The following is a 65,619-nucleotide window of genomic DNA, read 5'->3' on the forward strand; positions in this document are numbered from 1 at the left end:
ATTAAATGTTCATTTATATAATTTCAATTGGTAACACTAATTGATGCTAAAACAGAATAACTTGTATTTTTGAACTCAAAATTGTTTTGAGAAAAAATTCCCTTAACTGTTTTAGTATTTTTTCTTCAATTAAAATATGTTTTTCTTTTCCTCTGTTTATAGCATACTCCAAACATCGATCACACAGGTCAGGAGCTTTACGCGTCAAAAAAGTCCTTGTAGAAAGACAATGTTGTTAAAAACAAGATATTTCTGATCCAAGTAATCTAATAAATAAATTGGTTCTTTTATCTCTTCCAATTCGTTGCCATTCATTTCTCTTCTATCTGCGATATAAGGAAGGTTACAAATCACATGCTTTAAAACACCTTTAAAGACATAATGCAGAAAACTGCATGGTAGAAAATAGGAGGTAAAAAACTTTACCTTTGACAAAATGTTTAACTCGAAGAAATACTTTTGGTGTCGTGTGTTTTGCTATAGACTGGAGAAGGTTATTATACTGGCCCATTTTAGAACCAATAAACATATTGTCCAACAAATATACTCTTTTTTCGCTTTCATGGTGTCCAGCTTGTCCTGAGACAAAGAATAACTTGTTCGACAATCTTATATTTATATCTTATAAGAAGGTATATTTATATCTTATAACAAGGGCAATTTTTTTCCGGTGAGAATTCAATATGACGCAGTTGTATGACAACATACCTGATACATTGTAATCATGTCTGCACGCTAAGAAATTGTCATGCAAAATACTGTAAACCAACTTATATTAGCGTGCGAGAAATTTTCTTGAGTTTCACATGAGATTAATTGTCGCGAATATTCCTCACCGCGGACCAGTATTTGCCAAACAGTTGTTATAAAACAAAACAGGTATGGATAAGGATTGATCGCGAAACTAGTTGACGCAAACCAGTTCACCTCAGGAAAATTGCGAAATAAAGTCGTCGCGAATAAGATTTGGTTTACAGTACTTATACTTTTAGAGAAACTGGTTTTAAAATGGGTAAATTTACTTACATTGGCCAGCGTCTGACATCATACATGCTTACTTCAACATGATTATTTTTACATGCAAATTATTTATATCAACATGCAAGTTGATTATGTTAACATGCGAGTTCATTATGTTTAAATGCAAGATATTTATGCTAACATGCCAAATAATTAATATATTGAAATAGGACTGATATTAACAACATGCATGATTAATTCAAAGTTGATTTCAATTGTGAACTATTTTAAACTACATGTATTATGAATTAAATCTTACTTCATAAGAGTGAGGGTGGGGATATGCTAACACAAAACGTAACAATAAAAAGATTTTGGAATCGGTAGCAAAATGGTTTATTGAAAACGAAAATGATTTTTCTTGTTGATCAAAACTTTTGAACTTTAATTCAATGCTTTTTTTTCTTAAATATAATCACGGCTTCTCCGGAAACGAGGAACTCCAGAGTACTTGCTTACACCTTTAGTATTTCAACACATATGTGATGATGTCCGTAAAGTATAATTGAATTTGAACTGATAAGTTATCATTGTGAAATTAATAAAAAAAAAAACTACCTTCATTTTCGATAAAAAAAAAAGTCCGAAATAGCAAAAATGAGAGCAAGGTGGTGGACACTCCAAGTCAGGGATACTCTCGTTAAAAAATATATACTTGCAATGAAATGATATTGAATGATTACGTAAAGAGTGAATATATTTACCGTGAGCCTATTTAAAGAAAACATTGAAGTTAAGATTTGACAAATGTCAAATAAATAAAATGAGTCGATTTGTTTCTTTAGTGGGCGGTTTTAGTTTTGATACTCAGTCGCTTGCAATTGCAAAACACGAGTTTTTTATGCATCGCGGGCAGACTTCGATTAATACAAACTTTTGATTAATGAAATGGAACAATTTTTGCGACTAAAGTATTAATGGAAAGACCTTACTAGAGCGGGGTATCCAGAAACGGGTTGCCTAATTAACAACATGGCGGAAAGTATAGGGCGAGTTAACTACCGGGCAGGTTTAAAATATGCATGCAAATGGATAATATACACAACCTAGCGTGTTATAATTTCATTTATTTTCATACCACAACAGACTGGCTGTAAACATTAGACATTAATTTGTCAACATTAATGAACAAATTATTGTATTCTACGTCTATATGGAAAAATAATGTATGCATAAAACGGGGAAGTTTAATGGGAATGCCACCTTCTCCCTCTCCAGATTGTTTTTATCTGAAATTTATATTTGGGACAGTAATAGAAATTATATTGAAAATTTACCTAAAGAACCAAATTTAGAGAGAGACAAACTAAAAATTCATTCACTGGTTTCAAATAAACACAACCAAAAATCAATGTTTTTTAAAGTTTCAATTTTAAGAAAATAAGATAAGGAAAACATTGGACAAAGTATTTACAAAAATGAACAAAAAAATATGGCACAACATATTAAGCATTATATCATAATAAAGTGTTAATTCGCGCGCTTGCGCGGGTTATCATCTAGTGAATATTAAATTCTGATAGTGTTTTGTTGGTCCATTCAAGTTAACAAAATCATAAAAAAAAATCATAGTCTTTAGGATCATATATTTATCTGTTATGGAGATGCATTGCATGAGAATGTGAGGGAAAGTTTGAATAGACTAATTGAATCCGTCAAGACTAAGATAAGAAACAAATTTAAGGTTTTATTGCTGAAGAGCTTTGCATTTTTATTTTTATTTAAAAGAAAAGGAAAGGTTTATTACAACAGTATGCATATGTTTATTTCTCTAAAACAAATGGGAATTTTGGATACATATATTTTTAAATGTTTTACATTTAAGTTTTATAGCGAAGATTGGAATATTTTTTTTAGGTATGAAAATTGTATTCAAATTTCTATAACTTTTGTTCTTTAATTGTACAATGTATTTATGTTTCAACTATTTTTCATTCTTAATAAGGTAAATTCACACTAGTCCCATTTAAAATATGCCTTGCGAGGCTATTAATCCCATTTAGGGAGTTAATGTCTCGGTTTATCAGCGATTTAATTTTGGTTTCTATTGAAAGTCATTTGACAAAATAAACAAAATTGGCATTGAAAACAGGTTAACGCGCATGCGGAGTTGCCATGGATTAAAGGTGGCCTTCACAGCAGGTGAGACTATAGTTTTCTCGTAAACTAAGTCTGCATCATTATACATTCATACAATTCAATAATGTTTCACTATAATATATAGTTCAACGCTGAATAAACATTGGAAAATAAGATTCACAATAAAATACAAATAAAATGATTCATAATACATTCTGTACATGTGGATACATTTCAAAATATAAAATAAAAACAGGTTTGGTTACAAACGTTGGTAAACGTATAGTAAAAGGAATGCAATTTAAATTTCAGTTATTATCTTTTCAAACATTAGTTCTAATCTACATAAAGGTCAAATAATACAGAATTCGATATTAATAATCTTGTAGCTGGTTATCTAAATGATGTCCAATATGTTATTTTGGAAAAAAAGAAGGTAAATTTACATATCGGCGTCGTCTTGTGGCGACTGGGACTTTAAAAAGTAAAAAGACATTTGCCCGTCCGTAGTGAGGATATTTTAACTCAAAAAGGGGATATCTTTTTTATAGGTCAGGTCCGCAAACAGATAATATTTTAGGTCAGCTACAAGTTAAATTTTTTTAATGATTGAATTTCCTTTATACATGATTTACCCGTGTTTTTAAAAACAATAACAACTGTTTACTTTGAAACTTATCAAACAACAAATCAAAACCAACTAGTTCAGAACAAATAGTACTCTGATATAAACAATGAAAAAAATGACCAGGTTAGTACACTTACATGTACAATTAGTATGGTAACGCAATGTTACATAGATACTTTTTCTTATCAAATAGTTTAAAAATTAATTCAGTTTAAGAAAAGATATATAGCTACGACGCTTCAAACTGGCAATTTTTAGGAAGCACGATACCATGTAGTCTTTTTTTTCTTTCAGCAAGTTACACTTGAACAAGGCATTATGCATGGCAAAGATAAATTTTGTTTGCGAAGAACGTCATCAAATGGTAACAACCACTCTTCGTTTTTATAAATATAATTCAGAAATAATTCGTTTTTAACTTTCCTTGCCTTTCCGACATTGTTCTGCCAAAGGTTTTGCCATTTGGCATCAATGTTTTGTGACTCAAAAGTATCGCTGATTGTAATAGAATCAACCTCTTCCAGCAGAAAATCCCAGTTATCGTCAATAAATTTCTTCATTAGACCTGTCAGTAAAATAAAAATATAAAAGGGATTAATAAATTGTAATATCTTTAATAAGCCGATAAACACTAAAATGGACACAATTTAAATGTTAAAAAAGACAATTGAATAGCATTACTTTATCAAGTCGCGATTTGTCTTAAGACCAACACTCGTGATTATATTTTATAAAGCTGTCTTACAAAACTGTCATGGTATGTTGAAATATATAATAACACCCATAAGTCAGGTTACAGATCGGGAGAATTTTAATTTATCTAAAGTATGCACATCAATGCTGTCACATAATTGATAAGTTTTGAAATAAATTATGCTGTTCATAAGTTACTTACACAATGTAGTGACTTATATTATAATTGTCAGAAGTTATGTCTTGGATATGTGTACATCTTTGAATAAATCTTATGACAGTATTGAGAAACTGGTCCTTCTTTTTTCTCTTTAAATTGGTTAACAGCTTGAAGTGCTGTCATGTTTGGTTAAGTTTTGATTTTTATTCAACAAAATGAACAATGAGTGCATTAAATTAAAGTGGATATTCATGATTAAAAAACGAATGTACATTTTTAGTTGCAAAAATTAATCAGAAACGTATAATTTAAAGAGCGCGCAGAGTTAAGAGACACATTGGGTATCTATATATGGGCGTTTTTTATCAGTAGAAAAAAATATTACCTTTTCTATTCAATCTTTCATTATTGTGAGCATTCTGTTGTTTGCCACTGATACCCTTTTGTGTGAAAATGCTGTTTTTGATATCGCTAAAACTCTTCCCATTCAATTTTTTGAAATACTCCAGTAGTTTTTCTGCTTGTTCCCTGCGAGATTTGCCAGCAAGAACTACTTTTTCACAATCATCGTAAAGCTCTGGGAACTTTTCCTTTAGATGAGCCAATACAATGGATGGCTCAATTTCGTCTTGAGCTGCCATAATTTGTATCCTGCCAGTCGAATGCAGCGAATCTTCTTTAAAAAGTAAAATCAATACGTTGTTAATTTCTTTTTACAATTTCCATCCTTACCAATTCCCCTTTCTAGCACAGTTCCCTAGTTAAGTTTTCTTTTTTAAAAACCGAGAAATTCTCTACACTTTTTATGTTAGTATTTTTGTCGAAATATACGTATGTAAAATATGTGGTTCGACATTGAGGTTCTTTTTATGAATTATAATTAACAATGTCAAAGTATCTACTGTTTTTTACATTTAGATAATATGATATCAGAAACTTTTAGTTTGAACCGACACATTTATTACAAATATTATTATAAGTCGTTATTGTCAAAACAATTTTTTTCAGTGACATTGAAGCATCGCGAACGAAAGAAAAAAGGTGTTTTTGTCATATTAAAAGACAAATGACAAATTCAGCGTCTATATAAAATAAAAAAAACCAAGCTATATATATATATATATATATATATATATATATATATATATATATATATATATCGTGATCCCCCCGCTTAACTGCTGAGTATTTATGATTTCAATCTCAGATAGTATTCACATTTAATCAAATCTTCGTGTTACCGATTTGACACTCGTAAAAATTTATCTTAACATTTCTTTCGGCCACGAGCGCGACAATTGAATTGTTGTTAAGCTATCAAAGGGATACATCCGAAATCATTGCAGATTCAATGTACTTGCATATTGTCTTAATGTCTATCAATTGAAAGAATACAAATCTAATGAATAAGATAATGCTTTGAGAATAAGCTCATTTAGTATCCACAATATGACTATAAATTTACTTACTTTTATTGTTATTTATTTCCACCATAGCCAAGTCTCCATTCACATTGATATCTTTGTGCTGCTCTAACCTTTTCATCAGCATTTCAATACATTTTTGCATGTTTCGTTTAGAGTATGGACGTTGAACATTTGACAAATGAATCATTATGCGTCTTTGTTTTCCTTTAAAATAATATTCATCCTTATTATCCTTTATAAGGATTTATTTTTAAAAGAATAGAATAGTTTTTTAATAGAAGTTGAAAAAATAAAACTTGTATAACGTTTTTATATAATTGTGTCATATATATATATGTATTCATTCGTATTTTCCCCTCTATTTCATAAGGGATAATTGATGAAAATATTAAGTTAAATGCTTTGTTTGGTGCATCATTTGGGCTATAAAGTTAGCTAGCAGTGCAAAAATATGGTAAAGACCCAAAAAGTTTTCAGAACTTGTGTCCGACCATTTGTCTATGTATCTTATATATATGAATACAATAAAATATGTTCAAAACAACAATTAACTACCTTCTTTTTATAATTTCATGAATCGCTTTTATCAAAGCGTTAATGTTTTACTTTGTGTTGTCTTTTAGATTTTAAATCTATTTTTTCTTTCAGTTAAAACCTGACGGTGACTTTTTTGTTCCGATTAAATGAATATAATTCGACATCAATGTCATGTAAGATAAAGTGTTGTACATTTGTTAATTATATCACAAGTTTGGAAAAACTTTTCTCTGTTTAAACTTCCAAAGTTATTTATTCTCTTGAAATGTTTACAGTTTATGTATCAGTTACACATCTAATGTTTGCTTATCAATGCGTCATAAAAAAAACCCTCCCAGATATGAAGAGACAAAATATAATATATAACCTAAAACGGAATAGAACATAAAACAACCTGGCACATACTGTGTGATTTAAATGTTATACTACTGTAGGAAAAATACGCTTGATATGTTTTTTTTTCAAGTGCCTTCCTTTTTACATTTACAAGTCCGTAACATAGGATAATTTATTTAAGCTCACCAGAGATGCTTGTTCCATTATTTTTATGGATTGAAAAATTTCTGATCCACTTTTCTGGTTTCGACTTTCTTTGATTTGCATCTGAAATGCAATAATTACAATGTCAAGTAAATAAAAAAAATAAAGGTACGAACATATTTAAAACATCAAAATGCATTTTCAAGTATAAGTGCGCATGCATTTGATTTTGTAAGAAAGCGACTAAATTTTGTGAGTAACTTTCAAAGCATGTCGAGCAAAAATCATTAATACATTGAATTTAGGACTACATGTAATAAAAACAATCCCCAATTGCAATTGCGGCTTTTAAAACAACACTTTGTAAAGTAGTTCGATCATGGCATTACATTCTGTATGCTCAAAAAATGCACAAACTTGTCTTGAAAACATAAATTGAATAAAAAAAACCATACAAAGTTTCAAAAAGAATGGCTCTTTGATATTTTCTGGTATAGCAGAAGCCTCTCCTTTGACGCTGTTTGGTTTTTTGTTTATCTTAACAGTTTTTAGCTCACCTGAACCGAAGGTTCAAGTGAGCTTTTCTGATCACCTGTTGTCCGTCGTCCGTCCGTCCGTCTGTAAACTTTTCAAATTTTTGACTTCCTCTCTAGAACCACTGAGCCAAATTTAACCAAACTTGGTACAAAGCATCCTTATGGGAAGGGGATTCTACATTGTTAAAATAAAGGGCACAACTGGTTTTTTAAAAGGGAGATAATTGCGAAATTGCGAAAATTTGGTGGGTGTCTTAAAAAAATCTTCTTCTTAAGAACCACTGCATCAGATATGCCAATATTTACACCAAAGCTTGTATATATAGTGAAGATTCTAAATTCTAAAAATCGCGATCCCCGGGTCAACACTGGGGTCCTAAGAGGGGTTCAAAGTTGATTAAAAAAGACAATTTAACATAGAAATATATGGGGGAAAATGTTTTTAAAAATGTATTCTCAAGGACTACAGTGCTAAAATTAGTGAGATTACTATACAAGTACCCTAAGATAGTGTAGATTCTAAATTGTGAAAACCGTGATCCCCGGACTAATACTACGTACGGCTCCAAAATATGTTCAAAGTTTAACATAGACTTATATAATGGGAAATGTTTTTAAACTCTTCTTTTTAAGAATTACAATGCTACAGTTTGTGAGATTACTATGCAATCATTCTATGATAGTGCAGATTCTAAAATGTTTAAATCAATTTTTATTAAAAGAAGTTTTCAAAAAAAAGAAGAGAAATTTCCATGGTAAGTTTTTCATGGTTAAATTATTTGGAAATACATGTGTATGTTTATCGACTAGTTTTTTTGGGTTTTTTTTGGAATTTCGATCCCGACATCACTTACTCACATATCGGGATCCAAGTGATCGGGATCAAAGATCATAAATTCAAACAACTTCAAAAAGGTGTGGATCTTAGTTTTTACGAAGTTTTGATTCACAAACATACAGTTAGGAAAGATAAAGGAACAAAAGATAAAAAATGGTTATGGAAATAAAGTAGGAATCATTGTTAGACTTTATCAACTATATATAGACTTTCTATGTTTTTTTTTATTTAGTCTATAAGACAGATGATCGATGAGAATGCAAAATCTAACATGCCTAATGTCCTCATCACACCTGCAATATTTTTATTTGATGGATTGATAAAGAAGCTTTTAATGATTGAAATACAAAACAGATGTCAAAATCATCTTTTAATTATTTAACGAATATTTTTCAATTTTTTCAGTGAAATGGGATTTTTTTTAAATGCAAATGGGTATTTTAGAGCTTTTAATTCAGTCTTATTTGATGTGTAAAATAACTATCAATAAAAACATGCCAAAGATAAAATTGTTTCTTCTTTTTATGTATTGTTTAATATATGGCAAAATCTTGAAATATATCAGTTTTACAATATTTATTCAGAGTTCACTTCATTATAATCCCTTTCGAAATAAAATGATGCAAGGACTATTGTTCAGGTGAGCGATTTGTGGCCCATGGGCTTCTTGTTTTATTTGTAGTAACATTGATTATTTACCTGCTTACAGCCAGGACTTTAATTAAAACCAGCTAAAAGGTTACATCTCCCTCCTCCTAATTCATTATGCCGAACTGTTTGACTCAAATAGTTAATTAGCTTTATCATTAACTCCAATAAAATTGATATTTTAAATGAATGTATATATTATAATCATTTATGTTTTCAAAAAGGTCAACATCACTCACACGGGCAACAATATCCATAACTGATTAAATCTGCTTTATGATATACAGTACAAAACAGTATGAGCAAATAATAAGTAGTGTAGACCTTGTGAAAAAGAATGTTTAAATCTCTACATATCAACTGTTTTGTTGTTTCAGTAAAGATAGTGTTAAAAAAAAACCCTCTATTAGTTTTTATGTAAAAATGCACCTCATGTCATCCCACCACACCCCCTAGGGATCATGATTTGTCTTGAGGAACTTCCAAACAAGGTACAACTTTTATGATCAAATGGTTTTTGAGAAAAAGTTTTTTTTAAAAACCTCTCTTTTTCTTTTTATATAAAATATAACCCCAAATTGTTCCTCCACGTTACCCCTTGGGAACTTGAATTGAACAAAATTGCATCTATATTATCCAAGGGTGCTTCCACACATGTTTCAGATTTTCTTGAGATATGGTAATTGAAAAAAAAAAGATTTAAGAGATACAAACAACAATTTAAATAATTCAATTATTTCCCGTTTGAGGAGGCATGCCCCTTCATTTTATAAAATTGAATCATCTTCATCTAAGGATGCATTTTGCAAAGTTTAAAGATTTTCACAATATATTCCTATGTAAAACATGATCCCCCTATTGAGGCCCCACCCAACCCCTGGGGACCATGATTTGAACAAACTTGAATCTACACTACCTGAGGATGCTTCCATTTTAATTTGAGCTTTTCTAGCATAATAGTTTTTGAGAAGAAGATTTTTAAAGATTGTCTCTATATATTCCTTTGTAAAACTTGATCCCCGTATTGTGGCCCCACCCAACCCAGAGGGACCATGATTTGAACAAACTTAAATCTACACTACCTGAGGATGCTTCCATTTTAATTTGAGCTTTCCTGGCCTCAAGTTTTTAAGAAGAAAATTTTTAAAGATTTTCTCTATATATTCCTATGTAAAAATCCATTCCCCCATTGTTGCTCTACCATACCACCAGGGACTATGATTTGAACAAACTTGAATCTACACTATCTGAGGATGCTTCCACTTTAATTTGAGCTTTTCTGGCCTAATAGTTTTTGAGAATAAGATTTTAAAAGATTTTCTCTGTATATTCCTATCTACAACTTGATTTTTTTTTTCATTTTTTTCCCGTAAATATATTTTTCTCTAATTTCTCAATAATTATCAACATTTTCGGGAATTTTTTTTAATCATTATGGAAGGTGGAAATGCCTCTAATTGTTCCGTGAACAATTAGTCTACTAGTGTAGAAACTAGCCTTACTTTTATTAGGTCTTTCCACCTTTCAGGTGAAAGACCTTTTGTTTTTCTTATGTTTTTAATTATTATTATTATTATTATTATTATTATTATTATTATTATTTTTTCTTCTCTTTTTTTCCAGGGACAGCTTTTTTGTTTCAAGAGATATTGAAGCAATTTTTTCTTTATGTGACTGGCCATTAAAAGTTATGGTCCAAATGACCCTTTGGTTGATCACTCCCAGAACTTACAAAGTTTTTGCCCTTTGGTTTGAATAGGCCCAATAGGTATAGAGAAGAATATAAAAGAATGTGAAAAAGTTTACAGAGGGACAGACGAACGGACAGACGGACACACAGACAGACAGAATAATAAATACAACATACTCATGTTAAATGGCAAAAGCTATGGAGATATGATATATGATTAAGTGAGTTTTTGCTTTTTGCTAAATAACGGTTGTTGAGAATACTTAAACAATGAAATCCTTTTTGGTCATAGATTTCTTTCTCAATTTCTTTATTTTGTATCAATTTTACAGAACAAGCACTAACTTCAAGGAAAAAACTTTAACATTTTTTGCGTAAATAAATTGATTTTATATATAGCTGTAGAATATTTATATTGTACAGTGCTGCTATCCTGAAAGTTGACAAGGATAGGATAGGATAGGATGCACGATACATGATAGAAATATAAAAGTTAAGTTCTATCCTATCCTATCCTATCCTATCCTGCATCCTGTAGCCAATCAGATTCGAGTATAAATTTCAGAGCTATTTTGCGAAACGAAAATTGGCTAAACAATGTATTTTCAATGTCAATTTAATACGTTTTACAAGTTAAACCATTTAATAATAATTATTATATCAAGAACGCGGTGCATAACATTAATGCGCGCTAAAATGTCGGCGCTACATCTTTGTCAATTCGTACGCAAGTACGGATTTACTGCGAGAATTCGTTGCAACATTTGACAACGTCAAAAATAGATTTCTGTATTTACTTCATTTAAAGTCTGCAAACTAATAAAAGCTTGAATTTATAAACGACTAATTTGGCATTTTAAAAGATAAACTTGTATACAAGAATCAGGCATTTATTCACGTTTAATTAAATTTCTTCGATGCCCAATAACAGGGACGCATATTTCTGTCCGATATTGACCTGAACATAACGAATTAATAAATGTTAGCTAGCTATAAATGCTAAAGAATTTATACTTTTAAAATAACTCCGAGTGGTTTAACTATAAACGATATAAACTTCCTAAAGGAATTATTTATTTTCAGATCGTGTTTACATTTATCGCCGAACGAATCGCTCGAATAATGAGAATTATGCTCAGTTTTATGTGATTAGAAAAAAATTTGATAAAAATATGTGACTAAACAGTTCCTCAATAAGTGCATAGAAGTTATTTTTCTGTTTTTTATGCATAAATATAATTAAATCAAAAATCTAATCGCTTACCTGTTTGTTTACGTTATTGTGTCCATCCCGCGTACGATTTAATTTTACCGTAGCACAGGTAAGTAAGTTATCCCGCTCGATGAATATTCGGTTTTAAGTTTTAATTATTCATTTTGAGTACTACATTAATTGATAAAATCATTTTATTTTTAAATTTCGTTTCATTTAACTTGCATTCCTATATTTTGAAAGTATGGGATAGGATAGGATAGGATAGAGCTTATTTGCAGGATAGGATGCAGGATACAGGATATAGGATAGGATAAGATAGTTTTGTCAACTTTCACGATAGCAGCACTGTAAACATCGTAGCTGTAGTCTTCCGTCATCTTAGTGTAGCTATAAGGCGTTGTCAATCATGCCACAAAGTTGAAAACTCTTAAGTCACTTTAAACAATTAGTTTAGGCGAGTTCAAACCTTCTGACTAATAAAATGTATGATATTCTTATATTATAATTTTTTTTACGAACTCAAAATACTAAATTAGTTGCACCAAATAACAAAACTGTACAAGTTGAAATTAGAGAAATGAATAAAAATACCTGGTGTTAGAATGAAATTCTGCGTTTCAATTTTCAAGACCTTGTGTGTCCACATACTGTTCAGAAAAGAAACATCTAAAAGACGCGTGACATCAAATTCTGGGAGGGAGAATATAAAAGTTAGGGATCCGCGTGTAATGCCATGCAGCTGGACATCACTCTTATCAATATCAAGGTGCTTTACTAATTCATTTCGTATTTTTTCCATTTCCTGTCTTACACCCGGCTTTTCGATTTCTAATGATGTATGCACTGACAAAAGTTCTTTTCCACTCTCTGTAAAGGAAATAAAATGAGATAAATTACTGCACCAGACATCAAAGTCATTCAATATTTGTTCGTTAGGCACAATTTTATATGTTAAATAAACAGTTAACACTTGTATTCACTTTTAAACGACTTTACAGTGGCTTTCGCTAAAAACGCATTTTCCCGCTATTATTAGTTATTGAAAGGAAGCATGGCACCAAATACAAACTTATTCTAATCAGAATAAATGAATAAAAAATAATTCCAAAGAGAAGGTTACAAATAGCATCACCTACTAGTAATCCATTCCGTGATCTTTTTGCACTGATGGAATTTTATTTCATGGCATGAGCTTTTAGTTTTAGACTAAGTAGAGTACAATTTACTTAAATTACAACAACATTCTAGACAGATAAATTTTTTTAACTCACAAAATCTAAATGGGAGCTTCCAAGGTCAATGATGAAAAATATTATATGTGACATGATTTAAGTTAACCATGAGCGAAAATAAAAGCCAAATTGTTTTAGAAATAGTTACTTGACCTGTCAAAATTTTCTACAGAATTCAGAAAAGTGTTACAATAAGTGTTACAATAAGCTTTAAGAACAATATGAAGGTATCCCAACTAACAAAAAAAAAACCCACAGATAGTGTCTCCATTAAAAAAACCTTACTTACAGTACACTAAATTATTTATTAATAAGAAAGTTTATTTTATTTATTTTATAAACAATCCGCTACATGAAATAGCCCCTAACGTAACTCCTAATTGTAATACATTTTCTAATCTAAATATGTACTGATAATTATTAAACGATACATACGAGGGTTGTCCAAAAAGTTCGTGGACAATGGCATTTTTGTCATTTTAAATGGGTAAATATATACATATAGTATATCTAAATCTTTGTCATAAAATTTCAAATCACTATAGTGGTTTTAAATGTTTTTCATAAAAATAAACTAAATTTTTTTATGTATCAAAGGGTCGCAGAAAGAACGCACGGCCCAGCGTAAAAATTGGCCAAACTTTGTAATTGAGTTTTTAGATATGAATATTTACAGTTTTTATAAAACATTTCAAAACTTCATAATCATCATTTGTCTGTATGGTTTACGTCACTTTCCTGCGAAATTTGAAGCCATTTTCAAACTAGCAGAGGACTTTCAAAAGATATTACGGCAAAAACATGTCTTTAAAAACGTCTGAGAAAGCGACTTCAGCCGACTGCATGGAACAGCGCGCCATCATAAAATTGTGTTGAGTGAGGTAAAACACCGAACAAACAAAATAAACGATGAAGGAAACAGGAAAAACATCGAAGTAGTTCAAGTTTACTTATCCGCAAGTAGCACAAGCGATAATTTGATGGAGTATGCGATTGTACCCTCTGACCAAACGATGAATGCTATTACTCGCAGGTAAACTCAGGACTACGACGTTATAGAAACGTCGTTATAACCCAACGTCAGACTGGGCCATGCGGCCGGTATATGAAATGTATATATAAGGACATCTTCAATATAAAAATGCACATCGCTCTGATTTTTATACATAAATTATACATTATTATACTCTATATTAAAATATTATAATACTTTCCTGGTAATGGCATTTTGAATAAAATAAAATGTGTCCAATAACTTTTTGAACAACCCTCGTATATTTCAATAAGAAAATAAATGGCAAAATATATCTTTAAACAATCTTTTTAATGTAATTAAACACCAAAAGAGTAAAAAGTACAAAAGGATTTTGATCATTGCATGTTTCATTTTTATGTGTATGTTTTTGGCAATTCTTAAAGAGACACTACAGCTAATTTTTCTCATTTGGATTATTTATTTTTGAAACACAATTCAATAAAAAAAAAGTTGTGTATGCAATGAAAACTCAGATCTTTTTACTCCAATAATAAACTTGCAATTGCGATTTACAGAAGTTCCGGTGTTGTATAGCAGTTTTTCCCCCATAGTAGCTTTTCCCCCCGGAAAACCTACTATATAGTAGCCTTTCCCCCCGGGGGAAAAGCTACTATATAGTAGCTTTTCCCCCATAGTAGGGTTTCTCCCTCGCGTTTTTGGTTCAGATTTTATAAAAAACATTTATGGAAATCCAGTAAGGATTAAAATCAATGTTTCTACACTCCCAGGTTGCATACTCGATATCGGCATTCATCTGTACAGGTTAAGTTTCGTTTTGCCGATTTATTATTTTTATAGACAATGCTGAAAGTTGAACATGTGTGTAACGGAATTACAACTAGAACTTAATTTAGGTAATTCATCGAAAAAGGATTTACAAGTTATACACTTATATGCATAATTCTGTGTTCTAAAATTGTATTAAACGAGAATGTTTTAAGAATTTCTTGATAAATTTATCAGACTGTTTGTCTATTTGTGAAAATTTCATCCAGGCTAAACCTCTGTTTTAGAGAAATTTTGTTTCCGATGTTTCAGAGCCCGATTTTTAAAATCCTATTATAATAATTATAGTGCATATTCTTTAGGGTCCAATGTCTCATAAACTAGAGATGACCATATCACCATATTTTTATAGTGGCAGTGGTTTACTACTTAAAGCTGAAAATTTCAGCCCTCAGGGTAGGGGCCCTTGGTGTTTCAGGGCCCGATGTTTAAAACCCCATATGATTGAATAGTGTTCTATAAGTGTGGACCCGAATCTCAAATTCTAGAGATGACCAATTAACCATATTTTCAAAGTGATAGTGGTATACCACTAGTAGATGACACCGAAAATTTAAGCCCCCGTGCAGGGTAGGAGCCTTTGTTGGTTTCGAGCCCGATGTATGAAATCCAATTATAAAGAATATGTATGTTTTAGGGCCACATATCTCAAAAACTATAGATGACCACATGAACATATTTTTACGGTCATTTAAAAGTAAAAATATCATTTAAAAATACACAATCACCCATATATTTCTTTATCAAAATGATTGAAAATTACGTTTAATTCGTCTGCTTTTTTTAAATTTACGAACAAAATTTTTTAAAAAAGGTACGCAGGTAAAATTCATTATTCTTCAAATCATTTAATCAATTCATAAGATGACTAATGATATAATAAATAATTAGATAAATAAATCAATGAACTTTTATTCATAAAAGGAGAAACCGAAAATCAAAAATAAATAACCAACCTAAGCGCATATATACGACTTTTTTACTTGTAAGTTGATTAGAAGAAAAAGCTTATATTTAAAAAAAAGTCGGCTCATCACAATATATGTGTTGGTTGTTTTTGTTTTTTTTGTTTTTTAATTACCCTTGTTTAATTGTTCAAAGAAATAATATGGTACACAAGTAAATCTTTATTGCAAAAATATGAAACAAATAGTATACATTTTTTAGGTAATTGAATCATATATCTTGATTTAGATAGCATCGTTTTCAAAATAGTATATTTATAAATCACGCTGCATACTTAAAAGTGGAAAAATTTGCAAATAGTGAGTCACAATATAAACGTAAAGTTAGTTCATGCTCTATTCACATTTTCCAAAGTAACCAGCGAAGATACCGACATTGTTCTGGTTGTGAAGACATTTCAATGTTTTTTAAATTGTTTACATCATTATATCTCGCATTTCGTAGAAATGTGCTTAAAAATATGAATATACGTATCTTTAAAACGAAATGGTAAACACTAACTTTACAAATGCTTTTAATACATAATTAAAATACCCCTTAACCATGATTTAGAACCCCATCAATCAAAGTAAAACTAAAACATTTCAGTTTCTCATCATATCATTGCATCCTGTCTCCCGTTTGATATTTAGAAGAAGAAATATATAATTGTTTTTAAGATCGTCAATTCTAACGGTATTAATTTAAAATTGGTAGCCTTTTGGACGAAGGGAGTAATACATTTCCACTTTTTATTCCCTTCCTCTACAACATTAAGTCAAGATTGGTCAGTTAGTTCCCTGGGAGAAACTTAAACATTGATGGTAATACATTGGAAAATTAAATTTCCAATTGCAAACCGGCGTATTTTCACTAAAAAGTGTTCTCACGTGTTCATAACGTCGAAGTCAAAACTGTAGATAAGCATCGATTAGATGAAAAACATTCGAGGTATTCCGAAATCCGTGAAAAGGTGTTCCAAAAAGGGATGAGAACAGGTGAAATAAACGATGATGACGCATGCATGTTATGAAGGCGCATGCCTTAGTTCATATTTGGGGTTGAAAAACCATGTAATTTATTGTATGTATTAATAAATGCCATAATTATCCTTTTTTGTGAGAAATTAATATCATATTAGTTATTGCAAATTATTGTCACGAATGGTCCGCAATAAACATGGCCGGAAAGTAAAAATGGGGGAAAATCCACTATATAGTAGGTTTTCCGTGGGGGTAATCTGGCTATAAAAAGGGGGAAAGCCCACTATATAGTCAGCTTTCCGTGGGGGAAAAACTGCTATATAGCCATTTTTCCGGGGGGAAGAACTGCTATATAGCTATATTTCCGGGGGGAAAGATGGCTAGGGGGAAACGGCACTATATAACACCGGAATTAAAAGTTTATATCGAATCCACTCGGAGGTTGAAATTTTATTTTCATCACGTGATTTTGATTGACAGCAGTTGGAATACTGGAGATAAACAGTTTAATAGGAATATACGGAAAGTAAAAATAAGTCATGCACAGGATCATGAACATGACAAATAAAGCATCTTAATTCTTAATGTTAAGAAATTTCTTTATTTGTTACGATCTCTGAGCGTTATTTTAAATGAGGTACCAAACAAAAAAGGATAATGGAAATGCTGGGTGGGTCTAGATATTATATTGAAATATTCTTTTAAAAATATAATGTTTGAATAACACTGGGATATTTATTTTCCTCTTACAAGATGTATAGTTTGCACTTGTTATATCTTCCACCTTTTCTGATCATTTTCTATCCAAATCTGTCGAAATCCGTGGTCTTTTCATCATCGTAATGAAAGCCACCCTGAAATGTTTGCTATCGATGCGCATGCAGTGTTGAACGGAAGGCTGGGACAGGAATATTTACTGTATAGGCCGTCTAAATGTATTAATTTTAGCGAGAAATTGAAAATTTTTAGATTTTAGAAAGCGCATTTTTTGCAAAATTATACTTTTTGCTTTGTATAACAAAATTCGTTCAAGTGTCATTTCATGGTATTTGCACAAAATGTTTAAACTTTTTGGCGACATGGATCCTTAAAAAGGTTCCAAATATTAAAATGCAATGCCACCGGGTAAAATTGGTGGTGTACGGGTCAGTCGTTGATATTTTGAAAAACAAAAACCAATTCAAGTAACTGAATGCTGTCTTATTTTCATTGAATCGTCCCCTGATGACATTGATTAAACAATATTGTTCACATAACTGACAGATACAGAGCATGCTGATTTTTTTACGATACAACAAGTAATTACCAAAAAACCCAATATTTTTCTTAAAATATTGAAAATCCGCTAAATATATCTTTCGCTTGTATATATTAATTTAAGTCATATATTAATTTCAAACATGGCCTACCATATATAAGATATCTTAGTTGCAACGTTTACCTCGATCTTGTCAGATGAAAGCTTTTAGATGTTATATGTTTGTGGTGCTGCTAGCTTCTTTTCGATCCTGTACAGTTCATAATTTAATAAAAAAAAATTGTAAAAAAACAAAAACTAGATCGTTCTCGTTGCGAGCAACGAGTGGGTCTTCCGTCCGATTTTTTAGTAAATGAGATAAAATCCTTCACTTTTAAGACTAAATTGTTAATCAACGCAAAAAAAATAGGGAAAACAATTTTGCACCCTGGTCGCCTGTGCGTGACCATGACTCTAACGACTTCTCTAATCTGAAGTTCTGATATTCTGAATCAGTAAGAGAGTCTCTATCAACCCGTTAGAAAAATATATAAAAAACAAAAAGATGAAAAAATCGATTTTTTATCTTTCCTTCCGGTGACGACCGAAAGTGTCGGCGGACGTTTATATGACCATGTTGCAACAGGTAAAATTGATGTCTATCTTCGGTGAAATTTTCAGCCCTATATCTTTATTCGTTTTTTGGATCTCTAGCCGACAAAAATGACTTTTAAAAATCGTAAACGGACGATAACTTCCGACCGGAAGGGATTATCAAAAAATTGAAACGGTGGTACAAATTTCAAATGCCGATACATCAACCCTTAAAATTTGAAGAAAATCGAATGAGCCATCTTCAAGAAATCGCCTGCACAAAATTTGTAAGACAAAAAAAGAATTATAACTAGACACGATCTCGTTGCGAGCAACGAGGAAGTCTTCCGTCTATTTAGAACTTAAGATTTATGTTCGATCTTGATTTTGCTATTTAACAGCTAAACATGATTTTAAACAGGAAAAGAGGGTCTACATTTTAAGGGCCAGATACTGTTTTGTTTCAGGTGTAGGAACTTTGTTCAACAAGTGTTTTAAGAAATTCTTGAGTTGTTGAGATATCTGTGAAAACGTTTAAGGGGTCAGTCCCTTATCTCCTTATTGGGGCCACTGAACTAAATTCTTAAGGTTGCATGTTGTTAAGTACATCATTTTCAGTATCTTTTCTTGTATACTGCATTTAAAATTATTTTTTTCTTTTTGAGATATAGGAGATCAAAGTTTAGGACTTTTGACCCCTAAAAACCCCTAATTATGTAAGACATGAGAAAATCGTTATATTGTTAGGCTAAATAAATGTAAGATAAACATATTTGCTTCTATAATCTATTACAAAATATCCCTCGGTAAAGAACTATAGGAAAAAGACTTTAGAGCCCTCTAGGTCCCTACATTTAGGGGCCAGCCCCTTTCACTTGGTATCAGATGAAAGGTCATTTGATTTTATAGACAATTTGCTCAACAATTGTTTAGAAATTTGTTACCATTCTTTAGATATCTGAGAAAGAATGTTTTAGGGGCCGGTTCCTTATTTCCTTATTGGAGCCGCTGAGCCAAATTTTGAAGGTTGCATGTTGTTAAGTACATCATTTTGAGCATCTTTTCTTTTATACTGCATTTCAAAATATTTTTTCTTTTTGAGATATAGGTGATCAAAGTTTTGGACTTTTGACCCCTAAAAATCCCTAATTACGTAACACATCAGAAAATCATTATACTGTTAAGCTACATAACTGATAGATAAACTTATTTGCTTCTATAATCTATTACAAAATATCCCTCGGTAAAGAACTATAGGAAAAAGACTTTAGAGCCCTTTCTGGTATCAAATGATAGGTTGTTTGATTATAGAGATATTTTGTTCAACAAGTGTTTAGAAATTCGTTACCATTCTTGAGATATCCGAGACAGAATGTTTTAGGGGCCGGTTCCTTATCTCCTTATTGGGGCCACTGAACCAAAGTTTGAAGGTTGCATGTTGTTAAGTAATTCATTTTGAGCATCTTTTATTTTATACTGCAGTGTGCATTTCAAAATATTTTTTCTTTTTGAGATATAGGTGATCATAGTTTTGGACTTTTGACCCCTAAAAATCCCTAATTACGTAACACATCAGAAAATCATTATACTGTAAAGCTACATAACTGATAGATAAACATATTTGCTTCTATAATCTATTACAAAATATCCCTCGGTGAAGAGCTATGGGTAAAAGACTTTGGAGCCCTCTAGGTCCCTACTTTGAGAGGCAAGCCCCTTTTTCCTGATATCAGCTGAAAGGTCTTGTAAATATAAATCTTTTTGACATTACATGTCTTTATAAAATATTTTCCAGAAAAGAGATAGAGAGAAAAGCACAAATTTTTTAGCCCTAGCGAGCTTAGGCGCCAGTAGTGCTGAACATACAAAACAACAATCATGCAAAACTTCAATCTTTTCTTTACAAACTGTCGACATTTGAGCTTAATATCTCTTATACTTTAAGAGAACGACAAAAGACAAAATACCCATATAAAAATCAGAAAACTCTTAATATCTCAAAAACGGATGTGACGTTATCAATACAAAAAATTTCCAATCAGGTTCAGACCAATATCTATCATATCTGAAAATTTGATTGAGATTGGCCGAGCCGTTTGTGAGAAATCGCGTGCACAAAAATAGGAAGAAAAAAAAATAATAGTAGGGAAAAAGAAACAAAGCAATATCAATAAGGCCTTCCGTTCGAAACGGAAGACCTTAAAAAGTGAAAAAGAAACAATAGAATAATAGAAGGGTCTTTCTCCTTCTCTAGATATATTGCGTCAAAGTTTAAGTACTTTGGCCCCTAAAAATCCCTAATTACGTAATAAATGGGCGTGGCAATGATTTTACCTGATAGATATTGTTACGATCAACAACTTTGTTTCTATAATGCATTGCAAAATCTTTATCATTTTTAAGTTATTTGTAATAGAGTTTACGAGTGTTTTTGGCCCCTAAAATAAGGGGCAAGCCCCTTTTTCTTGCTTTTGTTGGAAAGAACTTTTGATGCTCTACCATTTATGTTATATATGTCTTAACAAAATATCAACTAATAAAGAGATACAGATCAAAAAGTATGAAAATTTTGATTAAAAATTCGTACCCAATTTTCGTGCCTAGGCGAGCTTCAAGAAATGGCGCCAATGGCGTAAAACAACATAATAGTGCACAACTTCAAACTATAGACTACCTATCCTGAAAATTTCATAGTCATATCTCTGATAGTTTCTGAGATCAACTCTGCACAAAATAGGTCGTAAAAATAGAAAATCGGCCGTAACTCGGTACCAGAAGTGACGATTTCAAAATTTCTAGAAAACGTCTAGAATTATGACCTCTGGTAATCATCTGTTAAAAAATGGTCGAAATCGGCCGAACAGTTTCTGAGAAATTGCGTGCACAAAATTTGTGGAAAAAAATAATCAGAAGAAACAGTGCGAAAACAATAAGGTCTTCCGTTGGAACCGGAAGACCTTAACAATAAGAAGAAAAGTAAAAAACAATAGAATAATGGTAGGGTCTTCCGCTGAAGACGGAAGACCGTAATAATTTTATTTACACCTTGCGCTTACCAGAAATTCGAAATAAAATCGAAACGCAATTTCCCAATAAACACAATTTCACAACCGACGTAAGTTTTGTGTTCAGAAAAACACTTTGAATATGTACATGTACACGATGATTGAATCTTTTATATAGATTTAGGTCTAGAGTTGAAAATGAAAAAAACCCAATAGAACTCTTCTATTGAAACCAAAAAATATCGGCATATGTCTAAATATAAACAAATTAACGAAAAACAAACAAAAAGCAAGTAAGGAAATAAACGATTTGGAGCTGGCCTTTATATATTAATGTTTGAAGAAGAGCATTGTCATTTTGCAGAGAATACGCATTGTAAAACCATCTTTGAAAAGATATTTTAAAAAAGGTGGATTCTCATATAAAGAAAATGACTTGAAGACAATTTAAGTCTGAATTAAGCAATGGGGATTATACATTTGCATTTATTATTTGTAATAAGGTGTATCAATGCGACATAAAATAACAAGTTGGTTTTTGGTGAGCAACGCATCCCCTGAAACCTGTACAACGCAAGTCCATAATGACGTCATCATCAACAAATCTAACTTGCATCGATTTAAATAAAATGTTTTGGGTTTTGGTTTTTAATAAAGTTTCATGGTTATTCTCTTTGACAATTATCCAGTGATGCGTAATTTTCTTGACATGTTTGCATTTGCTTGACGATGACATATTTTACCACTGACCTCGACAAGGCTAGTAATAAATAAAAATTACCATTCAGGCTCCGGGTGAAATAAAACATTTTCGCTGTATGTAACTTTTCAGATGCAAACTTCTGGCATTTATCAAATAAGTCTATTGCATCGCATTGCATAAGAAGCCGTTGTAAGTACCAAATGTTATACCAAAACTGATATTTTTTACTCCAATGTAAGAATAAATCAATCTTCTTCGTAGGCAAGTTTTTGTTTTCATGGTCTGAAAAAGAACAACATTTCATGTTTACGCTTTCAAAAGATATCATATACAATTTATTTAAGTTCAAACCATAATTCTAAAATGATAAGAAATGATTAAAAAATTAGAGATGCCAAAAGGAATAAACAAAAACAAAACAAAAAATTTAAATGTTGTACAAAAACTAAGTATACCGTTAAGAAGATATTCTAAATGCTCCATCTTTTCTCGTTTGATCAATTCTTTTCCAATGTTGAATATAAAAGAGTTGAACACTAATAAATCGTCATTCGTCTCGAGGTTTTCTAGGGAAAATAAAGAAAACAAGTCATGTTGCTTTTCATTTATTTTAAGAGACAATAAAAGGTATTTAAAAGTTACTACTTTAATTAATTCCTTTTTTATTTTAATAAATTTGGTTTTTTTTAAGGTAACTCCATACTCGTAAAATTCTATGATGAAAGATGAAAAATAGAACTGATTTCAACTTAATAGACTTAAATTTCATCAATTTTTAGAAAAAATATACATGTCTTCACACTCTTTGAGATGTCAGATAATAATGAACTAGAGCATATTTAAGAATTATAAAACCTACTTTTTTGTGAAAAGTAAAATCTTTGTGGGCAGAAACTTGTATCGCTTTTTTTAATTTTATTGTCGACTGCGTTAAAAAACTAAAACTACAAACACATTTTAAAATTAGTTGTTGGGATTAGAAAAATTATAGCTTTTAGATATACAATTGAGAGAAAAGTCAGAAAAAGAGTTGTTTCCCCTTAGCATAGATAAAATGTATTTTTAAAAATTGGAAATTTAGGATAAAATTAAGCTGAAAAATATTTTGAACTAAACAGTATTCTAATTTCATCCACGTGATTATATTCACATAAAATAAATAAAACTATCTTGCACAAATTTTAAAGAATTCAAAGTTTTACAAAAAGTATGACATCACGGAACACTGGATCTTCTCTAATTCAAGAAAAATAACTAAAAAAGACGTTTGTACATTTTTCATGTGGTAGGCTTTTGACCTGAGTGGTCAATTGATTTTGTGATGCTTAAAAGTTACAGCTTTTGAGTGCAATTCCAAAGGCAATATTTACTATTAGTTCCATCAGATCCTGTTGCCATGAACAGATTAAACAAATTCTTTTTGTAAATTTAAGAGACTGTCTGTGTTCCGTGCGTGTTCCTGTGGGTTCGTTTGAGTTTATTTGAGCATTGAATGCTTGTTTTTGGATGTCACTAGCTAACGCGTGGTATTCAATTTGTCTGCACAGCCTGGTGTGTTATAGGACCGATGACTTTCAAAAGTAAGTATTCAGTGCTTATATTTATATTCATATTGCTGTCTATTCGTATGAAATGTTTGTGTATCGCCGCTTTAAAGCCATTAAATACTATATTAGTCATGGACATGAAACATATAATTATGAAACAACCATGCTGACATGTTATTTAGTTCGATTCTGCGACTAAAAATTATCACTATGTTTATCGAATAAGCAGAGAGAGAGCGAGAGAGATAGAGAGAGCGAGAGAGAGAGAGAGAGAGAGAGATTGTCAATCTGTAGTAAACAATATGTAAAATTACACACCAAAAGAGCCCGGCTTTAAGCACTTCAGTACTTTGAGTTTTGTAGTTTTGTCCCTGTAATTATTCATTCGTGTATCTAATGGGTACTCTGCCTGTCTTAATGTGTAGCACTGGCAAATAATGGGGTATGGGGGGGGGTGTAAGCTTGCTTACTTTTTCTTTCATTAATAGTGAGATATATAAGATTTTTTAAAAATAGTTAAGTCCACTTCAGCCTACATGTATTTTCAAATTCCAATTTTCCCATGATTTCTCGTGTTTTAATGGCATTGATTTAAAAAAACCTGAAATGTGTTGAAGCAACCCTTCAGTTCAGTAAAATATTGTTTGGCTCGCAAATATGTCGGGTTTTTCCCCATAATATACATGTGACGATGTAAAGCTTACGCTAAACTACAGATTTTTGATATATTGTAAAGCTAAATGTCCTTTTATAATTAAAAACAGATTTACTAAATTTAAAGTGCCACTTTCTGACTTTTAAGCATTTAAAAAATGTACATTTTTACAATTTTACAAAAAGTTGGAAACATGCCAGATTCATGACCTATCTGCACTTAACTGACAGAATATTTGGGAATTCTCACAAAATGATTTACATAAGTGTATCTTGTTAGTGTTAACTCTAAATGACTTTTTGAATTTATAACTAAACAAAACTCAGAATTCTTAAAAATAATTTGGTGAATAATGCAAAATTTTATTCTTAAAAGGGTCAAAATGCTATTCTTAGTAACAGTGCTGCAGAACCAAGTTTAGACTGACCACATCCAAAAAAATTTTGTGGCAAATTTTTTCAAATAGATGCACACTGTTACACACAAAATATGAAGTTGATCAGAGAACCTTACTCCCACCACCTTTTGCATGGTTTTCTCGTAGACATGCTCTTAAGAAAAAAATCATAAATTTTACAATTTATATTTGTGTATTTTTCCATATTTTTCTATAGAGCTCTTCTTTTGAAGGAGATTAATACAGTCAAAAAATGGCCATGGCCATCGAGCCCTCTTGAAAAAGAAATCAATGCTCTCTTTAAAACACAAATTGCACCAATGATACTTTTAGAGTCACTACATGTGTTCAACTTCACTGTATTAAAATCATTATTAAATGATAATATAAACTATAAATATTTGTTTGAATTTTTTCTACATTCGACTAAGAATACATCGGGGATTTCAGAATTGCTACGATTGGTTATCATTATAACTGTCGTCCAATGAAATATTGCGTTTCTCATTGTGTTCGGCTATGGCTTCAAACTAAATGGTGATGAGGTTTTCTTTGCATGATAACTCTCATTTTGATACAAGTAATAGCTCTCCAAAAAGCTTGCAAGACTAAACAAAATAATATCATAGGAACATGTATCAATAAGGCTATCTTATAAGAAATAATTTCAAAAAATCTTTAGAATGTACATGTATCAAAAAATTGTATGCTTGAAAGCGGAAGAAAAAATAGTCAAATTTGTATTTGTTCATAGGAAAGTAATACGAAAAGTTTTTGTTTTCAAATAAAGATGCACGTGTACAAACTGTGTACTCTTGAGTATTCTCATGATCCAAATTAGCACTCGTCCACAAATCGGTACGTAAAATTATGAACGTGATTTTATGGCGCGAAGTCCTGCTTTACCTTTTACTTAAAAGATGTGATCTTCGATGCTTTGAGTGAATCCATGGGGAGGGGGTAAAATCAATTTTTTGACATTTGTTTTGTAAGAGCAATGTACATTATACTTTTGATCAAATGTTTTAGAAGGAATCTATCGACCCAAATAACATACACACTACTGGTAATTGTTTAATGTACATTAAGTAAGGCACGCAAATTATACCCTTTTCAAGATGAATTAAATCGCCCAATTGAGCGAAAAAATCCGGGCACGCCCCGCGTCGGCAAATTAGTCCCTTAGAAATATTCCAGCTATATGAATATAATTTTGTTTTATCCCAACTGATGAGTTTTTGTTAATAATGATAACCCAACATCAATTTTTACTTACATTCTACTGTAATAGACAATAGGTAACAACTTGGTGCGAAGACCCCCCCCCCCTTTTCCACTGTTCAAACATGGCCATCTATTTTTAAATCAGGATTATAAACATGCATGGTGAACCTCCTTTTTAAGCGAGAACTCTTGCTCACTGTTGCTTTTTATATCCAATACAAAATTTTCATTTATTGAGAATTTGAATGTTGACACATAAAACATGTGTCGGGTTATCTTCTTTATGAAAAATATTGATATTGCTATTGGAGGATGCAACTTTCAAACCTACATTGTAAGACGTCAGACAATGGCTGCATAAATTCGTCGTTGAATCATGTGATTAAACAATTATAAATGGTGTGTTTATTTTTCGATCAATACGATTATTTAGCTACCCTCTTAATACAATATTCATTTTGTCTTCGGGTCGGTGAATAGTGTACATATCGGATAGCTTAACTATCGAATTCGCCTCAAAAACAGCAATAATTGTACATGTATTTTGTCAACGTATCTAAAAAGTACAATTTTGACGTAAAAAAATGAAATACCTTCTGTGGTTTGATTAGCATTGTCATTTATTTCGCAGGCTTGTTTCTCTTCTTCAACTTCTTTGTTTACAATTTTATATTAATACAAATTTGTATCCTCTGATGTCTAAACATGTATTTTGCTATTTATGTTCAGTTAAGTTCAAATATAATGAAATCTTTAGTTTTAACAAAGTCAATGAAAGAATTTAATTGACCCCTACAGATAAATTTATCAAAAACTTAACTCCTCTACGCCTTCATAACTAGTTTGTCCCCATAAATTCTACAAATTGAAGCCATTTTAAATTATTCAAAGAATTCGGACACATTTCTTCACACAACTGGACCCCGCTCAATTTACATTTAGTCCATACAATTATTTTAATGCCAGTTAGTGAAAAAACGAGCATAAAGCTATGCACATACAATGCATATGACTACACACCCTCATATCTTTATAAAGTTATCTACAACAATTGGGCAAGCTTTGGTAATTTTGCATAGATAAATTTGATTCCATGGTCCTTCTTCGCAAAACCTTTCCCACTGAGAGAGAGAGAGAGAGAGAGAGAGAGAGATGGGTAGCAGACGATACTCGTGGTCAGTCTTCCGATATTCAAGCGCAACTCACGATGCGCAGTTTGATTTGAACTGTTTCAATACTAATTTGAAATATTTAAAAGTTCTCTAGAACGGGTTGTTTAATTTACAAACTATCTGGACAATGTACAATAATTCATGTAAATCCTGTATAAATAAAATCCATTTTCCCCTGGATGTTCTTATGTTTATAATCATTAGTCCCTTTTCTAACAGGGTGATTTTATAGTCATATCATATGTTGAGTATTGCAGTTCTAAAAAAGATCCCTAACAATAGTTTATATATGGGATATAAACGTACATCAAACTCTGAACCTTCTCGTGAGGCCAAAGAATTGTTCTGGGGACAAAGTCTTAACAATTATAAAGAATCATCTGGCTGATTAGTTTCTAAAAAAATATTTATAGATTCACCCTATATATTCCTTTGTTAAACTTTGACCCCCCCCCCCATTGTGGCCCCACCCTACCCCTGGGGATCATTATTTTCACAACTTTGAATATACACTACCTGAGTATGCTTTCACACAAGTTTCAGCTTTCCTGGCTGATTAGTTTCTGAGAAGAAGATTTTTAAAGAATAATTCCTATGTAAAACATCGACCTCCCATTGTGGCCCAAACCTACGCCCCAGGGGGTCATGATTTTCACAAATTTGAATCTACACTACCTTAGGATGCTTCCACACAAGTTTTAGCTTTCCTGGCTATATATATAATTAGTTTCTGAGAAGAAGATTTTTAAAGATTTACTGTATATAATCATATGTTAAACTTTGATCCCCCATTGTGGCCCCAACCTACCCCCAGGGGTCATGATTTCCACAACTTTGAATCTACACTACCTGAGGATGCTTCCACACAAGTTCCAGCTTTGCCGGCGAATTAGTTTCCGAGAAGAAGATTTTTAAAGATTTACTGTATATATTCCTATGTTAAACTTCGATCCCCCATTGTGGCTCCACCCTACCCCCGGTGGTCATGATTTTCACAACTTTAAAATTTACACTACCTGAGGATGCATCCACACAAGTGTCAGCTTTCCTGGCTGATTAGTTTCTGAGAAGATTTTTAAAGATTTACTGTATATATTCCTATGTAAAACGTCGATCCCCCATTGTGGCCCCACCCTACCCCCGTGGGTCATGATGTTCACAAATTTGAATCTTCACTACCTAAGGATGCATCCACACAAGTGTCAGCTTTCCTGGCCGATTAGTTTCTGAGAAGAAGATTTTTAATGATTTACTTTTTATATTCCTATGTTAAACTTCGATCCCCCATTGTGGCCCCACCCTACCCCAGGGGTCATGATTTTCACATCTTTGAATCTACACTACATGAGGATGCTTCCACACAAGTTTCAGCTTTCCTGGCCGATTAGTTTCTAAGAAGAAGATTTACTCTATATATTCATGTTAAACTTCGACCCCCATTGTGGCCCCATCCTCAGGTGAGCTAAAAAGGTTAAGTTTACAATTCAATAAGTTGGTTTCTGGAAGAACAGATTTTGAAAATTTTTGTAATAAATATTGGCAATTTTTTTATACTTTTTTAATCTTTAGCTTTTAAGATATGAGTACAAACATAGAATTGTGATCAAATCTCTGTATCTTGCTTATAATTCGAAGCTTAACACTCAAATATGGTTAGTAAATAGAAATTGTAAACAACATGCACTACATGTATAACAAATAAAGAACACAATTTATTTTTTCGAAATGAATCATATATATACATGTATGTACCTACATATTTCCGTAAGCGATATCTAACTCTATTTAAACTGAATAAACTAAAAAAAAATGCCGAGCATCTCAACAAAACCTATTGCATTAATCTACCATTACGCAAAAGATAATGCCGAATTACCGATAGAATGAATTGTTTTTCAGTATCCCTACATCAGATTTTGCTTAATTTGCGCAGGTAAATAGTTAACGTAACTGTTTGATTTACCGACGTCTCTGTTTGATTTGATACGTAAAAATCACGAAATACAGACGATAGTTTCCAGGTTACAAAGCATAAATAATGAAAACGAAACGAAAATCAGAACAAGCTAACACCAACGTCATGTGTGAAAACTGTCAACGCATTGAAATATTTAGCCTCAATTTACTTCACAAAATCGGCACCAATATATTTTTCATGTTTCAAAATTTCCCTTCATGCGCGAACTGTTGCACAACAAGCAAATTCATCATAGTCAGATCGACCCGTTTTCGTATAATGTCATGGCTGCTTTAAACAAAGAACCTCGTTTTAGAAGTATGGAATACGAGTCTTGGTAAAATGGGTATGTAAACCCGGGCCGTGGCAAAATAAATGCCGGGGCAGATCGGCAATCGTCAATTCCAAATACGCATTATTTTGCAGCAATATCTACAGCGAATACAAATATACTAGTCCATCAAATATCCTGAAATTTTAATGATAATAACTGCCAATCTTTTGTTTTGCCCAGGCCAAGTCTTGCCTACCCATTTTACCGGATACCGACCCCGAAGCTATTAAACTGATTGAAACACGCCTTTCCTTTATTATTATTTTCGTAATAACTTAGATTTGAAACAAAATTACCGCATAATTTTTGCAATTTATATTTTCCTTCCCATAAGGATAATTTATGCTAAACTACGTTGAATTTGCCTCGGTAGTTCTTGAGAAGAAGATTTTTAAAAATGCACCCCCCTTTTTCTACAGTTTCAAGGTTTTCTCCGCTTTGAATACAGATCGGACTTTTATTTTTGCAATTTATATTCACCCTTCCATAAGGATGCTTTGTGCCAAATTTGGTTGAAATTGGATAAGCAGTTATAGAGAAGAAGTTCAAAATGTAAAAAGTTTACAGATGGACAGACGGACAGACGGACGACGGACAAAATGTGATCAGAATAGCTCACTTGAGGTGAGCTAAAAACGTAGCACTGGTGCATATTTCCCAGAATTCCTACTCATGTTCAAGCATGCGCAGTTGGCTATAAAATCATACAAATAAGCTGTTAAATAATTATTTAAAAATATTTTTGACTAATTCTTATCTTTGTTTTTCTTGTTTTTAAAAGACAGAAATCACGACAATATACTGAAACAAAGTAAAATAAAAAGTTCGTTTTTAAAAGATAAGCTTATGAAAATAAAAACAACTCCCTGATTTCCCGCAGACATGCGCAACAAAATCGTTTAAACAATTCTTTTCAAAATTCTTGAATGGACATTATAAATTCCTCAATGCAAAAATTGCTAATTTCGTTGTTATTACAATGATTTGTTTTAGGGTCATTTGAGAGTAACATTATCAACATTTTTCTTAATTCACGCAATCTAGTTTTAAATTAAAACAATTTGTGTTTTTTATCGCCTTTATAGCTCTAAGCCTTACCCATTACTGTGGTATCTCTTGTGTCTGGTATGGTTGGTGTATCAGGAGCTATCGTAAAATAAAACGTTAACCATCAGACAAACGAAAAATATTAGTATTATACATAGATAGTTTTTTGATATCATAATTTAAACAATCTTACTTTTCTTTACATTTGTCGTATCTGATATTTTTTCCTTTTCATCTTCTTTTTTAATGTCTTCTTCAGGATAATCCTTTTCTTTTTCTGTAAATTTATTCATCATACTTAAAAGTTGATATTTAATATTACAATGTAACAGATCGTTGACCAGACGAATTCATGTAAAAAAACCCACCTAATTTGCCTCATAAAATCATAAAAATGTCTGTTATATTACAAAAACTTAAACAAAAGATAAAAACTTTGCAGAATTAACAAGTATATTTTGTCTTTTTTTATTACTGTTCATTAAAATTGTAAATCAAACCCCCTTTCACATCACATATTGGAAAAAAATATTTATAAAAATGAATTCAGATCATCAAACACACAATTGACAACGAATAATTAATAATGATGAACAATCCGATGAACCTAACACTTTTTAAGGTATTTCAATTCTCAATGCTGTTGAATCAAGAATTTCTGTAGAAGTATAATAATGCAATCTGTAGTGAAAATATAATGAACAACACAAAAAAAATTGGGGCAAGTGTTCAATCCAAAGGCATGTTGCATCGTTTCCAAAAGTTTGTATGTGGTAGGAAGGGGAAACTCAAAAATGAAAAGAAAGAAAAAAAAACAGAAACATTTGCATATCTTGAAATTCCTTATTCTGGGAGGGGGTAGCAGCGTGAAATATTGAAGTGTGATTTTAAAAAAAATCTCTTTAATTTCGTGTGCTCTCAAAAAAATGAGAGTCAACTTCTTTAATTCTTTAAATTTCTTCAATTTTTTTTATACGTAAATTCTGAAAAATGCATGTTTGCTGCTAAAGCATGTGAGAGCGAGCCCACTTCCCACTGAGGTTACTTTCCTATCCCTTTGAGTTATAGCGCATTTATATTAACCTTTTCGGACCTAAAATCATTTTTAGCCTTATAGATATTTGTTGCAAGTATTTGTTTATTAAGCAAAATTATTACATCTAATATCGGTTTGATAAATGCACAATAATCAGATTAAACAGAAAGATTAAGAAAAAAGCTTTATCTATAAAGCTGCATACATTTTTGTGACCTTATTGCATGTCAAATTGCAATTTCTCCAATACCTACCATTTGATTTGAAAAAAAAGATTTATAATTAATGATAATTTTATAAAATTCATCCAATTTTTTCTGATATGTATTTACAATAGACCAATTCTCACTTTGCAAAAGTTATGTCAATTGATGGCAATCTTCATTTTTAGAGAAAATCTAATTAATTCTTATAGTAGCCTTTGAATTTGGGGGTTCATTACTTTGGTATTTGATTAAAAAAATTGTTGTGTTCGTTTTGTAATTATATTGTCACAGTATTAAGCTAGTCAACCTACTGCCTCTAAATATGGAGAATCTGTGGATCCTTCCCAGTGTTGTATTATACGTATACCGGTACTTTGGTAACTGCTAAAACCCTTTGGGTCTTTTTCTGTAAATTAAACATTTTGCAAGGAAAAGACAAACCTGTTCATTAAACAGAGTGTATTGGAAGATTTCAGTAAGATATGATGGTAGACTGTCATAGTGTCATTAACTCAAGCCTCCAAGTCAATATATTTTATCTGTGTATAGATAACTATAAAAGAGCTCATGTTTTATTGATACACACATATAACATAGATTAATTAACTATCTATCTATTTGCAGGTATTTGTCAATCCTTTAAATTGGTAGGATATTTGAACTGATTGAATCATTCTGTCATACGAGATAATTAACCAGTAATAACGAGATAAAGACCTCGTAATAACGAGATTTTTTTCTCCCAAGATCTCCTCTCGTTATAACGAGATCTTTTCTCGTAATAATCCAATGAAATATTGCATTTCTCAATGTGTTCGGCTATGGCTTCAAATTAAATGGTGATGTTTTCTTTGCATAATAAATCTCATTTTGATACCAGTAATAGCGTTCCAAAAAGCTTGTAAGACTAAACACGATATTTTCATTGATAACATGTATCAATTAGGCTATCTTGAACTACATACCATGACTTACATACCATTTGATTCCCCTTGACACAAGGATTAAAAATATATATGGTTTAGGGGTGTGGTTCTTAACCGTTTTCAAGATATTTGGCACTTCCTGTTTGAGTTGGGTCAGGACTATCCCAAGGGCCCATGACCTACATACCATTTGATGCCCCTTAACACAAGGAACAAGAATATATATGGTTTAGGGGTGGGGATCTCGACCGTATTCAAGATATATCGGCCCTTTCTGTTTGAGATGTGTCAGGACCACTCCCGGGGCCCATAACCTTCATACCATGTGCTTCCCCTTAACACATGGAACAAGAATATATATGGTTTAGGGATCAGAATCTAAACGTTTCTAAGATATATGGTCATTTCCAATTCCTTGGGGGTGGGGATGACCCAATGGGTCAGATCTAATAAACCCTATATATTGCCTGTAACAGTCATACATGATTCTGAAAACCTATATTATTATCTTTGTCCATTTTCAAGTTTAAACCATTCACAATAGGGTCTACAGTTTTTCCCATAAGGTTCAATGTTTGAACCAGTGACCTTTTGATCCTCCCAGAAAAGTGGTTGGCCAACCCCAAATGAGAAAAATCAAATCAAATTGCACATCTAAATATGCAGGTCTATCGTATCCTAAAGTTTTGTACAATTCTGTTCAGCCATCTCAGAAACTGACAAGTTCAGAGCGAATAAGAAGAAGAAGTCTCCAAACTTCGTTTGGAAGGCTTAATTTTCATTGCTAATGTGAATGTGTCAAAATATGCGTTGGGTTATCTTTTTTTTATATAAACAATTTTATATTCCTAGCTCACATTGTCTGCAATGTTCGGAGGATACAACTTTCAAACCTTAGATATGCCTGACGTCATGACGGGTTTTTGATTTACATCTAAGCAATCCCAGTTGTAAATTTATCCTAACCTAATTGGTCAGTTTCTGGAAATTACGTAGTACGGGTGCATATTTCCGAGAATTCCTACTCATATTTAAGTATGCGCAGTTGGCTATAAAAATCATAGATATAAGTTCAGAAAATGTTTTAAAATATTCTTGACAAATTCTTGTCTTTGTTTTCCTTGTTTCTAAAAGAAAGAAATCACGACAATATACTGAAATAAAGTTAAATAAAAAGTTTGTTTTTAAAAGATAAGCTTGTGAAAATAAAAACAACTACCTGATTCCCCTCGGACGTGCGCAACGAAATTGTTAAAACACTTCTTTTATCAAAATTCTTGAATGGACATTATGAATTCCTAAATGCAAAAATTGCTAATTTCGCTGTTATTATAATGATTTGTTTATGGGTCATTTGAGAGGAACATTATTTTACACGACTCAAAATTTTTCTAAATTCACGCAATCTAGTTTGAAATTAAAACAATTTTCGGGTTTTTTTTATCGCCTTTTTAGCTTCAAGCCTTACCCTTTATTGTAGTATCTATTGTGTCTGGTATGGTTGGTGTATCAGGAGCTATAGAAAAGTAAAACGTTAACCATCAGACAAACGAAAAATAATTGTATTATGCATAGATTTTTTTATATCATAATTTAAACCAATCATACTTTTCTTTATAAATGTATTTGTCGTATCTGATATTTTTTCCTCTTCATCTCCTTTTTTTGTGTCTTTTTCCAGATAATCTTTTTCATTTTCTGTAAATTTATTCATCGTATTTGAGAGTGATACTTCATGATACAATGTGACAGATCCTAAACCATACGAATTCATGTAAAAAGACAATTTGCATCATAAAATCAAAGTGATAAAAATGTCTATTATATGAGAAAACTTTTAAAAATAAAAGGTTGAAACTTTGCAGAATATACAACTTTATCTTTGTGTGTGTTTGTTACTGTTCATTAAAATTGTAAATTAAACTTCCTTTTTCATCACATATTGGAAAAATATTCATAAAAATGAATTCATATCATCAAGCACACAATTGACAACGAATAATTAATGATGATGAACAATCGAATTAACCTAACAACCTAAGGTATCTCACTTCTCAATGTTGCTGAATTAATAATTTCTTTAGAAGTATAATAATGCAATCTGTAGTGAAAATATAGTGAACGATACAAAACAACTTGGGTCAAGTGTTCAATCTAAAGGCGGGTTGCATCGTTTCCAAAAGTGTGTGTGTGTTGGGAGGGGGAAACTCAAAAATGGAAAGAAAAACAAAAGAAAACTTATTTACATATCTTGAAATTCCTTATTATTTGAGGGGGTAGCAGCGTGGTTTTTTGAAGTTATATTTTTAAAAATTCAATTTAATTTCGTGTGCTGTCAAGAACTGAGAGTCAACTTCTTTAGAGGTCAATTTTTTAATACGTAAATTTTGAAAAAATGCATGTTTGCTATTAAAACATGTGGGAGCGAGCCCATTTCCCACTGAGGTTACGCTCCTATCCCTATTGAGTTATACCGCATTTATTTAAACATTTTTGCACCTAAAATGCAATTTTAGCATAATTGACATTTGTTGCCAGCATTTGTTTATTAACAAAATTATTACACCTTATATCGATTTGATTTATGCAAATAATTAGATTAAACAGCTGCAGAGAGATTAAACCCTTCTGTATAAAACTGCATAAATTTTTGTGACCTTATCGCACTTCAAATACACAATTTCTCCAATACCTACCATTTGATTTGAGAAAAAAAGCTTTCAAAATAATAATTTAATAAAATTCATCCATTTTGTCTAGATATGTATTTACCACAGACCAACTTACATATTGCAAAAGTTATTTCAATTGACCACCATCTTCATTTTTGGAGAAAAACTAATTATTTCTTATAGTAGTCTTTGAATTTAGGGGTTCATTACTTTGGCATTTCATGAAAAATATTGTTGTGTTCGTCTTGTATTTTTATTGTCACAGTACTAGTCAACGCGTTAAACAAAGAATTGATTAAACTTAAAGGAATTTCAACATATGACGCCGAAGTATTTAGTTACCTATAGAAAAATTTAGTTTGTTTGTTTTCTCACATTTAACCTTTGGGTTGACCCCGTAAAATCGGTCATCTTTTGGAAAATGTGCATCGGTCTGTTGTTTTGACATAATAAAACGATGAGTGGGAGTCATTTGTTAATATTTAGATAGAAGACAACAAATATAAAATTCCTCTTAAATTTGATATTAAACTCTCACATTTTTTTTACATGTTAAACAGATCCTACAGATCATGTTCTAAATCTATCGAATGTATTAACTTTTGCCATATAAGTAAAATTTAATCAAAAGAAGTATGCATGCTGAAATGTCTTAAAATTACTTACTTCTTGTCATTTTCTGCTGATCTGAGACCTTCCACAAAAAAGGTCCCCCTAAAATAATTTGTGTACCGTTTTGAAGATAACATAAACCAGAGATACATGTACCTTAAGGTACATAAGAAAAAGTACCTTTATGAGGATATGTGTGTGAATGAAACATGAATAATAATTTCTAAAGTAAAATAAAATACAAAACGTAACTCAACATCCAAACAGTATTTAAGCTATTAGCAAATTATATAAACACTAGAAGGAAGGATATGGTAAAATATAAACGGCTTATAACATGCACCACAGTTTACAAATTTTTTTCTCCATTTGAACAAGCTTCTTTTGACAAGTTTGATTATTGTTGTCGTCATTATATATATATATATATATATATATATATATATATATATATATATATATATATATATATATATATATATATATATATATATATATATATAAGAAATCATTCTTTGAATATTATGAGCTGATAATTTTGTATCACCTGAAAAATACTCAAAAAAATGATTCCTTACTTCTTTAGAAATGTGAATTTTGGAAAGTTGGACAAATATCTTTTTCTTTTCTTTTAAAGAATTGTAGTGTGTAAGAGTGCGAACGGATATGTGAATGTTAAGATTGCTAATTATAAAAGGATTACTTTGATTGTGAAAATTAAAATGGCTTGCGATTATAATAATACTAGTAAATTAATAGATTTAAAATAATGCATCAAGTTCATTTGAAACATTAAAGATAATAACACTTTTCTGCATTAAAACTGATTTTACTGAAATGTGCTGTATTAACTATATTGTCTCTTCACTAACCTAATATCTTTTATTAAGATTGCTCCTCTTTTTTTAAATCCCAATTTTTAAGAAATGTTAATACACGTAAATCATATGAATTATTAATATGCGAGTCAAACTACCTTAAATAAATAGCAGAACGCTTCTTCTCACATAGAAGCCCTTTACTAAACCAGTTATGGGTTAAAATACTTTAATGGTCTATGATGAACAAATGATAAATACTTTTTTCAACATCAGCATTATAACAAAGCAAGAACTCTATCTTTGGTGGCAAAAGGATTTGATGCAAGTTTCTGAAGCCGGAGAAAGGGCATTCTAACTATGAAACGTTATTTAACCTTCGCCGGAAGTTTTGAATTTCACCCTTGGTTTTTTTTTAATATAATGTATTCGTAATTAGAATGAAGAGCCTTTTTGGTGCTTAAAAATATCAATATTTACGAAATATACCTAGTATTATCTTGTGTCTCCCAGATCAAAACAATGAATTCTAGCAACACTTACTGGCCTTTAAAAGCAAATTTTAAAGCTGAACACTCAAGGGCGACGTGTAGTGTTCCTTTTGGTGATCTTAGATGTTTTGTATTTATCTTTGTGTAATATGTGCACTTTTTGCTTTTAAAAGACGCATTAATCGGAGAGACATTCACAGCGAAATATGATTTGAGCTTTATTTTAAAAGGTCCACGGCTTATATAGGAGTTTTAGGAACAGCGGCGATGAAAAAGAAATATAAAGGGGCATGGTCACGGTTTTGGTCAAAAATTATTTTATCGTTTAAATGTTTACAATGCCTAAGTAATGTATTTTAATATGCACCCAAAATTTGAGTGTCATTCATTGAACTATGAGCGACTTACAGAGCTTACAATTCTTTGCTATGTAAACAAAGCTTTTAATTTACATTTTGAATATTGAAGTGAAAATTCCAGTTTTAGACCTAAAATGATAGTATTAAGGATTACGTTTACTCAGGGGCGAAAAAATCCACTAATATGAACGAAAAACTTATTGTTCATTTGAGCCCCACTATTGTGGTGATATTTTTCACTTTCAAATAACTATGTCAATGAGCTACTTTTTCTGCTAGTGACCTCTAAATGTTTTTTGAAAAAATTGTCAAAATTTGTCAAAATTGTCCACCATTTTCAAGGTTTTCTTTATTTTTTAATTATCAAAAATGATAAAACAATTTGTAGATTGGGAAATGATAAAATACGAATAGCTTTACTAATTTGTAATTATATTAATTTAGTCCGAATTTCCACTATCAATTTCTAAAATTGTACCAATTTTTGGTCGAGTTTTACAAAAAACTGTCAATAGGAGCTCCAAACCATCGATTGCCTAAAACTGTTTTTATTGTCTGTATTATGTTGTCATTAACATTATATAAGGTCAATGATCAAAATCTCGAGATATTTTATCTTGAATCGATTTTATGTATTTAAAAGATTTTTCCAATCGCGTGCCAGCCAGTGATATAAATTTATAGACGAGTAAATACAACCATAAAATATGTAAAATGATATGAAAAAACACATAAAAACTTAACTTTTGCAATTACACTGCAACAAAAAGTTTTTAAGAGAAAATAAGAAAATAAAAAAGTCGGAATTTCCTCTGTTTCAATTTTAATCTACCTTTGTCGGAGCATATCTTCCTCAAATAAAAAAATCACAGATATCAATATCGATATTTGTTAATAACGTTGTTATTTTGTGTTTTTAGAACAACTTTGGACTTAAGATATTGAACTTTGTAAAAATATTTTTTAAAATCTCAAACCCTGAGTAAACGTAATCCTTAAACGTCAGAAACTGTTTCTTTATACTTAGAATGAATAAGATAATAGACAAATCAGCTTGAAAAAGATTTTTTACTGGTATATTGAACCTATGTAAACAAAAACGGGGCACGAGCCTTGTTTACATGACAAAGAATTGTGAGCCCTGTATCTTGTTTCTAACTTTACGACTGAATCTCAAATTTCATTTGATCATTTGAAATACATTTCTAAAGCATTATAATTAATTAAATCAGAAAAATAGAATTGACCAAAAAATTGTGACCATGCCCCTTTAAGCAATGAACATACTTTCTGCGAGTCTGTTTCTTACTACTATACCAATGGCTTAATAACTGCTCCATTCTCACATCAAAATTGTGTATAAATAAATGTTGATACAATCTCTCCAAGAGACAGTTTAATTATAATTACCAGTTCCATTATTGTCTTTTTCATATTCCTTTTCATAAACCGCATATTTGATCTCTTGATCTTCTTTTTTGCTTTCTGGGTTGTGTTCATGTGACTTTTTTCTGCTTACTGGAAGAACAAATTATATATATTGAAAGATATAGATATACATAAAGCACAGGGAAATTCACTTATTTGGAGCTCCACTTTTGCCCCGGCTAACGACCTCTGGAACCCACTCTCCTAGTAGTAAGCGGCCACCGCGCTAACCACTCTGTCATCTAGGCAAGACAAAAATCTTGTTGTCGACGACGAACGGAACCTAGCGCATTGGTCGCTCACTCCACGGTCAATTGAGATACCGGTTGAATACAGTTAAACGACAATATTAGAGGATCAGAATGATACACATTGCATAGATATATACATATAATAAGCACAAACATTGTAAAAACTCTAAAATTAACATATATACCCGCCCATTGTGAATTCTATAGACATCCATAAAGCACATGAAAATTCATTATATTCATCTCCGCCCCGGCAGGGGCTTGAACTCACGGCCTATGAAAACTACTCTCCTTGAAGTGAGTGACCACCGCGCTAAACACTCGGCCATCTATTTCAATGATTGTGGTTATTATATGTATATATTCCACCATATATAAATATATATATATATATATATATATATATATATATATTGCATTTCATGTATTATTTTCTCTAAATTATACGTAATTGTCTTAAATCCTGTAGCATTACTGTTCCATCTTTTAATCACAATATGTATTTGTTTAGAAATATTGATAATTTTTGACATAGATATGATAACAAAATTTTGAAGTTAAATCTTGATCTTTCAATGTAGAAGAGTTATATTAAGAAAGATATTCAAGCAAGGAATCATATACATGTATGAATCAAGATATATTTCATCATTTATGTTTTCGAGCATAATGGGAAATATATAATTATTATATATTAATCAACGATTTTGGTCAGGGTGTTCAAATCACCCTAGATTAGGCTCAAGAAGCGTACTGAATTTACAAAGAAACAGGATTTTAAACGTCATAAAAAATTAAGTACATTACTTTATTTTGATTTGCATTCAATTATTTGCATTAAATACATTTTGTTTAGGCCAGATTATCTAGATATGAGGTCTTTTAAATGTTATGTTATAATGCATACATTGATTTTTACATGTAACTCTAAAATACGATTGTGAGTTCAATATTAAGTTTTGAGGTAAATGGTTTGATAAATGTATATTGACTTGTGCTTTGAAGACAGAAATTAAATTGGATCATAGAGTTATTGGATATAGACCATATCACATATTGTTAAGTATATATTACTAAAACAATATAACTAATCAAAATAAGAAAATGTGATGTAATATATTAAGATATCTTACAAAAAATATTTTTTTAAAGTTTATAATACATAAATTTTGGTAAGAGAGTACGATGTGGGACATTAAAATAACAAGTGTATGCGCCCCTTTACAAAAGAGATACAATTGTGCAAATTTCAGTATAAACTCTATCTAGCAAGGTAAAACCTACTAGATATTAACATTTAAGGTCAAGATCTAGTAAATGATTGCAGAGTGTCATTTTGGTGCTAGATCCATTGTGACTTCATAATTTATCTTATGAATCTTTTCCCTTATTTTACTGCTATAAAGGAACTCTGTAGAAAATGAACAATATTTTTATATTCTTTAATAAATCATGGGAAAAATAATCCCGATACCTATATTCAATTTAACATTGTTTTAATGAGTAGGTCAATAGCTTGTTCAGATTTTGTTAATTATTTTCTTTATACTTCATTCACAAAGACAGTGGAAACATGATTTAATTGTGTTTACCCAAATCTAAGCCCGTTTCACCCTTTCAAACATAGATATTGTTATGTCATCGAAATAATTAATGTCCTGAATTTCATAAACCTGTAGGCACCTTTCATTTACTAGATCCTGACCTTAACGTAAAATTGATTTTTGAGAACTCACATTCTATGGTATTCTTTTCTTCCTCAATTTGTATTGATGGCTGCGAATTCCTGTGTTGTTCTGTAAATAAATAATTAATCCAACTATTGTACACACCTGTTCCCTTGACTGTCAATTTTTATTTTAGATTTTAACAAACCCTCCTTATTTAGATATGTTAACTTGCCTTTTTTTTCTCCAGTTTCATTAAGTGGTTCTTTTTCTGGATCATTTTGGTCATCTAAGACAAGATAAATATCAATATAAATATACTTTCTGATTATCTTAAGTTTAGCAAATGCTTAAACAGATTCCAATAATTTTATCTGGGAGTTTTTAAAACCATTGATTTAGTCGGGGTTTTTTTAAATGTAGGACAAGTATTGTGAGGACAGTGCACACCATTTGTCTGAAATCATGCATTAAACCATGTGTAGAAGGTAATTAATGGATCTTTAAAGAGCAAGAAAATACTTTCTTTACATGTGATTTCACTACATTCTGCAAAGTTAGAATAATATAACTGTGTCTCGGGACAGGCCTTCACCATTCCATATACCCGAAATGTAGCTAAAAATTGCAGAATAGCCCCGAAACGATTTTGGAGAAAATTTATGAAGCTGCATTGAAAATAACAGTCAAATAATATAACAAACCATTTTGAGGCTGTAAATACATGTACGTTTCATCTAAATTAATAAAGAATTCAACACTTTTTCACCAACTTCATTTACTCGCTTTACACACCATGGTGACATTAGGAACTCTCGGGATTTTTAATATTAGTTAGAGTTATCTCCCGTATTTCTTTTGGTGAACAGAATATATGACAAATTTTCAATGAAGATTTACACGTATTTGTAATATCGTTTCTAAGTTTATCCAAATGTAAAATTTTGGAAAAATAAACTAAAGAGCTCCCGTGATTAAGCGTGAATGTAATGCACATGCACAAGGTTGTAAAATCCAAAAGATCCAGATGATTTCCGGATTTTTCAAAGGAATTTTCGTTGATTATTAATTAGCGAAGCCTTCATGAGAAAAAATAAAAACAATCTTTAAGTACCAATGATGTTAAGAATATATAAAACAAAAGACAGAACTCAACGAATTTCTCGGTATTAAAGCCAAAATATTCGAGTCTATTATTTTAATATAGTAGTATAGATTTTGAAAAATTCATGAATTTCATCCATTCATTTTGAACAATGTCTTTTGAGGTAGAACTAAGAAGAGCAATCTAACTATGGAATACATTGTTCAAAAATCATTCATAGTGTATAAATTATTAATCATTGATTTTATGGAATTGATCAAAAAACTATAGATTAAAGAATCTAGACCTCATTTTAGGCAAAATTTTTCCTAGTTCTTTCCTAATTCTAATATCAGCCGAGTTAAGAGCACTTGCCTCTACTGCATGTCGAAAATCTAGAATCAGAAGACTCGCCTGTCTTACTCCTAATCGCATGTGTACATGTATATCCTCAGTATTATGAACGGTATCAATAAATTGCTATTTGGCAATTTGTCCTCTCATCTCCATAAAAGCTGTAGGATATGCCTAGTTTGTTATATGACGCATGTCCTAAACACGCTGTGTCAGTGTCTCAGATTGCTGCTATTCTCTTCTCTCAACTATATTTTTGCATTTATATCTGGTTTAAATGTGAACAGCTTTCTTCCAATGCAATGCATAAGTATCTGTAGGTATACATATTTTTTAGTAACATATTTCCAATAAAACCCCTTAGAACATCTACAACTCGGTGAATACCACTCTCAGTGCCTGTCCACTCATTTAATTCAGCTTAAACATTTTGATAAGACTTCATGTCGATTCATGATTTTGTAATATACTTCTGGCTTAACTTAACCACCCTTTGCCTTGTTTATTCGAATTCGTTTCATACATTGAGATTTCTGTCCCTTGGTAAATCATTAACATGTTTATGTAGGTGTGCATGATACATAGGATGTACTGGTAAATATGAGTCTATCTGTCATTATATTGACTTATCTATGAAAGCGACGGAGATATCAATATTTTGATCTTCCCTAGTGAATATCCTCAGTCTCTTGGGTCTTACAGTCAGTTCTAAGTAGTCTAGATTTTTAACTGTATTCCACATCCTGTCATGCAATTATTGATATCACACGGTCTTCCTCCTCTTTTCATTTATGCTCATCTGTTGCTGAGCTAACTCATGTTCAAGGATAAACTATTTCTCATCTAGGTAAACCACGAAATAAATAGTCAAAGTACTGAAAGTACTGGCTGGAAAGCAGTAACAAATTTTGTTTTCAGGTTGTTTGGAATACTTATTTATTATTTCATTATTGGGCACTACAATACAAGTTTGACAATGAAATCTTAAGCTTGAAGTTTTATCGTGAATTTCTGGTAGGCCGGTAGGATGTACACTGGCTTTCTATTAAAATATAACCCAACATTCTCGAATGTATCTTGTATTCAATCTATATTGTAAAATTGTCATGTAAAGGTTCTTAACATGCGTATTGTAAATCCAGGGATACATTCTTTACACTTCCTGATGTATATTAAATGCTTAATGAAAAAAGATTTAAAGATAGTGTCGGTGGGATTAACATATTCGTCTCATGAAAGCGTCAATAATCTTTTACTTGACGCAAGTTTATCAAACTGAGAAATAATATAACGAACACGGATACAACGAATTTACGACCGTAACGAATTAATATTCGTGTCCCGGCAAAATTTATATACAAAACTATTGTTTAGAGAATTGCCGTATATACAACGAACATGTTTATAACGAATTTACGGCTATATTATATTTAGACACCGCTGAGAAAACTTTAACGTATTTTATCATTTACATAACTAATATTTTCCATTACACATTTCATTGAAAATTTGTAACACTTTAAGATTCAGATAAAATATTAAAATCTTAAGTTATTTTTTTTACTTGAAGAGAAGATATCGCAATGACAGTTTTTGTAAATTACAATAATATTGATTTTATAGCTGACGATAGTTTAAAGCTATTGTTTAATAACGAATTCGCCAAATGATTTCTAATGAATTCGTTCTAACTGTATATCGAATTACGACTATAACAAAGTTTTCCATGGTCCCTTGAAATTCGCAATAAACGAGTTTTGCTGTACATTTTAAATTGAGCAAATCATCTTTTAAGTCAATTTTATTAAATAATAAAGTTGCACCTTGGAAATCTTTTAAAAAAATTAATATTAATAAATTTATCATATGTTGAAGTTAACATTGAAGACTATGGGAAAAATGCATTTTTAAATATATTTCTTAGGTACAAGTAATTTTCTCATATTTCTCTTGGTAAAAAGTTGCAGAAGCTTTCTCCGTATTCGAATATGCAAAAATGATTCATAGTTTACCATACATATTTTCAGAAAATGATTTTATCAATTTTCCTAAAGGGCAGACAACTCTTTAACACAGTTTTAAGTGCACAAAGTTCATTAAATTGACTACATACATACACCCAAGTTTGGTCTATGTCAGCCTTATATTAGCTTTAAAATATGTATTTGATGTAGTATAGATCAATCAAAATTGTTAAATTCACATTAGTTATGGATGAACTACCTTAAACGTAGAAGGGTATTAATAGTATCTTTACCTTGCATTCACATTTGTTTGGTTACAAAAATATATTTAGGAGTTTTGCCTTGAAATGTAGTATGTATCATTGGCTTTGCCTATCTTTATATCAAAATCGCCGGTATTTTTAAAATGAACCTAATTAGAATGCACAGAGAACCAGAGGGCGATTTCATATTATTACACAAAGCATGTACCACATTATTACTTTTCTCGAAAGGTTTTTTCCTTTCAAAGTACAGTGATCCAATTAATGAACTATTGTCAACATCTATGTCGTTTCATTGACCAACCCGAGATCAAATTCAGTTAACTGCTTGCTTCATTATTAATAACAAAGTGTAATCGCTACACATGTATACCAATTTGGAATAGATAATCTGCCATTCTTGTTCAACACGTTTTCGTGAATCATTGAGTTCGCATACTTTGAAACAATCATCGTATATACATTTTATTTTCAACTTACCTGTTTCCTGCGTTTTAAGTAGTTGAGTACAAAACTTTCGTTTGCAAATGTATACTGTTATGATCACAACCACGACCAAGCTAAGTATTACTATGAGTACAATTGCCCATCTGAAATTTTAAAAAAAATGAGTCAATAAATGTACAAGTAGATCAATACTGATCTGATTATTCCTTATTCATTTAATTATAATGTCAAAATCTATTCTTAGAGTATCTTATAATAATTGATGTTTTCTTTTTACGCCCCGAATTTCTTTGAGGGTTGCCGATATAGATGTTGAATATATAATTAAAAGACCATGTGCGTATTTATTTGTGATTTGTGGGTGGGGGGGGATATCTTTGTTTTCTTGGAATAAGACTGAAGATACGATCTTGTTGACTTATTTTTAAATGTATTGTATTGTGTTTTAAACGGAGCGCAGTGTTACGTTAATATAAAAACCAATTATAGCAAATATATAGAAGTGTCCTGGTGTAAGGCCGAAACGTGACAAATACAGAATTCGAATGTGTTTTATTGCAATAATTTTTGTATGAATAAATGAAGATATCTTTGTTTAATATTATTCATATAAGGATATGTAAAAACTGTATAAAATTGAGCTGATTCTTCAAAATATATTGAAATGTGTAACCAATCTTAATAAAATAACGTTGTATTAAGAAATTACTATGACTAAACAAAATACTAATGAGAAAATCTCAAAATCATCAAGAGCTCAAGAAAAAAGGGTTCTCATCAAAATAATTTCAAAATTTGATAGCAAATTTTATCACAAATAGTTTTTATTCATGGAAAATGTTACATATCTATGTGTTAACTCAGTAGGGTTTAAATAGTAGACTGGACTTGTACTGTTCAGGCCCCACTTTGAGGACACCCTCTAGTGATAAGTCTATGCGTCATTTCGTCTGACAACCTTTGACCAGATCTTATTATATAGGCTTATGCTTCATCCAGATCGTATTGTAGAAGACATTCGCGACTAAAAGCATTACTTAGACCATATATTCTCTTACACCTCTACACAAAAGTATTTGTGGGTAAATGATGGCAGTGACCTTGATGATACACAGAGATCACGGTCAAACCAAAGAATTCTAAAAATATCTTATTCTTGCTCTTTGATTCTAACTGGTCCTTGATAATTAGGTATGAACCAGATTTGAAAACCTCTGACAAATGATGTTGGACTGACAAACGGGTGACAGTGAACAAGCGAACAGATTTAATTAGATGCATTATAATTAATTGCATTTATCACCAAATTTCAATACATGTGCAAGCACGACAATGCAGAATCCCTCAAAACCCTTCAGGGGACTCGAAACCATGGGGTTCTCATCATTAAACATCAATGTATTTCCCGATGATAAATAAAATTAATATTAGTTTGTTCAATTTTGTTACATTTTAAAGTGCACTTTAGCATTATTTATGCCTATGGTAAGGCATTCAGCGCGATTTAGTGGTGTGGAACTGGTAGAAACAAGTTCATTTCGCGGAATCCGGTGATTACCACGAAGGATAATTTGTCTAATATCTGTCTCAAAATTCTGGACATATCCATCCTCAGTGCTGGGGAGTATTCAGGGGTTACTTCATTGGTACATGAAGGACCGGCTTGCCCCTTGATACCAAGGGCTAGCTTGGGGTCTACTCATGTGGGTGTGTTATTCCCTGCAGGAGGCTTATACCAGGGGAAGCAGGTAAGAGTTAACGCCCGAGTCAGAACTTGATTTCCTCCTGTGGTTGTGGCAGTCACTCTGATGGGCACATAGAGGACTGTTCGCACCACAGTCTTCTGTGGGGGCCTGTGGGGGCAGGGGTCACCACTGTAGGTGGGTAGTGTTCTTTGGGTTCCACTGGTATGGGCTTCCTTTGTATATATGGATTGTTACAAAACTAAATGTAATTAAGTCTTATTATCGGGAATAAATTATCATGTTTATTTTCTTGTTGTTATTCTAATATTCGGTGTATCTGGGATAAATATTGTTTTACAGACATTTCTTTTTCACGTTTCAATCATTCCTAATCAAGAGATATGCTATTAAGTCTTATACAATTAAGTCATATATAACTTATTTCTATGCCTTGAGGCAGACTAGTACTTTAAAATGAATGTATTTACATTAAAAAAAGCCCATATATTCCTTATTAATTTTCATTTAAAGTTAATTTTCAAGCAAACAACAGGAATATTCTACTTTTTTCAACCACAGATAAAAATGATAATTGATGAAAATTCACTGTGTTCGTAATATGTCAGTTTTTATCATTATTATTAGTAAGTTTTTGATCGAGCAATTACGTAAATGTAGCGCTGTTTTTATCAGGATTATAATTTATTTTAGAAAAGCCTTTAATTTTCGTAATTGTTATATTATTTGGATTCTCCCTGTAAATCTCTGCCAAACTTGTTTGAATTTTGTTCCTAAGAGAAAATCTAAATGGCTTCACTTACACGATGCCAGCGAAGAGAAATACTCTGATGGAAAATACGTCATCTGAAAACTATTTATTACATGTATTTGATATTTTTTTAACATTTTAACCGGTAACTAATATTATGGAAAAAAAGGACATGAAGCATCTGAGAGAGGGAAATGTTCAACTTTTCTTTTTAAAGCATTTAACTCAGTAAGCAAAAAGCTGATCCGTCGTTATTATTTTGAAAAGAATAAGGATAAACAATGTGAAGGGAGGGATATGGAGAGTGTATAAAAGAACTTGTGTTAACAATTTGATTTGACATGTCTCTCCTTTGTCGCTCTAAAAAATGAAGCATAATGTTGTAATATAAAAAAAATATCTCTTCCCGAGAGTTTTCTTAAGTTGCGCAAAAAGCAATGGAATATGTTTACTGGGAAATATTCTCCCCGTTTTATTTTCGCCCCTTTCGACCTCGTTGTCATTGGGCAAAATGAAGACTGGGCGAATTCCAAAGTATCTCTTTTTTAAAAACACAACATTGCCTGAGCGAAATCAAGACGGGGCGAAACAGTTTGGAAGTGAAGAAGAGTGAAAATAACTTGGGGCGAAAAGAACCCTCTTTACAGTACTTACTGTAGGTTTTCTTTTTATTTTGAGGTAATTAAACAAACAACAAAAAGTATGGAAATAGATAATTTAATAAATTAGACGGCAAATTGTATTTTGTATTTACATTACATATGAAAATAAATATTTTTTTTGTTGTGTTTTGAAAAACATCAATTTCATTTGAATACTCCAGTGTTTTAATGTTGACAACATGTAATCTTTAGACAGTTAGGAATATGAACAACATTCAAGAGTAAGTTTGATATTTAATCCAAATAAAATACACGATGATCAATCTATGAGATTGCTTTAAGGCCAAGATCCAGTCAATGAAGGTGCCTACATGTTCATAAGTTTTAAGATATAGATTCTTTCAGTGATGCTACATAACAATAGCTTTGTTTGATTGGGTGTACCGGGCTAAAAGAAATCATGTTAAAACCTGTCATTTTCAATGAAATATGAAGGAAATAAGTAACAAATTTCGGAGTTTTGTCCATTTTCGACTAATATAATATATCTAGAATGCCTACTGTCTCTCCAAAAACGGAATTAAATAGGCTCTTGACCTCCTCATTAAAATGATGTCAAATTGAACGTAGGTATCGGCATTACTTTTCCCATGATTTAATATAGAATGTCAAGAAATTATATTATTTTTTTTCCTACATAATTCCTTTACAGCTACCAAGTTGGGAGAAAACATTCTTTAAATCAATTTTGACGTCATAGTGGTTCTAAAACCAAAAATACACTGTGGGGTCATTTACTAGATCTTGACCTTATATTTTAAATCTTTAAAGCTATCTGAGATTTAATATTGTATGTGTCTTTATTAATTTTTAATTTAAACATATTTTATTGAATTTATTCAATAGGATTGGACAACAGACACAGCCTATGTATATCCCCTCCTTGTACAATAGGCCTTCATTTAATAATTCCAGAGATATAGCAGGGATATCTTTTCTTAGCACACTGTAATACATGTAGATATTGTTTCTATCAATTATCTCTTGTTAGTCTTTATCTTATAGTTGATCTAATTCAATTTTTAAAGGTCATGTTTACATATTGTATGCTGAAAAAAAAATAAACAGTAACAGTTTTAAGCAAATGTTCATTGACAAACACTAAATACTGTTTATTTGTGTTCATAACAAATTGGCAAAGAGAAAAAATTGCCTAAAACTGAACCTCTTCTGGTATATTTTCACAAACGTTATATGTAACAAAACATGACACAAACATTGTTTACAAAACAAAGAATTGTGAGCTTTGTTTCTTCTATATAAATCGATAATAGACCTTCAAATATTTGCTGACCATTACAATGACCCAAATAAAGCATGTTTTTTATAAACATTAAAGACAGAAAACTTATTTTTACCTCGAATCGTTACCTTCACCCGTTAACCCACATGGTATGGTTTTATTCAAAATTAAAAGAATTTCGAGAATTCTGGGAAAGACACCTAGAACTCGGACTTAAATGTACCAGACTTTACTATGCAAACACCTTTCACGAGATATTATACTTACACAGGTGTATTTGACACAGTTGCGGGTGGATTTTGGACATTTGGTGTTATTGCCTGGTTTCTGAAAAAAAAAAATTTGAACCGCATTAGATGTTGCCCTCTGCAGTAATTTTGCTGAAAACAAATATCAGTGAAGTTCAAAGAACAACCAAACAACATGCAATTGTAGATAAGTCATAAACAAATTTACTAATATTAGATTCTTAATATTAACTAAATATAACTAAAAGGATTTTAATTGTACTCACGTTGTTGTGTTGACACTATTATCTATATTCTGGTCATTTGGCACCGCTGTCTGGTAACTAAAGAAATTAAAGGTGGGATCCCATTGGATTATTTGTGTTGTGGCATATATCTTCTGATCAGTTATCAAATATATGTTGTTTATACGTACATTTGAATAAAAAAAAAATTCTTAAGTAAACGTGTATTTGATATTTAGAAAAACCCCTAATAACACAAATACATTATATTGCAAAGGAATGTAAAGTTTAACCTCATTTCGTCCTTTGGACAATTTGGGTCAGCATGATGACACTTGGACTTTTTATTTATGTCCCAACATGCAGAGTCTGTTAATCAAAAAATAAACTGCAAAATCATATTTAACACGTTCAATAAACACTCAGATTTACAAATAAACATTACAAATAATTCTTAGATATGCCTTTTCGTTATTTCTTATTGGTACGTGTAATTGTTTGTAAATTCGAGACACCCCTCTACATCTCTGTTAAAGATTTGTTTGAACAAAACCCATACATAATGTATTGGAGCTGCTGATCTACAACTCTAAATCTCGGACTGGCGTGCCGTCGAGTTACAGTAAACGTACTTAGATCTTGCAATTCACTGCGCACAAAAATGATTTAGACAATGGAAATATTTGATTTCAAAACATCTTTTGACATTTTACTACTGATGCTAGTATACAATTCTCAAGTTATCTGTATACAAAATGTGAAAAAATACCATGCGTTATGAAAATACCCGCAATCCATTATAACACAGATGCACACTAAATATGAACGGTTTGCAGATTGCAGCTGTGACTGTTTCTATGTTGGAATTAAAGAAAACGGACAACTTTCGTATTTTTACGATTATTCTTTTTCAAAGCACTGAATCGTATAATATACTAGTTTTCATCACTTGTACACGATTTTAGAATTTAAATAGATTTTGCTTTGATACGAATGGTTTTAACAATATTTTTTACCACAAATCTGTATTATCAACGCATCATCCTACAGTCACCAATGATAACATATATTTTACATCCAATATTTTGAAGTTGATTGGTGTTAATGCTCGTTCCTAAACGTCTCTCCCGTGTTTCAACATGGTGTGTGTATGAGAACAAGGTTGATTTCGTAGTACCCTGGTGTACAAGCAGTAAGTTCAATGATCGCATTCGTTTTTATCGCCGTAAATTGTATTTTTTTAAAGAGACAGTACAGCGCATCATATCAAAAAACCGACTTGAAAAAATTTTCCGATCGGGTTCGGTATTTTTGTGCTACTCATGAATGTATAAACTTTCAGAAAATTACAAAGTTCTCCATGCAATAAATCTAATTATTTTATTAAAATTAATAATTACGTATAACCTATCACATAAATACATCGCAACGTGTTCGAGGTTCGGCCTTCTATACTATTACGCATGCATATTTACTGTAAACAAAACACATGCAGGGCTCGCAAAGAATCTACTGGACAGGTTTGTTGATAAAAATATGTCTATTCTACTTCTCATAGGTAATAACTGTTCCAAGATTTAAAATAACCACAATTATTGTTTTGTAAGCATGTATTTTTCGTGTTTATCATAGGAGTTGCTACAACCTAAATCTATTTTTATGAATGAGGCCCCTTGAGGGGTTATTTGACATATTTATGTCTATTCACTTTAAAATGAACCTAAATTAGTAAACCATTCGTAAATTATCGAGTAAGTAAGGATATGTTTCATTTAGAGAATCGCTTTAACCTCGTTTTCCATGTTGACCGTAGTCGGACGAAGATCTAGTAGTTTTCAGCACGTGTCAATTACTGTCATTCAAAATCCAGGTGGTACAAATAAACGATATAAGATTATTCAGGTTTGTACGACCCTTGAATATCCGGAAGCTCATAATTACGTTAATTAAGTATGTGAAAGGGATTTTCGTGTATTTCAACTATTACAATAAACGTTATTTCTTATTTCCTAACCATACAACAGGTAAATCTGAGGTTATTCACACATGTGTTTTCAGCTGTACTGTCACTTTAAGTAAGGCATTGTAGCCGTACGACCAGTCAACCCGAAATTACCGGTAGAGTTGTGCAGTTTAATAAAATGCTAAATAAATGTATTATCACCAGTTATAAGTAATGTGTTACTTTTGATTATAGAATTGAGTTTAATCTATTACAACCTGACCTCAAAAAAGTTAACTCTATTTTATTGGCATAATTTAATTTTACTACACTGATTTCTTTGAGTTCACTTATGATAATAGATACACAAAACAATCGTATCCATCAGTTAACGAACACATTTTAAAAAAGGTAGATAGAAGCTTAATTTTGAGTTAGCTAAAGTATATTTGAAATACTTGAAAGAAGAAAATTTTACTCACATTTATAGAAAGAATTACTGTGATAAAGTGGTTCCGTCGGGCTTGGACAGCCATTTGTAAAATGAGCACAACTACGGCTTGTTGCAACAGTAGCTCCATTTTGGTAGTTGTAAATAGGACAATGGCCTAAACATATACACATGTACATAATGAAAAGCATGATAAATAATAAAATAAGTAATTTTGGCTAAATTGTTGATAACAGAAGTATGGCTTGAACGACGGATACGTTACTAAATGACCTCAGAAATGAGCTTGTTACATCTACCTCTGGATAAGAAATAAGCAGTCTATTTTGTACCAAGGCCTATTACTGGCCAGCAAAAATTTATTGTTTGATCAGTCGTTGACTAAAATGTTTTTGAAATTGAAATACGGTGTCCGATGTAAGAAGTGAAGGATTGTGGTAAAACATTTTTAAATTGTTACATAACATATATATAAAAAAAATAAAACATAAAATTGGAAAAATGGTGCATGCATGATTATGATAATCGTTGTAAGCAATCGAGTAGCACGTTTAATCCTCTCCCATTTATCTAAGACCCATTCTTATATCACCACCAATATACGAACGAGTCATTTTTTCAGTTTTATGCATTCTTAACAAAACACAAAAACGATACATGTTATACCGGAAGAACCATCTCAGAATTTTACAAATATAATTAATGTTTTAGTGAAGTCTTTTGACTCATATCCGTTGTATCAAACAATTCATGGAATTTTTACACAATCAAGCATAATATTTACAATGTTATGATGTCAATTTAATATCTTCGTCTTGTCAGGTCAAAATTTTAATGACCTATCTCTAAATGATAAGGATTAATATTTATATTAATCTACATTTAGTCATTCGTGTTACAGCATTTATTTATCACAAAAAAGTATGCTTTTCTCTATCGTATTAGACAAAATTCCGTATTATATCCATAATATAATGCTACGTGTACCTAGATAAAATACATGTAGATGCTTACACTATTAATTTTCTCGTCTTATTTTCTAAACTGTTTATTATTCTCTTGATTATTACACGTAACTTCAATTTTTAGTTGCCTATTATGAAGGCGTCATGAAGGAGTCTACATCAACCTTTTAATGAAAAATAAACATGCACTTACCTTTTGGTATTGCTGCATTTTTTGCACATAATTCAATTGTTTCATTCAAGAAACCACTTGCAATGCAATGATACACTAATGTATTTTTAGTAATTTTCGAAGTGTAATCTGAGCAACCGAATCTTTTTGATGCTTCTATCCAAGCTGTAATGTTATTTGCTTCAGGACAAGATTCTACACGTTCTGCACCTTCTGGAAGAGTGCCATCTACGACACGTATCTATTAATATGATATTTGTGGGTTACTAGTATTCAATATTCATGAATTGCAAAATAATTTCAAATACTTTTCGCTCTGTGGTTAATAAAACAACAAAATACACATTTCTACATGATAAGTTTACGAAAAGTCTTACCATAAAAAATAATACAAATAGTTTCTCCATTGGCGAAACTTGTAGATCAAGTATACATATTACAAATATGGCCCGATATAATTGGTCTCCACCTTTAAATCAATAAAAAGAATTTACATAATAGCAGTTCATAATTTTTACCAACTCATTCGGCTAGTTTATGTCTAAAAACTTTTATGTCTATCAAGTCAAAATATTTATTAAAAGTACAGAGATACTCTATTAAAGCGAATTTCAATTAACAATAAAAACAGTCTTCCAAATGCATAAAAGCGTATTTCGTTAAACGTCTATTGAATTTGTGATAAATCTTTTAAAAAAAACTATGTTATCCTATAACTCATGTCGCTGCGGCCCCATACTTAGTGTACACTGATGAATTATAACGATAGCTCTACCATGAATTCGGAAATTTTTAAACAAAGAGTTAATAAAATTGACACAACCTTATTACTATTACAAATATCGTACATTGAATTTTAATTTTGACATTTTACATGTATCAGTGATTTTTAAAACCCAGTAACAAAGCATTTTGCTCTGGTTTGTTACCATGCCGTTTTAATGAATAAAATGAATATAATAAGCGGGCCTTGTAAGTATAAAGCATATAAATAGATTGATCTACACTAGTTTACACATTACTTGACATATGTTTATCGCCAAAATCTCACCAGTTGAGGTAATACCGTAATTATCATTCGCTGAAAATGCACTTAACAAAAAATATTTAAATTAATGATGACAAATATCCACGTCGATGTCTCGTGACATGCTCGATACGGACGAGTAAATGCAACACTATAAAATTACAAAAGTTTACACCAGGAAATCAGAATCAAGCAAAATGTCATTTCTATTTATATAAAGGTTATATAAGAGTGCAGTGAGGTTCCTTTCATGTATAATCACACTTCGACAAAATACAGACTATACTATAACTAAACGAGAAACATGTTCCTGATTGTGCTCGTGTATATATGAAAGACTATTAAATGTGAGGTAGATTGAAAATTCTACGGAGATTGTTTGTAATCAGTGTACCCTTATACAATTACCAAAAATAAAGATTTAATTTTATCCTCTATGTGATTGCTTTATGTATAGTGAACTACCGAGAAGCTTTTAACGTAACTCACCAATCTACAATCAGTTCGTAGAAGGCGGAGTTCGGACATTACCGCTCGTGACTTGAATGAGAGAAAGGAGTTAGTAAATATATATGTTATAAAATTACAGCTATATATATGCTAGGTGGTCAACAAATTAGCCATCAGATTTATATCTAATATTTCGATATGATTTTTTAAGCTATAATTTCTTTTTAACGAGGCCGATTTAGGTTTTCTTGCCAAAAAACTACAATAGCAAAATTCTTTATTTTTTAACCATAAGTAATTTTCACCAACTCCAGTGTTAATTTGCGAACTGTCAGGAAAAAAATTTTTACCGTCTGGTTTTCAGTGGGGGCCATTTCAAAACATTAAAATACACCAAATTTTGTTAAATATTTAGAGTATTATAAATGTATATTGGTATAATGGATACATTCAAAAATTAAGACAAATATTTCCGAGGATTGCATTACTCTGTGTATAAATTTTCAATAGTGTACGATTTTTATATTTTTTTTTGGAACGTACTCCTAAAAAGTTTCATTTAATCAAAACGTCATAAAAGTGCAATGACAACGCTCATCTACCGTACAACGAAAAAATCGATCAAAAATAAAATTGTCCTTAAAAAATAAATATTTTTGTCTGTATTTTGTTTATTGTGTTCACGATTATAAATGAAATAGAAAAACAATCTAATAAATATTAATACACTGTTTTTTACTAGAATGCACAAAAAAAGTAAAAATCATATATTTTTAAATCAACTTTAAAATTTAAATATTTTCCTATGTATTATACAGAGCTCGACCGCTGTTTAAGGAAATCAATATAGACTAAAATTTAAATGGCCACCACTATCCCTCCCTCTAAATACAAATAAACAAATCGACATTAAAGCTGAACACCGCTCGTAAATAGGAACCGTCACACAGGTACCTGGTATATAAACCCTTCGATTTCGTTACACCCGATTGCACATCTGAAACTCGTGGCCGACGTGTAGTGTTCCTTTCGTTGTCTTTGGATTTTTAAGCATTTAATTGTTATTTATGTGCACATTATGTCTGTAAATAATGCAATGACCAGTTCATTTGATGTTAGCACTCTCCTGGTTTGAAAAAAAGTGCGTAAAACTTGACAATTTCATCGCGACCGAGTAACATGGCGAGGCAAGATGTACGTCCACACAGGTGAGACCTCTACAGCGATATACTTTGAACTGTTAAGAGGTCTATGGCTTATATAGGGGTGTAGGAAGAGCGGTGCTGAAAGAGAAATATGGCGGACAGTGCCTATTTACGAGCGGTGTTCAGCTTTAAGTCCTACGAACATAGGAGTACTTTATATTCATAGCAATAAAGAAGTTCATAAAAAAGACAAGTTTTGTTAAACATTAGAATTAAAATATGAATATTTAGTTGAAATACAAATTCATTATTTTATATTTTTTACTAACTTACGTCGTATTATACATGGGTGTACTTTATTTTTATATGCACGGTTCAATTAAGCAAAAGTACATTTCGACATTTCACAGTCGACAAGCATTAAATAAATAATATGTGTAAAAATATTGAAGAACAACTTTATTATTAATGAATAATTATTTAATTTTGTCTTTAATGTAGCATATATGCACTTTATGTTCATAGAAAGGGAGTGATTCACTGTGTATTTAAATCGAAACTACTTTTTGATCAACATTCAAACAATTACTGTACATGAATACGAATATTTTGTTGATTTGATATATCGATCATTTCACACTTAAGTTATAAGAGACACAGGTGTGCTTTATATTATCAGCAATGAAGTGGTTCATAGCTGTATTCAAAACGAAAGTACATTTTGAATTATTCAAATAAGTCATTACACAGAAAAACCTTTAACAATAACTCACCTTATAATACGTCAAATGTTAAGGCAGTCAAGCTATATAAGTACATTTTAACAAACGTACCGTTATATGCATGTTATACCAACTGAGAGTTCATCCCGATTTCGCCATTAGACGATATACAGCATTGAATGGCCTAGCTCATAAACGTCTGGGTGAGCCAAGCATTTAACTGATATACAACTGCGGGCTGAGGAATCCCTCCATTGTGATTGGTATAAAATATTTGGTGTGAAAATTTTCATTTGTTGAAATTTTGACTGGATTCCCTTCTCTATCGTACGAAAGAGACAATAAAACCAGAGATTCCTGGTATGATTGAAGCGCTCTCTCTTGATGTCGTTACTGCTTTATACTACAGTGTCACGACAGCCGTTGTGTATCCAATCAGTCAAGCAGTAAAGGAACAACAATAAGTATTACTGTAATATAAGTAAGAAAAAAATCCATTGAGACTAGCTCACCTTGACTGCATACTAATTTCTGAAAGTTTATCAAATGTTATTAACAACATTTTCACTCAGCTGTGATTATGGAAATGAAATTTAATTCGTTTACTAAAGGGCATGCTCTTTGGAAACTTAATAATAATTTATTACATGATGAAGTATATGTAGAAAAAGTAAAACAAACTATACAACTAGTAAAGGAAACTTTTCTTAAATATCCAACAAATTATGCTGATAATCTTTATTACTTTGACACCATTGATGATAGCACATTCCTTGAAGTTCTTCTTATGGAAATAAGGGGAATAACTATCTCTTATGCATCTTACAAAAAAAGGAAAGAGAAAAACAAGAAAAAATATTATATGAAGAAATAGAACAGTTGGAATCGGAACAGCCTTTAAATACATCTATGCTTGAGGAGAAAAGGAAATACTCAAGCAAATAAAACCCTTCTATGAGACTTTGTACACTGACTATGATACAGATCTGATTGATATTGACTTAAATGACATTATAGATAATACTTATGTAAAGAAATTAGATGACCATACTTTTAAACTACTTGAAAAAAAATATCAGAAAGTGAAATTCTCGATGTGTTAAAAAACATGAAAAATAATAAGTCTCCTGGAAGCGACGGCTTTACTGCTGAGTTTTTCAAATTTTTTGGGAATGACTTAAGGATGACGTTTACTCAGAATGAAAAAAAATCCACTGATGATAATGAAAAACCATCTATTGTGTGTTATGGACCTTTGCTTGTATTGTTATTTTTCACTTTCAGAAAAGTAGGTCAATGACCTACTTTTTGAGTAAATGGCCATTGAATATTTATTGAAAAATCAAGAAAAAGCCCATAAAATCTTACACTACGATTGAGATTTTCTTAATTTTAAAAATATTACAAATGATTAAACACTTTAAAAAATAAAACACAGTTTATGAATGGTAGTGGCACTAATTAGTACACAACATTAAGATTTCAGCATCAATTTTTAAAAAAAAATTCAGATCGAATTTCCTCTATCAGTTTTCAAATCGCTACCCATTTTTGATTCAATTTTACAAAAAATTGAATGATGATAATACAAAAACATTTATGATATTGAACTACTTATATTGACCTTATTCTGTTGGCATAAAATTTATATGAGGTCAATGATCAAAATTTTGAGATATGATGTCTTTTATCGTTTTTAAGCATTTTTCAATATTTTTATTATTCGTGCCATAAGATTATATTAATGAATAAGTGAGGTAAAACCAACGGAAAATATGCAAAATTACGTAGACTTAAATATAAAATCGTAACTTTTAATATTACACTACTGCCAAAAAACTTTTAGCAAAAAACAAAATATGCAAAATTTAGTCCGAATTTCCTCTGTTTGGCTAAAAGTCAATTTTTGTTTGAGCATAATTCCATAATAAAGTAAAACTATTGACTGTTTTGTCAATAATAATTAATTTTATAAATACTTTTTGTGTTTAGAACAAATTTTACTCATTACATTGAACTTTTTAACAATGGGAATTTGAGAACTCAAACCCTGAGTAAAAAACACCCTTAAAGTGTTTTATTTTACAAGCAATCAATTGTATTGTCACCAAAAAAACCAATTACCTATTACCCAAAGACTTGGTATAATATCTTGTTTACCCAAAGGGGATAAACCTCGGCAGTTTCTAAAAAAATTGGAGGCCAATTACGTTATTAAATGTTTTTTATAAGCTTATATCTGGCTGTTTGAGTCGTAGATTAAAACCTATACTTGATTTAATTATCTCTGACACACAGTCGGGATTCATAAAAGGTAGAAATATTGGTGAAAATACAAGATTTGTTTACATAATGACATAATGGTATACACGGAATCAGAACATATGCCTGGGTTATTAGTTTTAATCGACTTTGAGAAAGCTTTCGATTCAATTTCTTGGTCCTTTATATACAAGGTTTTAAATTACTTTGGTTTTGGGAAAAACTATATAGACTGGATTAAGATTTTAAATACAAAATTTAAAGCATCTGTTTTACAATGCGGACATCTGTCTGAACGAATCAATGTACAAAGAGGTTGTAGACAGGGTGATCCTATTGCCCCGTATTTATTCCTGCTCTGCGCAGAAATTCTATCTATTCTTATTAAACAAAACAATAATATTAAAGGCAATTTTGGTAATGACAAAGAACATAAAATTTCACAATATGCAGATGATACTTTGCTAACTCTTGATGGCTCACCAACTTCTTTATTTGCTGCTCTTGATAACCTAGATTTTTTCTCAAAATTTTCTGGTTTTAAGGTAAATTGTTCAAAAACTAACATTATTTGGATTGGCTCTAAAAAATTCTCAAAAGAGGTCTTCCATCATACTAGATGGAAACTAGACTGGGGTTCAACAACTATTGTTTTGCTTGGAATTCATTTTTCAGTAAATTTAGGAAACATCACTGAATTAAATTATAATATTACTTTACCAAAAATTACAACAATGGAATAGACGAATACTCACGCCAATTGGCCGAGTGACAATTGTTAAAACTCTTATTTTGCAAAAACTTAATCATTTATTTATTTCTCTTCCCTCACCAAAATGTGAAAAAATAACTTTGTAAAGATTTATTTGAATTTATATGGAAATCAAAATGTGATAAAGTAAAAAGAGTTGTTGTATCACAAGATTACTCAGTACTTATCTTGGGGCTTAAAAATGGTTAATGTAGACTTTTTCATCAAGTCATTAAAATGTTCGTATATTAAGAAATCAACAAAAACCAACAAGCCTTGGTTACATATATTCTTAACAATTAATGGTAGAGACATTGTAAATGAAATATTTGATTTTGGTGATGCATTTATCTCAGATATTTTGATGCCTAAAAATAATGATTTTTGGAATGATGTTTTTATCTCATGGTTACATGTATATGTCATGAAGAATACTGAAAATGAATTGTATGCAAAAAAAAATTTTAATGTTCCAGTATGGTTTAATTCCAATATAATGATTAATAACAACAGTGTTTTCTACAAAAAATGGTATCAAAATGGTGTTAAAAATGTTAGTGATTTTTTATCAAACGAAGGTAATTTTTTAACGTAAAACATGTTTCAGCAAGAGTTCAATATCACAATAATATGTATAATGCAATACAATAATATTATTACTGCTATTTGCGGTTTTTTGAAATGTATGTCATTGTACAAAAATGTTGTTGAAAGTAAATGTGGTCCATATCTACCTTTTTATTTTGAAAATATTTTACTAAAGGAAAAATATACAAAAGTGATTTATAATTGTATAAACAAGAGACTCCATCAAATGTAAATAACAAGGTAATAAATTTTATTATATTATGTTGCAGACAGTATATTTTTTCATGCTTGTTGCAAAGTAGAATTCCAAATATGTGTGGCCTTCTATGTCATTTAAGAATTTATTACATTGAAAGGTGTGTAGCAATACACAACCCAAAATTGTTAATTTTTTATAACCAGTGGTCGCTCTGGAAAACTATTTTTGAACAAAACTTGTAGTGTTACATTTTATATATATATATATATATATATATATATATATATATATATATATATATATATATATATATATATATATATATATTTATTTATTTATTTATTTATTTATTTTTAAGTATCAAGAGCAGTAATTGATTAAGCTATTACATTTACCTGTGTAAATTTTAAAGCATATTACTTTACTATTATGTAAATGTGTGTGCATGGATGAATGGGTGGTGAAAGGAAAAAAAATCATTGTAAAACCTGCATATATCTTAAAAGTGTTTATGAAAATACAATGAATAAATATTAAAAAAACCCAATAAGTATTAATTTTATAATTTTTATCTATATATAAAATCAATAGATTTACAAATATACATATTCACACAAAAAATATTGACAAATAAAAAATGTTCATTATCATTAAACAATTCCATCCTAAAACCTCTTACGGTGGTCATCAGGATCCTTCCAGTGTTCCAGTGTTTCTCCAATGTGTCCTACTTCTGTACTATGTCCTAAAATGACGGCCTCAGTCCACCGGCTTCCAGTGTCGTTAATGAATTCACGTAGGAGGGTACACGAGTGGTAAGATGTTGAATACCGGAACACTGGTGACTATTGCTGGATCATCACTGGTGAAGCTAGCAGCTTTATAATGTATTTTTGTGATAGAGTTATGGCCTCTGATTTATTGTTGTTTTTTTTTATAATGTGATCAATGTTCCCAATGATAGTCAATTAACGTCATATTTATTTTTAAACCATAATAAATAATCTTTGTAAATAAGTTGTTGTGTTTAAGTTTTTGTTTAGATCAGGCAAGAATTTTTTTTTAATATATGACTTTCAATATATTAAAATACTACAAATATTCAGGAACAGTGTCATTTGAAAGTTAAAGGATGCACAGGGCGAAAAACCATCTTTAAGCAAGTCCTTAAAGGTGGCTTAAAGGTGACTTAAAGGAGCTTAAAGGCTATACAACCTTTAAGCCGCCTTTAAGTCACCTTTAAGCAAGTGCTTATAGGTCCTTAATGTCCAAACTTCTTTAAGCCACCTTTAAGCCACCTTTACGCCACCTTTAAGCATCTTTAAATGGCATTTACGCTCTCTTTACACTGCCTTTACACTGTCTTTAAGTGGCCTTTAAGTCAATATTGATCAAGCTGAACAATAAAAACATAAATTAAATGCAAAAGCTCTTTTATAGAGATGGGAGGGGGTCATCCGAGTGATAATATAATTTCCAAGGAAGGGGGGGGGGTGTTCCAGGCGGTTTTAATCGTCGCTCCATTAAACACAGATCGCTATCATCAGCACCGCTCCGATGGACACAGATTGCCGTTATAAAATTCTTTATAATTTTTTGGGGGTTTCAAAATTATTGTAGGGATGAGCGCAGTCTCTGTATCTTAATATGTGCATAAAACTAATTAAAGTATGTTTGTTTCCTATTATAAATTAATCGGTGAAAAAAATCTCTCTCTCTCTCTCTCTCTCTCTCTCTCTCTCTCTCTCTCTCTCTCTCTCTCTCTCTGTTCCTCCGGTTATTAAACAAAATAAAGATAATGAACCAAAAATGCATGATTTAATTTGATAATCGGTTTAAGGTTTGTATTTTTCTTTTCAATTTTCATTATTTCTAACTCTAGATCTGCTAGATACGTGTTAAAGATGAAAAGACTCTCAACTGCCTTTGTTATATCGGGCAGGATATTACTGCTTTGTTTGTCTAGACATAGTTTTGTTCGTTTGTGTATATCTAATTAGAGTCTATTGTTTGTCCAACTTAAGAAAACCCCTGGAACTAACACAGAATATACAAGATATACACAACAGTTGTGTCTTGTGCCCAGGTGCATGTTTGTGTATATCTAATTAAAGTCTATTGTTTGTCCAACTTAAGAAAACCCCTGGAACTAACACAGAATATACAAGATATACACAACAGGTGTGTCGTGTGCCCAGGTGCACGTCAGGGTTTCTAAAGGCGTTGAATCTTAGTATGTACGAGTATACGATAAGTCTAGTGAATAAAAGTTATTTTACATTTGTAATTCATTTTCAAAGTATTATTTCCTAGCTCTGGGTTTCAAAGATGTTACGTCTACAAATTAACGATACATTTATGTAAGAGTAAAATCTTGAGGCTAATTAATTAATGTACCGGTGATCATAAATAGGGGTTGATTATTTAAATATATGTATAAGGGTAAATATGTCAAATATACCCGGCCTGGCACATCATACAATTGTATGTACAAGTCATTTGCAATTGCCACATGCAGTAAATACGTCACCGGTAATTGGTAATTTTGTTTGTTATAGAATTGATAGTTTAAAAATCATGTACATACAATTACATGTAAATATTTAAACATATTGGAACGGCGCCGCGATCATGAAAACCGGGAAATTGCGGGAAATTGAACAAATACCCTAATAGTATCAATGCATTTAATAAAAGAAATGATTTCATTTTCTTTCTTACATTTTTATAGCTATAAATTAGATGAACGTATATCTACTCGGTTTAAATTTATTAACTAAGAAAGCCTACTATAGTGAACCTAACGGTTTCCATTTAGGTATAATATATTTTTGTTCACTGAAGACCAAGTTCCGTATTTCATTCTAAATACACGCATGCATGTAATTTATAAATTCAGGCACGTAGCATCGTTTTTGAAAGTGGGGGGGCCAGACCCATCCAAAAAATCTTGACAAGCAAAAAAAAAAAAAGCAAAAAAAAAAAAAAGGAAATTTACAGTTTTCCAAAAATCTTCAAAATCCTAATCCGTGGGGGGGGGGGGGGGGGGGGGGGGGGGGGGGGGGGGGGGGGGGGGACTCAACTATACTTCCAAAAAAAAATCTTCCCTACCAACAATTTTTTTCCTCCAAATCTTGAAAATCCTAATCCGTGGGGGGGGGGGGGTAGTAACTTCAATTTGACTACTCATTTCCTTATTTCCATATCAATTTTTTACTAACTTCCAAAAAAGTGGGGGGGCCAACTCCATTATGATTCATTTTTTTATATGTAAATTTTAAAATATTTGTTGCAGCGAGAAAAAGTGGGGGGGCCAGGCCCCCCCTGGCCCCCCCTGATGCTACGTGCCTGAAATTAGATATAATTGATTGTTACAAACTGAATGGTTTGTCAAAATCTTTTCTAGTAAACACATTCAATAAGTGATTCAATATCCACTGATATATAGGATATAAAAACGCTCATATATATGTAAGTTGCCGTGGCGCAGTGGATGTGTGGTGATGCTAGTAAACTAAGGGTCCCGGGTTCAATTCCCGCCGTGGCCGGTTTTTTTTTTCATTTTTCTTTCTAGAACAAAAACCGTTTTAATACCTTTTCTTTCATAAAGTTAATACATTTTGTTGGAAATTAAGCACAATATTGAATTAAAATTTTTTTAATGGCTTAAAGGTGGCTTAAAGGTAGCTTAAAGGTGGCTTAAAGGTGGCTTAAAGAAGTTTGGACATTAAGGACCTATAAGTTGTCCTTAAAGGTGGCTTAAAGGTGGCTTAAAGATGGTCTTTAAGCTGCCTTTAAGCCATCTTTACGCTTTCTTTAAGCCATCTTTAAGCAACACATAGAGCTTAAAGGTAGCTTAAAGGTGGCTTAAAGATCGTCTTTAAGCTACCTTTAAGCATCTTTAAGCTATCTTTAAGGAGAACTTAAAGATGGTCATTCATCCTGTGATGACTGTCTGAAGTTTAACTTAGACGGGTACGGCTATAATGAATGTGCGGACATCAATGCTCCATCTAACTTTCGTGTGATTTCAACTACGATACAGAGTGTGCGGAGATCCTTGCTCTGTATCTCATCAATATAAATACGTGTGCAGTCTTCCCTACTTATGTTTGTGTTGGTTGCGGCGGAGCACTAGTAAGTGGCCATCCCTGTTGGTGTTCTGGCCTTTCTAGCGCAAGTGTGTGGCGTTTCCTGCTTGCGTTAGGTTGCGTTATTTTTGCAAATATTTTTTCAGATTTTGTAATCCCCAAAATAAGTCTGTGCGCAGTTCGCAAACTGTTCTGAGTGATTAAAAAGGCATTGTCCTGTTCTTGTATGTATACCTTTCAAACAAAATGACATGTAGGACTCCATATTTATTGCTTTTATATCTTTTGGCAACAGATTTGGCCAGTTTCCGGCCAAACACAAGCCAGTTCAAGAAATGTTTATATTCTTATCCTCAAATGTAAAAGATTGCCGCACATTCCCCTTAACCCAAACATATTATCCAACACGTATATAAAACAGATACCTAAAGGCTTCCTTAAAATTACAAACAAGACTAAAGTATTAAGGAAAAACGAACTTACTCCTAACGAAGATTGGTTACCAAAAAAGTTACGCTCAGTTGCACATCCTGCTTATGTATCCCGCCTCAGTGACCAAAAACATGGGTATTTATAGCATCATAGTAAATACATGTAAATAGAACCACCCGAGTAAAGTTAATTATTGACCAATACCTG

General features: G+C 31.3%; 3 protein-coding genes across 3 annotated transcripts; all 3 read right to left on the bottom strand.

Moving 5' to 3' along the window:
* Positions 1-2,075: 2,075 nt before the first annotated feature.
* Positions 2,076-22,739, bottom strand: LOC128178805 (uncharacterized). Its single transcript, XM_052846168.1, has 6 exons — positions 22,552-22,739; positions 12,544-12,819; positions 7,067-7,147; positions 6,050-6,211; positions 4,966-5,256; positions 2,076-4,292 (listed from the first exon to the last, which is right to left on the bottom strand). Exons 1-6 carry the CDS (start codon positions 22,649-22,651, stop codon positions 4,018-4,020), a joined length of 1,185 nt encoding a protein of 394 aa, XP_052702128.1. The 5' UTR covers positions 22,652-22,739; the 3' UTR covers positions 2,076-4,017.
* Positions 22,740-22,808: 69 nt separating this feature from the next.
* LOC128176860 (uncharacterized) lies at positions 22,809-39,432 on the bottom strand. The gene is made up of 7 exons (XM_052843403.1): positions 39,337-39,432; positions 36,313-36,360; positions 34,443-34,490; positions 31,000-31,083; positions 30,858-30,905; positions 22,929-23,039; positions 22,809-22,831 (listed from the first exon to the last, which is right to left on the bottom strand). The coding sequence occupies exons 2-7, from the start codon at positions 36,320-36,322 to the stop codon at positions 22,809-22,811; spliced, it is 324 nt and encodes a 107-aa protein (XP_052699363.1). The 5' UTR covers positions 36,323-36,360; positions 39,337-39,432.
* A 9,142-nt stretch (positions 39,433-48,574) lies between these two features.
* Positions 48,575-57,273, bottom strand: LOC128178807 (uncharacterized). Its single transcript, XM_052846170.1, has 8 exons — positions 57,141-57,273; positions 54,123-54,214; positions 53,767-53,986; positions 52,640-52,765; positions 50,509-50,584; positions 50,258-50,314; positions 50,011-50,070; positions 48,575-49,549 (listed from the first exon to the last, which is right to left on the bottom strand). The coding sequence occupies exons 2-8, from the start codon at positions 54,150-54,152 to the stop codon at positions 49,516-49,518; spliced, it is 603 nt and encodes a 200-aa protein (XP_052702130.1). The 5' UTR covers positions 54,153-54,214; positions 57,141-57,273; the 3' UTR covers positions 48,575-49,515.
* Between the last annotated feature and the right edge of the window lie 8,346 nt (positions 57,274-65,619).

Source organism: Crassostrea angulata, chromosome 3 (genome assembly GCF_025612915.1).
Source record: "Crassostrea angulata isolate pt1a10 chromosome 3, ASM2561291v2, whole genome shotgun sequence".
NCBI lineage: Eukaryota > Metazoa > Mollusca > Bivalvia > Ostreida > Ostreidae > Magallana > Magallana angulata.

Bases quoted from the DNA above. Each gene is read 5' to 3' on its own strand.
- LOC128178805 (XM_052846168.1), bottom strand. From the start codon at position 22,651: ATGCAATGCGATGCAATAGACTTATTTGATAAATGCCAGAAGTTTGCA. The intron at 7,148-12,543 runs GTATTTTTATTC...ATTGCATTTCAG, and splicing joins GAATTTCATTCTAACACCAG to ATGCAAATCAAAGAAAGTCG. The intron at 6,212-7,066 runs GTGAGCTTAAAT...ATTATTTTAAAG, and splicing joins TAATGGAACAAGCATCTCTG to GAAAACAAAGACGCATAATG.
- LOC128176860 (XM_052843403.1), bottom strand. The intron at 31,084-34,442 runs GTAAGGCTTGAA...ATAAATTTACAG, and splicing joins AATAGATACTACAATAAAGG to AAAAAGAAAAGGATTATCCT. The intron at 23,040-30,857 runs GTAAGGCTTAGA...TATTTTCCCTAG, and splicing joins AAGAGATACCACAGTAATGG to AAAACCTCGAGACGAATGAC.
- LOC128178807 (XM_052846170.1), bottom strand. From the start codon at position 54,152: ATGGAGAAACTATTTGTATTATTTTTTATG. The intron at 52,766-53,766 runs GTAAGTGCATGT...GTATATGTTTAG, and splicing joins AAATGCAGCAATACCAAAAG to GCCATTGTCCTATTTACAAC. The intron at 50,071-50,257 runs GTGAGTACAATT...TTTTTTTTTCAG, and splicing joins AATAGTGTCAACACAACAAC to AAACCAGGCAATAACACCAA.